The 72,089-nt window shown below is 45.0% G+C and overlaps 3 protein-coding genes across 3 annotated transcripts; 1 reads left to right on the plus strand and 2 right to left on the minus strand.

Annotated features, from left to right (window-relative positions):
* Positions 1-8,878: 8,878 nt before the first annotated feature.
* Positions 8,879-9,439, minus strand: LOC120646006 (uncharacterized protein K02A2.6-like). The gene has a single exon (XM_039922704.1). It carries the CDS (start codon positions 9,437-9,439, stop codon positions 8,879-8,881), a length of 561 nt encoding a protein of 186 aa, XP_039778638.1.
* Positions 9,440-12,517: 3,078 nt separating this feature from the next.
* On the minus strand, positions 12,518-13,252 carry LOC120646007. Its single transcript, XM_039922705.1, has one exon. It carries the CDS (start codon positions 13,250-13,252, stop codon positions 12,518-12,520), a length of 735 nt encoding a protein of 244 aa, XP_039778639.1.
* Positions 13,253-21,437: 8,185 nt separating this feature from the next.
* On the plus strand, positions 21,438-21,788 carry LOC120646008 (basic proline-rich protein-like). The gene has a single exon (XM_039922706.1). It carries the CDS (start codon positions 21,438-21,440, stop codon positions 21,786-21,788), a length of 351 nt encoding a protein of 116 aa, XP_039778640.1.
* The last annotated feature ends 50,301 nt before the right edge of the window (positions 21,789-72,089 follow it).

Here is a 72,089-nt window from a genome sequence, read left to right on the forward strand (position 1 = left end):
GTCGGCGAAATCGACTGTAGCTCGATGGTTTGCACGAAACGCAACAAGACACGAGGTTTGTATAGGTTCGGGCCGTCGGAAAGCGTAACACCCTACGTTCTGTTTGTGGCGAGATTGTATTTGCTGCGTGTTCGAGGTTACAATGAGCGCTAGGGCTTTGGTACATGATGGTGCAAGAGAGGAATTAGAGAGAGATGTAGGGGCCCCTCACCTGCCTTATATAGGATGACGAGTTCTTGGGTTACAAGTCAGGTTTCCTTCTAAATCTCCTAGTCAGTTTTGATTACAACAGATCGCATAGATCTGCGAGCATATCTTTCTTTCCTTCGAGTCCCGCATGATCCGGAGTTCGAATCCGAGTCAAGCACGCTTCAGTGCTTTCCTGAATCACTACTTTTCCTTGATTGCCAAGTTCTCCTTGCCGTCACCACCTTTGGGCCTAAATCGGTCGGCCGGCCCATGAAATCAACTGCCCAACCTCTTTAGGCCCTCTAATGGCTCACGTCTTGAATCCACGCCATGAGGAGCCAGGGGATATCCATCACCCACAAGCCCCCGAGGGTCGAGTTAATTTTGAGAATAATCAACTCTAGACTCCGAAGAAATCCAGAGCTCTGAATGTGAACAGCACTGAGTCAACAACGCTTCCTTGTCCCTAGTGTATCTTCCTATTGGTTGCACCGACTAGGTGCACCCAATGGGTGTAGCCCCCAGGCTTTGACTTGACTTGAGTAACAATCAGCTAGAAGATCTAGAAATCTAGAAAGCCTTTCCGAGTTACCTGCTTCTGATTGAAGTTGATCTTCACCACCTCTCCCGAGTTATTAACGCCCGACTGAAATCCCCAGGCTTGCCTCGGCAGAATTTTTTAGAAAATTCCCCACCCAATGGGTGTAATTGGAAACTACCAAGAATATGAAGCGTTGTGCCCCACAACACGCGTGACACTTTGGAAACAGAACCACCATCAGATCCGCTTTTCCCAACCATCACGTGCTTAGATATGCTGACGCGTGGCCATCTGGAATACAAAGCGTTTCTCCTTCATCCGTACCACATAGAAGATGAAGCGGCACGGCTGCCATTATATAAGCAGGGCTTGAGTCCCTGCGTTCATCACGCTTCCATTGCCAATCACATATATCTCCCTTAACAACCAGAGCCTTCCTTCCCCTCACGAGCACCATGGCTGGCAGCAAGGGAAAGAAGCGCGCGGACCCATCGAAACCGTCAAAGTACGAGTTCTCCGACGAGGAGGACGAGTACTTCGCCGGCGGTTTTGATGATGAGGACTCGCCTGCCCATCCAGACGGTGATGGCGAAGAAGCCCTCCCGGGGGCGAGGAAGAAGAAGAGGAGGCACCAGAGGAAGACTTGGGCAACTTCGACTCCGACTAGTACAACTAGAAGGAGAAGGCCATGGTCCGGGGCCTCAATCATCCTGGCCTCGGCGGTCCAGACGACGAGAGCAAGGAGGAGGAGGACGATGAGGACAAGGAAGAAGACGAGGACGACGAGGACGATAACGATGACAGCGGCCACGGTGGCGACAGCGGTAACGACGGTGACGCCGGCGATGGTGACGACGCCCTCACCCATGTTCCGAAATGCCGCCACATCATGGGGCCAACCCCCGGCCAATAGATCATCGCCGCCCCGCAGCGTCAGTAGCAGTAGATAGTCGTAGTAGTAGGGCATCAATGTATCCTCCAGTAATATCATCTTGTAATGAATTAGTGTGATGGACTTGTTTGATCTATCTATAGCTACCTGTTGCTTTCAACTGCAGATTCATTTGCTTGTCCTTGGTCGAGTTCCATCATTTATGTTGAAGTTGCAATCATACCCGCATTTTTTGGCATGGCATTATGAGGAAAATATCCACGCTCGAGTGAATCGAAATCCACCCCAATGTATTGACGCTATCCGAGTGAAAACTGAGAATAGATCTTGATTGCTTGAACTAATAATCATCCAAGTGAATTATCTCCAAGGGACTATAGCATTCAGTAAGAAGTCCGAGCTAACATATAACAAGAACTGCAGATATGGTTCCACATGTTGCCCTAGTAAAGTCCTGACGAAACAATTATAGATGAACAATCCCTGTGCTAAGTGAGAGAAGCCCGCCTCAAGACCATCATTGCCGAGACAAATAATCAATCAACCTGAACTGGCGCTTAGTAACCAGCATACATTAGATAGTGCCCCGACTGAAATCTTGCCGACTCAAGCCTCAAAGAGCAAACAACTGCCCGACTCAAAATGATAAGCATTAACGGCGTCAACACCAGAATACATGATGAAAAATGACTTCACTGAACGCCGTCAGGGCTATAAGAAGACCAATACCCTAATGGTTCCTTCCACTCGAATACTCATTCCCCAACTTCCACATTTACTCCGCCGCCTCCATTCGTGAGTTCGAAATCCGCCATTGGAGACTACCCTACTGTCTGCTGCCACTTTCCTTCCACCGATTATGGCTCCCAAGAAGAGGACTACAAGCGAACGTGGGAACACCAATGAAGGACTTCCACACGATGAGAATCGACAGATTCCCTGCCCATACACCACGTTCCATAAGTCCACCACATCTGAATACGATCTTCTGCGGTTGGTACAAATGGGTGTTCTCCCTTCCCAGGAGTTAGCTGGCTGGAAAAGCTAGGAAGGAGAGGGTGCCCCAACCGAAGATACACATAAATCTGTAGTTTTCGCCCCTTTCTTTGTCCGCAGTCTTGGGCTTCCTGTCAGTTGTTTCTTCCGAGGTCTCCTTGATTTCTATTCGATTGACCTCACTCATTTGAATCCCAATTCGATCTTGCAACTCGCCATCTTTGTACACCTTTGCAAGGTGTTCCTTGGAATTAACCCCCATTTTGGACTATGGAAATATCTATACCACTGCAAACCCGGCACCAGAGATAGGGTCTTGCTGGTAATTGGCAGCGCTAGTTTGGAGTTGTGCCACGGCAGAAAAGCAGTATATTTAGACATCGCCCTCAAGGACAGCAATAGAGGATGGCATTCCAAGTGGTTTACGATAGGGAATCATGAAAAATCACTGCTAGCTCGATCGGGCCGACAGCCCAACACCAAGCTGCCTAGTTGGGAAGAGGCACCAACTGACGAAGAAATGACTGAAATCAATTCTCTACTCAACGAAATCGAATATCTGAAGAAGTAGGGCCTAACTTCCCAAGCAATTGCAATTGACTTCACATTCTGCAGCCTTCAGCCACTGAAAAATCGTGCCTTTCCAGCATATATGTATGTCGGAGCCAATGATCCCAATAGAGAAATCAGCTGTAACGAACATGGCACCATTTATTCCATTTCGAGTGATTTTGGTGATCGAATGACAACGCAATCAATGGGACTAATATGATTGTTAAGATAACCATTCTCAGGCTTTTAGGTTCAAGTGATGACAAAGAGAAGATAGGCGTAGCTCTTCGGTCCAAAGGACAAGAATTGAAGAGACCGTGAAGAAATCCAAGTCAAAGATATCAAGACAGAAAAACTTAAGTAGCACCGGTTGAACCGATGCCTACAGCATCGGTGCATCCGATGGTTGTCGGATGATCCGACGCCCTGGTGTGTCTCTGAAGCTCAAGTGAAGATCATGTGAGGCACCGGTTGAACCGACGGTATCACAACAGGCATCAGTGCATTGGGCATACTATGTTCCAGAGACGATGTCAAGCGCCCAGGAGAAGATCCTTCAGCACCGGATGAACCGGTGATGCATCGGAGCAAAGCACTGGTGTAATGACGTCACCAGAAGAGAAGAAGGCCAACGACTAGTTGAGTGCTGTGAGTGACCGGCTTAACCGACGGGCAATCATCGGTTCAACCGATGATCACTGTGTCAGCTGTCAGGAGTTCAACGGCTACTTCGGGTCTTAGAGTGACCGGATGAACCGACGCTACCCCGCCAGAGGCATCAGTTCATCCGATGATATGCAGATTTCTGCTGATCGTTGGAGCAACGGCTACAAGACTTGGTATCCTATATATACGCCTCACCCTGGCGATTTGAAGTTTGCTGGAGTTGCTGGACTTCCCACACTACTCAAGAACATCTCCAAGCCATACAAGAGCATAGTGATCATATCCTTAGCCCTTAGCACACTTTGAGAGTGTTGTGTAAAGGATAACTCTTAGTGAGTGAGTTTGCAAGGCTTAGAGCCTTTGTGCTGTGGTTCTTAACTGAACCAAAAGAAGATTTCGGTGCGCCAGCACTTTGGAGCTTTGAAGGCTCGCCGGCAATGTCATCGAACCTCCGACTTAGCGTGGAGCGGCGACGACACTTTGTGCGGGGGATGTGGAGACCCCCATCCTTTGTAGAGAAGCTCCTTAGTGGAACCCGGGGCCAAGGTGATCGTGATTGTGTTCACGGAAGAGACTTGGTGGCCGAGTAGCAATACTCTTAGTGAGTGCTACAACAACGTGGATGTAGGTGTGCCTTTGTGGCTAACCGAACCACGGGATAAACACCCGCGTCAAGAGTTTGCTATCTCCTATCCCGCTTTTTAAGCTTCCGCATTTCATACTATCATTTTGTATGCATTTACTTTCATAGAGTAATTTCTTGATAGGAAAGGCTATATGATGCTAAACTCTTTTAGGATAGGGGTTTCACACTAGAACAACCATAGTTGCACATCTAGATAGCTTGATTTAGTTTAAGTTTGTGCAAACTAGTTGGAGCCATATGTCTAAGTTTTTAGTTGCCTAATTCACCCCCTTCCCCTCTTAGGCTAGAGCGAGCTACCGGTCCTTTCATCAGCCACTTGATTACTGAGCCAGAGATTTAGGCTACAGTTGGCTCACTACTAGAAAACAAGCCTTAGGTCCACCCCAAAAGTACCGGTATGGAGATGAACCGGTACTATGCTAGCATAGGTACCGGTTCATCTCCATACCGGTACTTTTGGGGTGGATGGAATTTATGAATGAGCCTTAGGTACCGGTTGATATTATCAACCTGTACCTAAGGCTCTCCATAGGTACCGGGTGGTAACTTTTATATTAGTACCGGGTGGTACCACCAACCGGTACCTATAGATAAGCCTTAGGTACCGGTTGGTGTTACCAACCGGTACCTTAGGCTCATCCATTGGTTACTTTAAAAGGAAAATATCTTCTACTCGATCAGAACAACTGTTTAGCTGAGATGGTAAAGGAGCAACGTGCGAGGCTAGAGGTCGCGAGTTCAAGTCCCAACCAAAGAGAATATTTTGCGTGAATTTTGAAGGCTTAGGCACCGGTTGTTTTACCCGGTACCAAAGGCCTTTGGTACCACTTTGGGGGTACCGGTTCAAAAAACCGGTACCAAAGGCATTCTCCGACCGGTGCCAAGGGCAGTTTTTCTAGTAGTGGCTCAATGCTGAAGGGTGACTTATACAATGAGGGTGCGCCATAGCCATACTCAGCTTGGCATTCTGCTCCCTCCACGTCAGTAAGTAACTTATTGTCTGGCCGAATCAATTACCCAGCCTATCGCTATGTACTGAAATAATTGTCCTCCTTGACTTGTGCTTGCAGAGTGATTTTGCCAGATTTCTGTCTGACCCACCACAGCAAAATGTGGAGCAGGTACTGAAGGAGAATTCCAATCTAACTGCTCAAGAGATAGAGGCGATTATTGCAGCCACTCAGGGAGAAAACAATAATGAAGCCTCAACATTCATTGTAATTCGAGGCCCTGCGAGAGATTCTGGAGATGAAATGGACACTAGAATTGACAAGGGCCAAGTCCCCGGGCCTGAAGACGCCAACCGAACTAGTAAAGCCCCTGAGCATTCAAAAACCGCTAGGGAGAATACATTGACTCAGCCGGTTCCAAAACGAACCCGTACCAAAATGTCTGCTGTGAGGTCCAAGCCAGCATTGATCAAGAGGACCGCTGAACGTCGGCTGGCCAGCAAGAGGTCCGCTGCTGCCTCGCCCGACTTATCAGCAGCTCCTAAGGGGCCAAGTAAGAAGGCCAAACATGATGTCTCATCAGAAAACACAGCTGATGTTTCGCCATCAGGCATCGATTGGAACAACCTGGTCGACGAGGAAGAGGAGGAAGAAACACCCCTCAAGCATCGCGAGAGAAGGGAAAAGAGGTGACAAGATCATGATACCTCCTTGTCCCCCGCTCAGAAACCTCTGGCCACGGAAGAGGATTTGGATACAACAGAATGTGACGCCATTTTGAACAAATGTATAGAAGCAGTCCCTCTCTTCCCATTTAACACAATGACTGAAGAAGGTCCTGAGCCCCCGAGGTACATATGCCTGTCCATTGCGTTGAGTCTTTTGTTGTATTTATCCTGAACTGACATCTGATTGGGAAATGTGTAAGCCATCCCCTATGCAGCCGTCATCAACAATCACTATACCACAGCCTCGCTACACCGACTGATCGTCTGTCGGTAAAAGCCGTTGTACCGACGGACCATCAGTTGGTATAAATATATGCCGACACCACACATATGTCGTTGTAAGTGGCGTCGGTATAAGTTTTGCCAACAGACATTGTTTTACCGACCGATCATTCGACGCTCTGCTTTGTGTGAATTAAAAAAAATAAAAGTTGATATGTACAAATGTCACATTGAGCTTCAATGATTCATTAGTCATGAAAGTTTGATTCGTCAAAGACACAACTATATGCCTACAGATTTGTGGTCAAATCTAAGCAAATACAACAAAAGAAATCTTAGCCAATAGTCACTGGCACACAATTACAAGAGCACTTTGCGTGTACCCAGTATTGCACAGACTGAATTAGACTATCACTAAATCTACAGGAAAGTAAATCTTGCTGTGGTAATTCAAAAATCACAAGAACACACAAAATAATACATGCACAAAGCTGAACCACCGCGGTCCTGAAGATGAGCGAACAGATCGGCTAGGTCCCTGACCGCTGGTGCAGCGCAGCTGGCCTCCGGCCATGGCGCGGCTGCCTGGGCCAACAGAGCCAACCCCGGCCGCCGGCGTGGCCCTAGCCCGTGGCTCAGCACAACCCTCCGGCTGCCGGCCGCCGACGTGGGTGTAGGCCCCCGTCCGCTCGCTCCCGGCGCGGTGTGGGCTGCTGGCCGCGGTCGCGAGGCTGGCCGTCGGCGCGGGCGCGGGCCCTTGGCCGCCATCTCCCAGCATGACCCCCCGTCCATCGGGTCCCGATGCCAGCGTGGACCCCCGGCCGCTGGCTCCCGGCGCGGGCGCGCGCCCCCGGCCACCGGCTCCCGGTACGGGCCGCCGGCGAGCTCCAGGGAAGGGCACGGAGTCCTCCCTCTCTCTGTGTGGGTGTGGGCGTGTGAGAGGATAGGGATGAGAAAACTAGGGTTAGGATTTTGAAGTCGGAAACCGGGAAACTTTATTCTGCGGGCTTTCTGGGCCGAGCTGGGCCCAATCTTCTATCTTGACGAGTTTCGACCCACTCGCCAAGTCTTGATAGCTTGGGTGACGGTTTTGAGCCGAAGCCACCAAAGCCTCCCTCGCACGCATTCGCACCATGCACTCGGGTTGGAGCACCATGGTGGCACCCGGCTTCTCCAGTCCATCGGAGTCGCCTCACAGTCCACCGGAGGACTTACACCGTCGTTGCCGAACCACCCCTCCATGTACCAAACTCCCATGGCCGACCGATGCCGAGCATTGCCTCCAGTCCATCGGAGGGCTTTTGCCTCAGTCCATCGAGGTCTTCATCATCCTCTACCTCCAGTCCAACGGAGGGCCTCCAGTCCATCGGAGGGCTTGAGCTCGTTGACAATCACTCATCACTCCAGGAGAGCAATGAAGCCGGTCCATTGGCTCTCAAGTACCTGGGCTGCAACATGAGAATGTTTATGAAAAAGCATGACAAGACAAAATCGAGTTCTTCCTGTAGAGTTATCGATGAAGACATATGGTGCCAGCTTTGACTGCCTGGCGTATCGAGTTCAATCATGCTCCAGAGGATACTGCGTAGGCATGTAACACCAATCATAAGTCTGGCTACAACCTATACTGATTGCCTGGTAGCGACGGGTTTAGAGTACACCCTTTTAAGGAGACCGCGTGAGCATGTAACACTAGCCATAGGTCAGGTCAGGACCTAGGGCTAATTGCTCCATGTGAAGGGATAGAGTACACCCTTTTATGAAACTGCGTGAGCATGTAACACCAGGCGTAGGTTTGGTTAGGACCTGAGGCTGATTGCCCCGTGTGGAGGGATAGAGTACACCATTTTATGAAACTGTGTGAGCATGTAACACCAGCTGTAGGTCGGATCAGGACCTAAGGCTGATTGCCCGGTAAGGAGGGATAGAGTACACCCTTTTATGACACTACGTGAGCATGTAACACCAGCCGTAGGTTGGGTCAGGACCTAAGGCTAATTGCCCTGTGTGTAGATGCTGAGCACAAAGGAGAAAAAAATCTATGCAGGATGCAATGCAAGAGTACGACAAAAGAGACATTTTGCACAGAGGTCATGCATTCTTTATTCATTGAGTACATCCGACTACGGTACACTGAGGACGCGTCGCTTTAAGGTCACGACAGTTACAAATGCGATCACGAGGACAGACGAAAACACGCCGCTCTGAGGTCGCGATAACTTATACATAGAACTTGCGAAGATGCTCTATGTTCCATGAGTTCCCGACTGGAGTTCCATCCATTTGAGACAACCGATAGGACCCGGGACGAGAGACTTCCGTGACGATGTATGGACCCTCCCAAGGAGGGGACAGTTTGTGGCACCCTGCCCCCTTTAGGACTCTGCGTAGAACTAGCTTGCCGATTTGAAAAGCACGAGGGCGCATGTTGCGCTTGTGATAGCATCGCAAGGTCTGTTGATATCTTGCCGACTGAATTACTGTGTTGAGTCGCTCTTATGCGAGTAAATCGATCTGTTGCAGCCAAGTTGCTTCTGCTCTGGCTATATCGTTGAACATGAGTCTGGGAGCTCCAAAAGCTAAGTCGGATGGTAGCATAGCCTCTAAGCCATAGACCATGAAGAATGGAGTGTTCCCGTTGAATGCCCTGCTGGGCTGAGTTCTGAGGCTCCAGACTATGTATGGAAGTTCCCTGATCCACTTGCCGGCGAGCTTCTCATTCTTGGCGAAGATCTTCTTCTTTAGGGCATCAAGAATCATGCCATTAGCCTGCTTGACCTGACCGTTAGCTCTTGGGTGTGCCACTGAGACATACTTGACAAGGATGGACCATTTCTCGCAGAAGGTAAAGAACTCATCGCCAGTGAAATTGGAACCCAGGTCTGTGATGATACTATTAGGAATCTCGATGCGGAATATGATCTCCTGGATGAACTCCACAGCTTTGGCGGAGGTCAAGAAAGCAATTGGCTTGTACTCGATCCACTTCGTGAATTTGTCAATGGCAACCAGCATGTGAGTGTATCCTCCTTGAGCTTTCTTGAATGGGTCAATCATGTCGAGCCCCCAGCATGCAAAAGGCCAATAAATGGGGATGGTTTGCAACTTTTGAGCCCGGAGGTGATGCTGCTTGGCGAAAAATTGACACGCCTCACAGTGCTTCACCAGGTCAGCTGCGTCCTGCTTTCCTGTTGGCCAGTAGAATCCGGCCCTGAATGCTTTCCTGACTAATGTTCTTGACACGGCGTGGCTGCCGCACTACCCAGCATGAATCTCAAGCAGCAGGCTCTTGCCGCGAGATGTGTCGATGCACTTCAGAAGAATGCCGGCTGCGCTGTGCTTATACAGGTCATCACCGATCAATGTATAGCTGGCCACGTGCCGGATGAGTCGCTCAGCTGCCGCTTGTTGTCAGGTTTGTCTCCGTCCCTGATGTATTTGATGATGGGGACCCTCCAGTCAGTCGGAGCATCTTCCGTGCTCAGTGTCAGCCGGAGCATCTTTCGTGCTCAAAACGTTCTGCTCTGGGGGTACGTCGTCTCTGTGGATGGATGGACGGGACAACTCTTGAACGAAGACATCGGGAGGTATTTTGGCTTGGGATGAACCAAGCTTTGACAATAGATCAGCATCTGCACTATTTTCGCGGTCCACATGATGAAATTCGAGTCCCTCGAATTTGTCCTCCAGCTTTCGGACCTACGCACAGTACTTGTCCATTGCTTCGATGGAACAATCCCAGTCTTTGTTAACTTGGTTGATTGCGACCAAGGAATCTCTGTAGGCCATCAGACGCTTGATCCCGAGTGAAATGGCTATTCGTAAGCCATGGAGCATAGCTTCATACTCGGCCGCGTTGTTGGATACCAGAAATAGAATCTGCAGCACGTACTTGAGTTTTTCACCCTTGGGGGTGGTTAGAACGACTCCTGCTCCAGCTCCTTCCAATTTCAGGGATTCGATGAAGTACATTGTCCAGAATTCGATGGGTTCCGGATTATCTGGCACTTGATTTACTGTCCATTCCGAGACAAAGTCTACCAAAGCTTGCGTCTTGACAGCGGTGCGTGGGTGGAAATTGATATCATGTGCTCCCAGCTCGCACGCCTACTTGGCTGTTCTTCCTGTGGCCTCTCTATTGCATAGTATCTTGCCGATCGGGAACTGAGTGATCACCACAACTTTGTGCTTCTCGAAATAATGATGCAATTTTTGAGCAGTAATAAGGACCGCATACAGTAACTTCTGAACCTGAGGGTACCATATTTTGGATGGGCTGAGTACTTCACTGATGAAGTAGACCGGATGTTGAGTCGGCTGTGTGTGCGTCTCCTCCATCCCTTCGACTACCAACGCGGTGCTGACCACGTGAGTCGTACAGGAAAGGTAGAGAAGCAGGTCTTCAGCTGGATGGTTGGCGGTGGCCCGGTTCGGAGATTTGAGCACCGGGAGCATCGTCAGGAATTTCTTGAGATCATCGAATGCTTCCTGCGCCTCGGGTATCCACTGGAATGCATCCACCTTCTTGAGTAGCTTGAAGAATGGCATGACCCTCTCACCCAGCCACGAGATGAATCGGCTTAATGCTGCCATGCATCCAGTCAGCTTCTGGACCTTCTTTTGTGATTTGGGAGGCTGCATCCGGAGAATAGCCTCGATCTTCTAGGGGTTAGCCTCAATCCCCCTCTTACTGACAACAAAACTGAGTAATTGCCTGGCTGGGACCCTCAATACGTACTTGGTGGGGTTGAGCTTCCAGCGCAACCTCCTGAGACTGTTGAAGACTTGTTGTATGTCATTGATGAAGTTGTCTGGATCCTTTGTCTTGATTACCACGTCGTCGACGTATGCTTCCATGTGTTTGCCTAGTGCTCGGCCAGGGACGTCTGGATGGCACGCTGGTAAGTAGCCCCAATGTTTTTCAACCCGAAGGACGTGGTGTTGTAGCAGAATGCGCCGAAAGGCGTGATGAATGTCGTCTTCTCCTAATCTTCTTCCGCCAAGGTGATCTGGTGATAGCCCGAGTAACAATCCAAGAAACAAAGCAGAGAGCACCCTGCTGTGGAGTCTATGACCTAGTCTATTCTAGGCAGCCCAAAGGGATCCTTCGGGCAGGGCTTATTAAGATCAGTATAATTAGGGCTGAAAATGGTAACGGTAATCTCCGATTTTTGGGAACCGTTTTCGGGATTTTTTCCGTTTTGATGCCTAAACGGTAACGGTAACCGAAAAAACGGAAACGGAAACAGTAGGAAAAAATAGAAATGAAAACAAAAACGGCGGAGCACTCTTCCGATCGTTTCCGAAGAATACCGGATTTATCCGGTAAAATACCGTCGGTAATTACCGGATTTCAGCCCACCCCAAGGGCCCAGCCACCCCCAGCGGCCCATCCACCCCCAGTGGCCCATCCATCCACTGATCCTGATCCAGCCCTATAATTTTACATGTAATATGTCGTCTACCGGTTAAGACATTATGTTAAGTGACATTTGAGCTTAGTTGTGGACTTGGGTCATGTTATATTGCTGTCACGTACTTAAGTTCTTCGTTGTTATAATGCTATTATTACCGTTTGAGACATTTCAAGTTATATGGCTATTTTTACGCTCTACTGTTTGACATGTTTTTCGTTTTTGAAATATCGTTTTCATAATTTTCGACCGTAACCGCATGTTTTTTGATCGAATAGTCTCGTTTCCGATATTACCGAAATACCGACGCCGTTCTCGTTTCCGACAATTCCGTATTGTTATCGTTTTCGGTAAAAAAAATATGAAAGTGAAAGTGGTGGAGCCTTCTTCCTATCGTTTCCTACTGTTTTCAGCCCTAAGTATAATCAACACACATGTGCCAGTCTACTTTATTCTTTTTCAACACGAGTACAGGATTTGGAAGCCACTCAGGATGTAAGACTTCTCTAATAAACCCGGCAGCTTGGAGTCGGGTAAGCTCCGCACGTATCGCTTCTCTTTTGTCAGGAGTGAATCGGCGCAGCCTCTGCTTGATCGGCTTCGTGTTGGGGTAAACTTTGAGTTTGTGCTCGGCCAGTTCTCTCAGGACCCCGGGCATGTGAGCTGGCTTCCACGCGAACATGTCCCAGTTGTCTCGCAAGAGCCGGACGAGCGCGTCTTCCTATTTAGGAGAAAGAATGGCGCTGATGGTGGCCTTCTTGGATGCATCGGGGAGGTCGAGACTGACTTCTTTAGTCGGGGCAGCCGCGTGGATCACCGTGTTGGGGACCGACTCGTGAGTCGGGATGGTCAAGTCATCTTTCAAGAGCTGAGCTGCGTCTGCCACGAGCCGTCGTTGAGGTGCCGAGGCACTTGCTTTGAGGGCCGTCTGGAGCGCCTTCCGAGTGCAGTCCGCCATGCCCTTGAAGTCCGCCCTCATGGAGATAACACCGCGTGGGGCTGGCATCTTCACGACCAGGTATGAGTAGTGTGGGACGGCCATGAATTTGGCCAACCCGGGACGCCCGATGATGGCGTTGTAGCTGTTGAAGGTTGCCACCTCGAAGCGCAGAGTCTCAGTGCGGAAATTCTCTGGTGTGCCAAAGGTGACCAGCAGAGAGATGTGTCCCAGCAAGTACTCCCCGTCGCCTGGCATGATCCCGAAGAAAGGGCTGTCCGACTCCTTGAGATCATCGAAGGAGATATCTAGCTCCAACAGGGTCTTGGGAAACAGCACGTTGATGCTGCTTCCGCAGTCGATAAGCACCTTTTTGAGCCGACTCTCTTGGACCACGGGGCTCACGAGCAGCGGAAACTTGCCCGGGTGGTCGAAGTCGAGCCACTGGTCCGCCAGACTAAAGGAGATGGCCATGTCAGACCACAGATACGGCGTCGGGGGCTCCCTAGTGGCCGCCATGCCTCAGCGATCAGACAGCTTCTGCTGCCTCTTGCTCTCCTAGGAGCCGTGCCCCCCGAAGATGATGTTGACTTCCGTGTTGATGTTGGGGAAGGCAGGGCCGTTGCCTCTGTTCTGTTGCGCCGGTGGGTTCTGGTCCCGTCGCAAGGGTGGTTGATCGAGGTCTTGAAGTCCCTGCAGTTGCGCAGGGTGTGATGCATGTCCTTGTGGTAAGGGCATGGTCCGTCGAGTATCTCCTCGAGTGAGCGCACGTTGTTGCCATGCGGGGGACCACTCGGGCGCGCGGGTGGTGGTGCCATGACATGGACCTCCTCGTCCCACGGCGTCTCGTCCTAGCGGCGCTCCTGCCACGCGGTGTCTTCATGCTTCTTGTCCTTGCCCCGATCGTCTCGGCGTCGATCGACTAGGTCCCGAGCGCGCTCGTCAGCTGTGATGTACTGATCAGCTTTGCGTAAGAGCTGCTCCGAGGTCACTGGAGCTTTTTGCAGAATATCCCTCGCGAAGGTTTCGTCGTTGGAACCAAGGAGGAAGTCATCTATCACCGCTACCTCGGTGATGTCAGGAATACGGTTCCGCATCGTCTGGAACCATTTCAAGTACGATCGGAGGGACTCGCCATCGTTCCGCTTGATGGTCTTGAGGTCCCACGGCTGTGCCGGCTTGTCGGAGAGGGACTGGAAGTTGGCGGTGAATCGGCGGCAGAAATCATCCCACTTCCCAGCTGTCGATGCAGTTGCTACGGAGATGATGAAGCTAGCGGAGCGCGTCTTGCCCCAGCATGATTAGGAGGTAAGCCGTCATCACATCCTCGCTTGCTCCGGCGGCCCTGGCTGCAGTGGAGTACACAGCCAACCAGCCGCTCGGATCTTGCTTGGGCTTGTATTTGTCGACATTGGAGACTTTAAAATTTTGCGGCCACGCCACCTCGCGAAGCCGCCAAGTGAAGGCGGGGATACCGACCACGCCACGATGGGCCAGTGCACCCCGATCTTCGCCCTGAGCACCCCATGGTTGTGGGGGGTTGCCTCCCAGTCGGTTGTGGACCGAGCGTCAAACCAGAGGGCTATTGACTGAGTTCGCACCGGAACGGGCCCAATCGCCAGCGTCTCGTCGAGGAATGCTGTGGTCTCGAACATACTCTTCGTGACGCCTTAGCTCTTTGTCATGTCAGCGCGCGCGCACGATTGCTCGATGTTGAGGCGCGCATCGCGCCCGTTGTTGATGACATGGCGGACGTCACTGGCGGAAGCAGCAGCAGCGTCAGGCACCGGCAGGAGATGATTCGCCGCTTGAGTGAGGATCCGGTGATAGGCCTCCCCGCCTGGAGAGTTGGGGAGCATGTCCGCGAGCCGCGCCAGCACACCGCCAGCTTGACTCAGAGTTTGCATGGCTGCGGCGAATTCTGGCAGCAGGTTGCGGCCCGGGATCAGTGGTGCTCGAGGTCGAACATGATTGTTTCCGTCAGGCTCCCGCTCGCGGTCGCGGGCGTATTGCTGAGCTTGCATCTGCCGGCGCTCCCGACGTTGGCTGTTCCTTTGGCGATGTTCCTCAATCTACTCCGGAGTCTCGCTGGCTGTGGTCATTTCATCTTGCGAGACAGGCAGAGTCGGGTCCTAGTTACCCGAATTGTGATGGCGACGGACGTTACGGCACCAGTTCCTGCGTCGGCGCGCGTCGCGCTGCTGTGGGTCTTCTCTGTTCACGGACGGCTCATTGTCAGAAACAGGTTCGTCCTCCACGCCCCCGTTGATGACAAGGACTCTGGGAAAGCAGAGGGTGGAGCTGTCTTGGTCGTCGAGTAATGTAGATGCTTCCTCCGAGTGAAATTCGGGAGCTGAGGCCGCAGACTCGGTGGTGGTGGCAACGATTGATCCTGCCTCGCCCATGTCGAGAGACTCGAGGTTGCAGACCACGGGCGGGCACGATCCCTCGTTGCCCTCTTGGGGAAGAGGTGGCTGAAGTCGTTGCAGGTGTCTCTCCGACGGCACGGACGTCGATGAAGGCACCACCGGTGGGCCCGCCAGGCGAGAACTTTGCCAGTAGGTAGCCCTGCCGGTGGGGGTGGAGTTGATGACGAGCCCCAAACGGGCCCCCGTGAGTGGTTCCTGAAAGTGATCGGGTGCTCTAGCCTAAGAGGGGGAGGGGGTGAATTAGGCACTCTAAAAGACTTAGACTTATGCTCCAACTAGTTTGCACAAAACTTAAACTAAAACAAGCTATCTAGATGTGCAACTATGGTTGTTCTAGTGTGAAACCCCTATCCCAAAAGAGTTTAGCAACCTATAGCCTTTTCTATCAAGAAACTACTCTATGAAAATAAAGACATACAATTTGCTAGTATGAAATGCGGAAGCTTAAGGAGCGGGATAAGAGATAGCAAACTCTTGATGCGAGTGTTTATCCCGTGGTTCGGTTAGCCACAAAGGCACACCTACATCCACGTTGTTGTAGCACTCACTAAGAGTATTGTTACTCGGCCACCAAGTCTCTTCCGTGAACACAATCACGGTCACCTTGGCCCCATGTTCCACTAAGGAGCTTCTCCACAAAGGATGGGGGTCCCCACGTCCCCCGCACAAAGATGTCGTCGCCGCTCCACACCAACTCGGAGGGTCGATGACGTTGCCGGCGAGCTCCACGCTCCAAGGTGCCGGCGCACCAAGCTCTTGTTTTGGTTCGCTAATGAACCACAGCACAAAGGCTCGAAGCCTTGCAATCTCACTCACTAAGAGCTAATCCTTTACACAACACTCTCAAAGTGTGCTAAGAGCTAAGGATATAATCTTGATGCTCTTGTATGGCTTGGAGATGTTCTTGGGTGTGTGTGGGATGTCCAACAACTCCAGCAAACTTCAAATGGCCGGGGGATGCCATATATATAGGCCACCAAGTCTTGTAGCCGTTGCTCCAACGGTCAGCAGAAATCTGCGTACCATCGAATGAACCGATGCCTCTGCATGGGGTAGCGTCGGTTCATCCGGTCACTCTCAGACCCGAAGTAGCCGTTGAGCTTCTAACGCACTGTTTGCTGACGTCATTACACCGGTGTTTTGCTCCGATGCATCACCGGTTCATCCGGTGCTGAAGAATCTTCTTCTGGACACTTTACATCGTCTCTGGAACATAGTATGCCCAATGCACCGATGCCTTTCGTGGATCCGTCGGTTCAACCGGTGCCTCACAGGCTTGCATCAAAAGTTAGGCCATCGGATCATCCGACAACCATCGGATGCACCGATGCCTATAGCATCGGTTCTTCCGGTGCTACTGAAGTATCTTTGTCTTGATTTCTTTGACTTGGATTTCGTCACGGTCTCTTCACGGTCTCTTCAATTCCTTTGGACTTGGTTAGCGGAACCACCGTAGGGGCGGTCCTTCGGGCCTTGCTATGCCTATTTACTTCATCCCTGGGATCTAGAAATGTTCACTTAATAAAAGTATTAATCCCATTGATTGCGTTGTTAATCGATCACCAAAAACACTCGAAATGGCATAAATGGTGCCATGTTCGTTTCAGTTCCTCAGCCCCGTTGAAGACGTCGTCGTCCACGAGTGGTGCGGACCGTGGTTCTAGTGTGGGCATTTCCCGTGCACCCTCGTCATCTTTGAGGGGAGTCGAGGCACGGGAGAAAAGCCCCTAGTACGTTGCAGCAGCGTTACGAAGCCCGTGAGGGATCCGGGACGCAGCCCGACCCTCTCTACAGTCTGAATCAGGGCGCCTCCTGCCCTTCATTGAAGGTGAGGGAGTGGCTTGAAGGTGAGGGAGTGGCTGCCCAAGCCAGAAGGGTCACTGGAGCTGGTGCCTGCAGTGCCCTGGGACGGGTGTCTTGGCGAGGCCTCTACTCCGGAGGGGGGGGTGCCCGACTGATGTGCTCCTCGCCGCCCTCTTGAGGAAGAGGTGGCTGAGGGAGTGGATGATGAAGAGTGTCGTGCCAAGGACGGCAAGCTACCCGATGAGGGAGGCAAGGTTGAGGTAGATCCGCCCCGAGTTGGAGTCAAGGTGGGCCAATGCGAACCTGATCCATTGTGGACGCGGCCAGCCCACTGTGCCTCTCTCTCCTGACAGATCAGAGTCCAGAACGAGGTCGGGGAGGTGGGAAGCGGCGTGCGTCGAGTCGGCGAGGTCGCGGCAGATGTTGAAGCAGGTCGTCGTGGGCCCGAGCCAGGTTGGCCCGAAGCTATCCTCGGTGGGCCCATGTGCGGTGAGGCAGGTGAGGCAGGAGCAGTCCTGACGATGGATCCAGGCGCCAGGACTCGAGGACGAGTCGGCGTAGCAGGTGCCGACGCAGTTGTCGACTGGAGCAGGGCCGCAGTCGAGATAGATCTCGCCACAGGGGTCGCCGAAGGCTGTTGTTGAGTCGGGTTCGAGATGAACGAGATAGATCCAAAACAGATCATCTCGCCGGGAGCGAAGTTGAGGGCGTTGTTGAAGAGGTTGGCCATGGAGTTAACTTGGTGTCGATGTCGTCGCCCCCTACCTGGCGCACCAACTGTCGGGGTTTTGTACCGGCAGTGCACCACGGGATGCCTCATGTAGTGCTTTTGGTGGTCGGCGAAATTGACCGTAGCTTGATGGTTTGCACGGAACGCAACAAGACACGAGGTTTATATAGGTTCTGGCCGCCGGAAAGCGTAACACCCTACCTCCTGTTTGTGGCGATATTGTATTTGCTAGGAGTTTGAGGTTACAATGAGTGCTAGGGCTTTGGTACGTGATGGTGCGAGAGAGGAATTAGAGAGAGATGTAGGGGCCCCTCACCCGCCTTATATAGGATGACGGGTTCTTGGGTTACAAGTCAGGTTTCCTTCTAAATCTCCTAGTCGGTTTTGATTACAACAGATCGCATAGAATCTGCAAGCATATCTTTCCTTCCTTCGAGCCCTGCATGATCCGGAGTTCGAATCCGAGTCAAGCACGCTTCAGTGCTTTCCTAAATCAGGACTACTTTGCCTTGATTGCCAAGTTCTCCTTGCCGTCACCACCTTTGTGCCTAAATCGGTCGTCCGGCCCATGAAATCAACCGCCCGACCTCTTTGGTCCCTCTAATGGCCCACATCTTGAATCCTCGCCATGAGGAGCCAGGGGAGACCACCCCCCACACCTCCCCCAAGCCACGCCGATCGCCAGCAAGCCCTCGTCCTCATCCCGGACCGCCTCCACGCCGGCGGCTGCACATCGCCCCAACCCCGGCCCGTGGCGCCCCCGACCCAACTGGATCGGAAACCGGCGAGCCATCCTCCTCACCGCTGTGGATCGCCTCCGCCGGCCACAGTCCTCCACGTGGATCACCTCCACGCGCCGGCCATCCTTGTCCACGTCCAACATCATTATCTCCATTCTCCACAACCAGGTAAGAAGATGCATTATCTAAATTTACATGAGGTTATTATTCATCTGTATTTGAGGACTTAGCATGAAAAACTAGCGTTCCGGCCGGGCTGCATGATCTGAATTTAGGTAGCCTTGTCTATAGGGCCAAGTAATTTATACCAAGTAGATTAGACTTTTTGTAACGACAAAAAAAATCTAGGTACATGAATAGGACTTTTCAACCTGAGAGGACAGTCGCATGAAATCTTTTTCAATTTCACTCTAGGACGTATCTGCCGCACGAACTCTTGGTGCCAATTCTTGGTTCAACTGAGTGGACGTGCTGGCAGGTTGTTGGTGTGATGATTTGATTCTACTGTATTTTATTTTACATTGGGTAATTTTTTAAAGTTGTAGGAAAAGAGTGCCTCAATGTTCATCTTTTCGTTAATTAAGTAATGTATTAATTTCTTGATGTCCATCATATTGCAGAACAGAGCTAACAAACACTCAAGTGATGCATGGTTTCCTTTATAAGGTCAGATCATAATACTTGTTTATGCAAGGAACTCCAATTCATTTTATTCGGAACGTGTCACTGTTTTATCAGTGTAGCGCCTTTTCGGTGTTAACATACTTAGAACTTACCTGTCTAGAACTTCTATTTTCATGGTTCAAAAAATTCAGAACTGCTTACCGCTCTTTTCTCCTTGTTTGACCGGATTGGCTTTCAAAGCGCAAGAAAAAAATTCGTTAAAAATATGTCTCTTGAAAGTGTGCACACTGCTATGGTAGAAGCTTATGTAGAGTACTATTACCATTTTGATGTGATCTACAAGTTCCCATCAGATAGCATTACTGCTCTTATGTGTCAAAGTTGATTTGATTAATTCTTGATTTTGTGGTTTTGGATTACCCTGCTTAGTCTTGATGATGCAAATTATGTCGATTTTACAGTTTGGACCAGTGAAGTAACAATAAATTGGAGTTCGGTTTCCAGTCTACATGCTGAGATCGTCAGTACAGTAAGCCTTTTCTCTCGCCCATGCATGTCAATTTCAGAAACTCGAATATTCATTTTATCCAGATCGTCAAAACTTGTACATAGGACCCAGGGCACCCGTAACCGTGCTCAACCTATGCAACGGGCATGTGTTTGGTTGCTAGATTATCTACAACCCAGCCCAACCCATATGTTGTTTGGTTGACCACACCATCGCTCTTTGCCTGCTGCCGCACTCACATCACATGTGAGATCAGCACTTAAACCGCAAGAGCAAGGCTCCAGAGAAATGGAAAAATTTTCTGGCACAAAAAAAGTGGTTTGGATAAAACTTGGCATGTTGGGACAAACTTTCTTGTCAACGAGTCCCTTTCCAATTAGTAGAGGAAAAATGCAATCCTCTTAGTTATTTGCTAAATAGTAGCAGGAGGTGGACACACTCAAATGAAAATTATACCATGAAAGTAATTTTAGCTTGATTATGTATAATGTAACTTTGAGACTATATTAAACGAAAAGCCATTTAGGCCCACAAAGCAACATAAACCTGAGTGTGCACTGAGTGTGCACTGATCATAATGCGATTAGCAGCAGCTGATGGTTACTTTAATTTGAGTTGTGTTTCCATATATTGATTTAGATATATAGAAACGCCCAATACAGATAGAGGTTCAATGAAATTGGTGCAACAATATGGTAAAACATCATTTAAAATATTGTGTCAGAAAGCAACGGTGAGTTGCACCCCTATCCTTTCGGGTTTAATGACTAACTAGTATATGCATTGCTATGATAGCTTAAAATTTGTCACAAAATAGTGTTGCAAAATAACAGTGGATGATCTAATTGATGGCTTTTTTGCACTTGACAAACAATAGTCACATCCAATGGAAGATGTTGATCCCATAATATACATAACATTATCACATGACTAAACAAAATGACATATTCTAGGAACTTCATCCACAAACTTAGATATACAAATAATCCAAGCCTGAATAAATATCCTCGCAAATATGTACCTATCTAATTTTTTTCTTTGCTGAGGGTAAGATATGTCTAACATTTTTAGGCATAATAAATCGGCATGAAATTATGCCGTAGGGTCTTGCCATACCGTGCAACAGTAGGCATTAGGGGATGAATATTTTGTCAATGCTATTTGTTATAAATGCAAGAAGATTTGTCCATGCAACAAAAATAGTATACTCACCATACATGGTTGCATTTTTAGACCACTGTCCCACCACAACATCATTTGCATAACAACGTGGCTAGTGTTAAGACTGCACGCAAAATATGTGCCAACTATGTTATGGTATGGAAACATAGACATACATCTTTCGAATAGAAGCATTATAAGAAGTACCCTTTGAGTCGATTGGCATATCAATCCGAATTATATGTCACCACTCAAAAACATTATGTAACCATCCACTACAGGAAAAGCATAAATTTTCGTGGGCCTAAATTTTTTCGTGGGCCGGCCCACGTAAAAACTACAAGAATTTTCGTGGGCCGCCAAACCGACGAAAAACATGAGCTTTTTTCGTGGGCCAGGAAGGTAGCCCACGAAAAAAACGTTTTTTCGTGGGTCTGTCACAGGCCGACGAAAAAATTTGGCCCGGGAGCTGCTCTTTTTTGTGGACCGCCAGGGGGGCCGACGAAAATCACATTTTTGGTGGGTCACCTGGCGGCCGACAAAAAATGGGGTGCCTTTAGGGCCGCCTAGGCACCCCGTTCGAACCTTAATTCCCACGCACTCGTTAACCCCCGGCCGCCACCCCACACACGCTGCCGCACCATCCTGGCCGCCACTCCCGACGCCGCCGTGCCGTCACCCCCGAAGCCGACAGACGCACCAACAACCGATGCCCTCGCCTCAGCCGCCGGCTGCCCCCGACGCCCTCGCCAGCACCGGCCCCGCCACCCGCGGCCGTATCTCCGCCGGCCCGCCACCCCCGATGCCCTCGCCTCCACCGCCGGCCGCCCCCAACGCCCTCGCCAGCGCTAGCCCCGCCACCCGCAGCCGTATCTCTGCCGGCCCGCCGCTCCCGCCGGCACGGCCGCGTCCCGCGCGCCGCCCGGGCGCCAGCCGCGGCTCTGCGACCCCTGGCCGCCGGCCCCTGGGCACCACCGCCCACTCCGCTGTCGGCCGCCTGTGCCTCCACTGCCCAGGATCCCGCGGCCCCGACGCCCCTGCCGCCCACGGGCCGCCCTGATGCCACCGGCCGCCTGCCCCTGCCCTGGGCGCCTTCGGCCCTGTTGACACTCCTTAGAGCCCCAATTTATGTACCGCAAGCACACGGATCGTGGGAGCTTTTCCCTTAGAGTACTCCCCCAAGGTTTATCATCCGTGGATCGGAAGCGAACCGACTATGGTTTACCATCTAATCTATCGAACCTATCCTAAACATGAAGCGAAGATTGCATATAAACTGAACACTTGATAGATATGAATGAAGCATAAGTATTCATCACACCCACAACCGTAGATGAGATAACTCAACCAAGGAGTTAGGGCCTATCGTCTCTAGGTACAGTTCTAGTCAAAAAGGTGATCAAAACATAGATTGCATCTCAACTAAAGGTACACGAAATCATCTCTCAGAAAAGGCGGCTCGCAAGCAGCCTACTTTCCAAAGGTCGCCGGTGCGAGGTGCATGTTAAAGCCTAAGATTTCCCAAAGTTTTACCCCAAACGCACACCAAGTGCTCTTAATCGAAGCTCCTCCTCTTGGTGGCCGCGCAACGACGCCCATGGTACTCGCCATCGATCCTATTCCACATCATGTCGTTGCTAGAATTTTTCCCTCCGCCATGCTGTCACCACACCAGGGTAATCAACCAACTAGCTAAAACACGCTACCTCAAAGTATCCGCAAGATATAGACTAATCACCACAAATAGATCTGATCTTACTATGAACACAAGGATGCATCACATATGAGAAAGAAAGCATGCATTGAAGTAGACCAAAGTCGAGACAACTAGAATAAAGAGTAGATTGATATCGCCATCGTGTGTGTACATACCCCGACGAATGTTGGGGATAACTCCTGAACTCCACCATGGCACAACCTCGCAGGGAGGCCATGGCGGCTAGTGGTGGCCTAAGCCATCTCCTAGGTACTCTCGAAGACTCGCGGCGGCCGTCAGCCTCCTCTGGTCTTGGCCCTAGGTTTTCGTCGAGTTCTGGGTGGATGGATGCCGCGAGTTGAATAAGGTGCGAGCTATTTATAAGCCGAGGAAGCCACCGGTCGAAGGGGAGGCCGAACCGCCTCGGAAACAGGCTAGACCGACCGGCCTCATGGGCCTAGGCCGGCCGGCCTACCCTCTTTCGGGCCCGCCTTGGTCTCATTTTTCGCGTGTAGACTCCTCGCATCTTCTAGAGTTTATGTCCTTCACGATTGCACCCCTTTGGATGTCGTTATCTTGGAGATATCTTCGAGGAAAGGATAGGATAGGGAATCCTTCCTTAAATCTTTATTTGCTTTGCTTAATCCCAAAGTATCTTGATCTCATCTTTGTGGGCTTGGTCCATTGGGCTCTCTTGGAGGATGGATGTGCATGAATGGGCTTCGAATCAACATGGGCTCTGGTCCTTCCTTTGGGCTTCGGCCTTCGTCTTTCTCCGTGTTAGCGCTCGATCACGGGCCTCGTCATTTCATGCTCCAAAATAGGCCAAAAACCTGCAAAAACGAAGTTCCTCCAAAATATATGTGAAAATGACCAATAATTAGGCCGGGGTTAGGACAGTTAGTGATTTTGATATTAAATTCATGCCATTATCAAGGATAAACAAGGGATAAAATGGGTACTTAAGGAGCGCCAACATTCCCCCCATGCTTAAACCTTGCTCGTCCTCGAGTAAGTCCAGGAGCTTTGCTTATAAAGAAATCAGCGTTGCCCCTCAATGTCCTCTCTGCACTTAGTCGTACATAACAAGACATATTGCTCTCTCAAGTATTTAGCATTTAAGTTCATGTTGTGACCGGCTAATTTTTCATTATGGAAGATAGACTAGCAATTAAAGAACAAGCCACAATAATAAATAAATGCAATGCTCTCAAACTTAAGTGAACTTCTAACCTTTACTTTGTTTCATCGTGAAGAGTTTTCAAAAGAATGCATATCAAACATAAGTGAGGTTCTCTTGCAAAAGATCATGGAAATACTCATCTCATCAAGTCACTCAAGCCTACATTAGATTGTCTTCAACCTATTCTACTCATGTATAAAAGTGGAAGGCTTATATGGACCTTGGTAGGTAAAAACAATCCTAGCAAAACATTATACTTCAAATATTATCAAACTAAGAGAGAGATCTAATGGAATTATCGAGACTAGTCAAAAAGGCCATTGGAAAATAATGTTGGAGAGGGAGAAAGATGAAACACACACATTTAGATAGGTGGACATGTGCAAGTGGCAAATGGATGACCCCGAGACACAAATGAAGTTCTTGTTATCGGATTGCACATGGTTGGAAGATTTGAGTATGGAATAGTTCTTAAAAGTAACTTGGAAAATTAATGAAGCCAAAAAGAGCTAAGGAGCATTTTATTCTTCTCTTTTTTCTTTCATTTTTCTTTTCTTTTCTCTTTCTTTCTTTTTTTCTTTCTTTTTGCTCCTTAGAACTTTTGATAACATTGAATACTTACCCAGCCATCCCCCCATGCTTGAACGAATGCTCGTCCTCGAGTATGAATAGTGGGAGAACCAACTAGCTAGGGTAAGTATCTCAAATTCACCTTCTTCTTCGTAGAACCTCTTTAATCTCTGGGGAGCCTTGTCTCCCAAAACTTTTCTTTATATGGTGCCCTTGATTCTTTTGATTCCGTTGAAATAATAATCCATACTCAAATTGGGTTGTGGTTAAGGAGGTAATCACAAAAAGATTTTTTTTGTTTAGGGTGGATATCCAGAGAGGTTTGCAAAATTCCCGAAGTAGAAACTCACAATGCATGGATAAATAGGCTAGCAAAAAGAAGGTTACACAAAAAAAACAGAATGACCAGCTTCTTAGTCTCATACCAAAGAAATCAATCTTAATCCAACTCATCAAAATATAAGTTTGCAATCTAAAGGTTTCATCATGAAAGAATATGTATGTATAGGCTTTGGTAGGTAGAACTTTGCAAGAGATTCACAAATGTAGATAGCATAGGAATTAAGTTTTCAAATAAAACAACACAAGGTGTAAGGTCATCGGTAGACTTAAACAAAGAGCAACATAGAATATGTGGGTCTAGAATTTAGTCATTTAACCTCCACAAATAAAAGAGCCGGTATTTAATCATTTTAATTCCATTTAATTTAGAGCAAATGGTCAAGTCATATACAACATAGCGTAGGTAAAACAAAGCAGCAACTTTCATCACTTTTCCATAAGCAAGAGAATATAAGAATATCATCGTGGTGAGCTCAAGGTGATGGTGGTTATCATTCATTGAAAACAAAAACAAATCTAGGTTGTACTCCTAGTAGCCATGTTATTATAGGGAGAGATATACAAAGGTTGCATCTATGGTTGAAGGCATATATGTACAAGCATTAGAAAAAGAGAGAGTTGAGGAAGAATTACCGTCCTTCTCGATGCTCGCAGTTAAGTGTAGCGCAGCCTCCCCCATACTTAAGCTTTGTGCTAAGCATGGAAGAAGAATCATGAGCATCTTGTGGCAACCGTGATTATCTTACTCCATGAGATCTTTCTTCCTTGTCCACGAAATCCTCCCCCATGCTTAGTATGATGCTAGGCGTGGAAGGAGAAGATGGACCATCTTGCAATTCTTGAAGTCCTTCCCTCATGTGTATGAATATCATCTTCAATGTATTTTCACCTATGTTGCCTCAATTTCCTTCAACTTCTTCTTGTACTAAGTCATGGTCCCAATCATTGCTTCACATCGTCGTCGCCTCCTACAATTCCTCGTTGTCCCATTGCTACCTCATCTTCACGAATTTTTCTTTCAATTTCTAGAACAGAACATATACTGAAACATTGCTCCATTGCGAAGTGCACAAATTTTCCTTTCCAACGAGTCCTCATTTGCCCAAAATTGATTCCGAACAAGAGAGTTATGTCCATTTCATCGCAGCGATGCAATCTGTCCCGACGAATTTCAGAACGCGCAACGTCCAATGTTCTTGCCATATCTCCTTATACGGGTCTTCAAATTCATTGATCTTGGATGTGTTGGAACGGGAATTTCATGGAGCTTCTGAATATCAACTTTTTCTTCCTTGTACATCTCTATCCATGTGCAAAATTTGATGAAAATAGCGGGGCTTGCTCTCGAACTTTGGAGATGTTGACAAATTTGATTTCTTCTTTGATCACGAATTCATGGGAACGCTTTGTCATGCCTGCAAAACAATTCAAGTGCACAATCTACCCCCAAGGTGACAGATGGGAGTAGAAACAATTGCCAACAAACCAAAAACATCCCCTAAGATACTTAACTTGTGGCATAGTTAATCTTGTGAAAATTAAACCTAATGGGTGTATGTGAATGCAAGTGGGAGGTGTGTGTATGCAAATGAGAGGAAAATGGATTGCTATCTTGGTCAAAAAAGCTTAAAGATGGAGGTCCGCAAACAAGTTTAAACACCACGTTTACACAAGATTGCAAAAGGTAAATGCTATCATGATAAGCATTACATGGATAGGAAAGCATATATCAATAAGATTAAGACCAAGCTAGCAAAATGAGGGCATGAACAATGGAATGGATGCAAAGTGCAAATGCAAAGTTAGCAAAAATAAGTGTTAGCAAGGTTGAAAGGACATTTCGATGTTGTTCCGCAGCTAGCTTATTCAAAAACAATTGCTAAGAGTGACAAAAAGCCTTTGCGACACTTCATAAGGAGTGAGGATTTTGTCAATGAAAAGGTTATTTATCGAAAAGGACCAAGCAACCGAGCTAACAAGGTTTTAGAAGTAGGTTTATGAGTTTCCTTTTTTTTGCTTAAAACAAAAATTTTGAAGAGAGAGTGTTGGGTATAGAAATTCTATCTAAGGTGGTTTTAAAAAAACTAGAGAGAAACAAAAGTTAGATTTTTTTTTTGAAAGAAAAACATAACCTATGGTTTTAGGATTGCTCTATGAGTGGTTTTCCTAAGGGTTTTAGGATCTCAAAAGCGAGGCTAGTCAATGTGTTTAGAAAAAGTTTTTTTTTTAAATGCAACATGCAATTCAATGCAAGGGTGAGACGAACAATATGGTATGCAATGCAACATGGGGTGGGTGATCAAAATGATATGACATGATGAGGTGGTCTAAAACAAAACAAAAGTTAGCCTAAGTTAACTAGCCACAAGTTTAGAATCAAAGGATGGTGCAATGCTTCATAAATCTCTCTAAAAAGACACAAAGAAAAAGACTCAAAACACTAATAGGCACACAAAAAGGTCTACAAGTTTCCCAAGATAAAATAACAAAGTACTCCCTCAATAACATTTAGAAAGAACAACATGAAGTTGTGGTTTTTGTTAGAGCAATGGTACAATGTTACTTGATATTTCGATTAAAGAGTGCAATGTAGACGGTCATATTAATATATATAAATAGATAAATAAAATGAATGGGCTGCCTCCCGCAAAGCGCTTCATTTAAAGTCATAGAGCTTGACTTTCTCACATACCTTATCATTGATGTGAAGCCATGGTCCTTCGTGCGAGAATTCGAATTGTCCATGCAGCTTGTATTGATGTCGCCTTTCGTAATCCATCGTGGTTCGCTCTTAGCATCTTCATGCGTTGAATGTTTTCACTCGTGCCTTCCTTTGCCAACATCCTTGAGGCCCTTATTTTGTCCTGAGCTTCTGAATTCGATCATGTATGCTTGATGAAACCACAGCCCAAGCTCCTCTTCATTGTTGTCATCCTTATCTCCTTCACCTTGTTCTCGTCACGTTGCTCTTCGCCTCTCCTTCGTGGATTTTCCCCTGCATCCAGAATAGAACATATACCAAAATATAGCTCTATTAAAAATTTTATGTAATTACCTTTCCAACAAGTGGTCATTCACTTTAAACAGAGTCCAAACGAGAGAGTTATGACCATTTTACTTTAGCGCTGCGTGCTGTCCAGAAAATTTCAGAGTGCACGACCTTCGATGTTTTGTTTATAACTTCTTGTGGGAAACTTCGATTGACTTCATTTTTGATTCGTTGGAACCGGAACTTCATGGGGCTTTTGAATATCCAAAAATATACTGCAATTTTCTTTGAGGTCGAGCAGAATATTGATGATAACAATGACTTCTTATGAATCGATCCGAAGATGTCGATGATCTTGATCTTGTGGTCTTCAGAGCGTTTTGTTGTGCATCCTTGGCTTCAATGTCATCACCATTGATTCACCAGCGAGTAGCATGGCTCCAATGGTCTGTCTCCATGGTTCTTGCTTTGCCTAAGGTGTCGGGATCGAAGGAGGCTCCCGTGCTTTGTGTTGATGATCAGAGTGGTCTCTTTCTTTGATTGTACTCGACTAGAAGCTTCTTGAGCATCCCATGGAGAAGATGGGTGGCATCATGGTTCCTCTAATCTTGTTGCCTCCAGCGTTGGTCAACTTCAAATCATCAACTTTTGTAAACAAGGTCCTCCAAACATCTTGCGACATCGTCATCACTTTCTCCTTTGTTTGTTGCTGCCTCTTCTTCGTTGAATTCCTTGATCATACTGCATAGAACATGTACCAACATTCTACTCCATGGAAAGCCTTATGAAATTACCTTTTCAACAAGTGGTCATTGATCCCAAACGGACTCCGGATGAAGAAGTTATGGTCGTTTTACTCCGGCACTGCGCTCTATCCCAAGACATTTCAGAACGCGCAGCGTGGAAAGATTTTACCATAACTCTTCACACCGATCTCCAAAATTCACGATTCTTGATGCGTTGGAAAGAAGGCTTGATGGAGCTTTACAATATACAATTTTCTCTCATGGTACTTCTCTGATCATGTACGAAAATCTCATCACAACAGCAGCACTTTGGGGATGATGATGATCCGATCGCACGATTTTCTTTTTGGGCATAGTTCATCACCTATGGCTTGGACAAAGAAATCTCCAAGAGACATTAGCCAAAATTGACATGGTGACATATCTTTTTCATCTTTACTTGTTTTGAGTGTGGGCTCGATAGCGGATGCTGGGCCACTAACAAAAGTTAGCACCTACCACTAAAGAGCGGGTCTTCACGTAGCCATCAACTGGCTTGAGTGAGATTGGACTTGTCAAAGTATGGACGTTGAGAACTTCTCAATCGCTTTGTGTCTAGGGTTTTACCTGCATTCATGGACACAAACAAGAAACATAGGATATATGCAATAATAAAATTAGGGTTAGTCCAAAAAGATAGATAGATCTCCCTAGGGTTCGAGTTGCCGATCCCCGGTAACGGCGCCAGAAAAGCTTGTTGCCACTCCTTAGAGCCCCAATTTATGTACCGCAAGCACACGGATCATGGTAGCTTTTCCCTTAGAGTACTCCCCAAGGTTTATCATCCGTGGATTGGAAGCGAACCGACTAGGGTTTACCATCTAATCTATCGAACCTATCCTAAACATGAAGCAAAGATTGCATATAAACTAAACACTTGATAGATATGAATGAAGCATAAGTGTTCATCACACCCACAACAGTAGATGAGATAACTCAACCAAGGAGCTAGGGCCTATCGTCTCTAGGTACAATTCTAGTCAAAAAGGTGATCAAAACATAGATTGCATCTCAACTAAAGGTACACGAAATCATCTCTCAGAAAGGCAGCTCGCAAGCGGCCTATTTTCCCAAGGTCGCCGGTGAGAGGTGCATGTTAATGCCTAAGGTTTCCAAAATTTTACCCCAAACACCCACCAAGTGCTCTTACTCGAAGCTCCTCCTCTTGGTGGCCGCGCAACGACTCCCATGGTACTCGCCATCGATCCTATTCCACATCATGTCGTCGCTAGAATTTTTCCCTCCACCATGCTATCACCACACCGGGGAAATCAACCAACTAGCTAAAACACGCTACCTCAACGTATCCGCAAGATATAGAATAATCACCACGAATAGATCTGATCTTACTATGAACATAAGGATGCATCACATATGAGAAAGAAAGCATGCATTGAAGTAGACCAAAGTCGAGACAACTAGAATAAAGAGTAGATTGATATCACCATCGTGTCTGTATATACCCTGATGAATGTTGGGGATGACTCCTGAACTCCACCATGGCACAACCTCGCAGGGAGGCCATGGTGGCTAGGGATGGCCTAAGCCATCTCCTAGGTACCCTCGAAGACTCGCGGCGGCCGTCAGCCTCCTCCGGTCCTGGCCCTAGGTTTTCGTCGAGTTCTGAGTGGATGGATGCCGCGAGTTGAATAAGGTGCGAGCTATTTATAAGTAGAGGAAGCCACCAGTCGAAGGGGAGGCCGAACCGCCTCGGAAACGGGCTAGGCCGGCCGGCCTCATGGGCCTAGGCCGACCGGCCTACCCTCTTTTGGGCCCGCCTCGGTCTCATCTTTCGCGTATAGACTCCTCGCATCTTCTAGAGTTTATGTCCTTCACGATTGCACCCCTTTGGACGTCGTTATCTTGGAGATATCTTCGAGGAAAGGATAGGATAGGGAATCCTTCCTTAAATCTTTATTTGTTTTGCTTAATCCCAAAGTATCTTGATCTCATCTTTGTGGGCTTGGTCCTTTGGGCTCTCTTGGAGGATGGATGTGCATGAATGGGCTTCGAATCAACATGGGCTTTGGTCCTTCCTTTGGGCTTTGGCCTTCGTCTTTCTCCGTGTTAGCGCTCGATCACGGGCCTCGTCATTTCATGCTCCAAAATAAGCCAAAAACCTGCAAAAACGGAGTTCCTCCAAAATATATGTGAAAATGACCAATAATTAGGCCGGGGTTAGGACGGTTAGTGATTTTGATATTAAATTCCTGCCATTATCAAGGATAAACAAGGGATAAAATGGGTAGTTAAGGAGCGCCAACAGGCCCCGCTGCAATGAAGGTATAAATTTGATGTCAATTTGACTTTGATAGTGGACTATAGATGCGATTGTTTGGTATATGCATTGTGTTGTATAGGGTTTATGCGCAAACCAGTAGTTAACCCTAGGCATCACCTATTCCAGAAGCAAGCACATCGCATTTGTGGTGGTGTTTGGACCTAATGAAGTTTCAGAATCTATGGATGCATGGATTGTATAGTTTCATTCAATCCAAACATAGGATTACTAGTGATGTGCGTGGTTCCGGGATTGTCCACGTATTTGGACAGCCGGAGAATGGGGGTGGCCGCATGTGATTCGTGTACGTGTCCGATGATCCGAACGAGATTTCGACAGCATAACCCAGTTGTTCTCCGTCGCACCAGGAACAGGCATGCGTTCGGAGAACAGCGGGGTTATGCTGCCGAAATTTCGTTCGGATCATCGGGCACGTCACGAATCGCATGAGGCCACCTCCATTCTCGGGTGGGTTTAGGGCCTTTCCTAGTAGGGTTCTTTATTGTCACCTAAGCCACGTGTCGCTACTATATGATGAATTTTGGTTGGTGCTTTAGCCTCGAGAATGGGCGACAATCGAAAGGCTATGTATGAAGGATGGAGAAAGAATGGGGCACACTCCAGGGAATGGCAGGCAATCACAGAGGATTTTCTGAAGCAAGCATTAAAGGTGGCAAAAGGTCCTGTCACAGCATGTCCGTGCCTTGACTGTAAGAACGGGTCGTACAAGACCAGACATGTGATGGAGGAACACCTATGTAGATTTGGGTTTATGTCTGACTATCTTGTATGGCATAAGCATGGAGAGCAAGCCCACCATCGCATTTCAGAGCCGGCTCAGCAAAACCGTGATGGCATGATGGATATGCTGAATGACCTTGCTATGGAGTTTGAGTTTGATCCAGAAGAGGACAATCAACCACCGCCAGAGGTGCAAGAATTCTATCGACTGCTTGAAGCCGGTGATGAGAAGCTGCATTCCGGTACCGAGAAGACCATGCTTGATACGGTATCGAGGCTTCTGGCGATAAAATAAGATCACAACATTTCGAACAGTTGCTTCAATGACATGGTCAAACTGGTGTCTGAGGTTATCCCATATGATCATAAGCTGCCGAAAAACTTATATTTCGCGAAGAAGATGATGGCAGGCCTTGGGATGAAATATGAAAAGATAGATGTCTGTCCTAGCAACTGCATGCTATTTTGGAGGGAGGATGATAAACTGAGTACATGTAGGCACCGTGGGAAGTCTAGGTACATTCAGGTGAAAAATGAGGCGGGGGGAGAACGTGGACACAACGGTGCCGGCTAAGCAATTGCGGTATATGCCCATCATCCCTCGTCTGAAGTGGCTGTTCCTTTCTATGAAAATAGCTAAGAGTATGGGGTGGCACAAAGAATGCAGACGTGGCAGCCAGAGTGAGGATGTAATGGTGCATCCGGCAGACGGCGATGCATGGAAGGCACTGGACGAGTTCGATCCTGAGTTTGCGAGAGACCAAAGAGTGTCCGTGTTGGGTTGGTGACGGATGGGTTCACACCTTTCAGTACTTCTGCGAGCCCATACTCTTGCTAGCCAGTTTTCATCATGCCATACAATCTTCCACCTGAGATGGTGCTTAAAGATGAATTCATATTTCTTGCGCTCGTCATTCCAGGACCTGAACATCCAGGGAAGAATCTCAATGTCTTCTTACGCCCGTTAATAGAAGAACTCAAACAATTGTGGACAGGGGTGAAGGCGTATGATAGTTACACTAAGAAAGAATTTAACCTGTGTGCCGCATACCTCTGGTCAGTACATGATCTATTGGCCTATGGCAATTGGGCTGGATGGTCTGTGAATGGCCGTCTTTCTTGTCCCATATGTATGGATGACTCAGATGCATACAGGCTAAAGCATGGTGGAAAATTCACTTTCTTTGACTGCACTCGATGGGAGCTTCCTCCAAGGCACAAGTTAAGGCAGTCGACTACTGCATTTCGAAAGGGTGTTAAAGTCACAAAGCTACCATCAAAACGTAAGACTGCAAAGGAGATAATGACATGGCATAGACATCTGAAGGCTGATCTGAGCACCAAAAAGTTTCATGGTTACGGCGTGCTCCACAACTGGACTCACATTTCCTTACTTTGGGAGCTGCCTTATGCTGAGGCTTTGATGCTGCCGCACAATATCGATCTCATGCACCAGGAGCGTAATGTCGCGGAAAGCATCGTAAGCATGTGTTTTGGGTGAGTTGCCGTACATTGTGATTTTCATTGTTACGTGTACATAATAATTCATCTGAGTTTGTTTTGTTTCATATGCAGACCCGGTTCTACACGGATACAGACCAAGACGATCGTGAAGCTATGAAGGCGCTGAAGAGGCATTTTTGCAAAGCTGCCAAGAAGGTCATTAATGATTCACTGTACAATGCAAGGATCACGGCTGTCTGCCACTACTATAAGTCGATGAAAGGAGAGAAAATGACCAAGAAGAAAGGAGCCAATACGATATACCTTAAGGAAGAAGAGTACCTCCAGACCCAGGTTGACTGGCTTGTGAAGGACATAGAAGCTTGGAGGTGGTTGGCCAAGCGGTGGTCTACACCTGAGTGGATTGAAAAGTCAGAGGAAAAACGAATCAATAGAGGGCAGGATCCGGGGCATAGGTACGGAGCAGATGGACACTTTGCACTTCAGCGACGCATGGTAAGCATGTAGCTCAATCGTTGCCATAACCATATATTCTTTGAGGGTAGAAGACATGGCAGGTTTGCTCCCTTGGATTCTGATGTGGTCCATTGCTTGTTTGATGCGCCTTTCAGATCCTAGTAACAAGTCAAGTGGAATCGTTGTTTGTAGGTACGCCTTTGGCACAGGGGTTGTTGACTACAACCGTTCTGTCTCGTGTGGGATCGTCGAGTACTTCTACAGCGACTTCTCGACGGTCCAGGGATGACGATGCACAAGAGGAGGCTCACGAAGCTCGAGAGGAGGCTCACCAAACCCGCGAGCAGAGCCAACAAGCCTTGGCATACATGTCTACAATTATGTAGGAATTAAGTTTTCAAATAAAACAACACAAGGTGTAAGGTCATCGGTAGACTTAAACAAAGAGCAACATAGAATATGTGGGTCTAGAATTTAGTCATTTAACCTCCACAAATAAAAGAGCCGGTATTTAATCATTTTAATTCCATTTAATTTAGAGCAAATGGTCAAGTCATATACAACATAGCGTAGGTAAAACAAAGCAGCAACTTTCATCACTTTTCCATAAGCAAGAGAATATAAGAATATCATCGTGGTGAGCTCAAGGTGATGGTGGTTATCATTCATTGAAAACAAAAACAAATCTAGGTTGTACTCCTAGTAGCCATGTTATTATAGGGAGAGATATACAAAGGTTGCATCTATGGTTGAAGGCATATATGTACAAGCATTAGAAAAAGAGAGAGTTGAGGAAGAATTACCGTCCTTCTCGATGCTCGCAGTTAAGTGTAGCGCAGCCTCCCCCATACTTAAGCTTTGTGCTAAGCATGGAAGAAGAATCATGAGCATCTTGTGGCAACCGTGATTATCTTACTCCATGAGATCTTTCTTCCTTGTCCACGAAATCCTCCCCCGTGCTTAGCATGATGCTAGGCGTGGAAGGAGAAGATGGACCATCTTGCAATTCTTGAAGTCCTTCCCTCATGTGTATGAATATCATCTTCAATGTATTTTCACCTATGTTGCCTCAATTTCCTTCAACTTCTTCTTGTACTAAGTCATGGTCCCAATCATTGCTTCACATCGTCGTCGCCTCCTACAATTCCTCGTTGTCCCATTGCTACCTCATCTTCACGAATTTTTCTTTCAATTTCTAGAACAGAACATATACTGAAACATTGCTCCATTGCGAAGTGCACAAATTTTCCTTTCCAACGAGTCCTCATTTGCCCAAAATTGATTCCGAACAAGAGAGTTATGTCCATTTCATCGCAGCGATGCAATCTGTCCCGACGAATTTCAGAACGCGCAACGTCCAATGTTCTTGCCATATCTCCTTATACGGGTCTTCAAATTCATTGATCTTGGATGCGTTGGAACGGGAATTTCATGGAGCTTCTGAATATCAACTTTTTCTTCCTTGTACATCTCTATCCATGTGCAAAATTTGATGAAAATAGCGGGGCTTGCTCTCGAACTTTGGAGATGTTGACGAATTTGATTTCTTCTTTGATCACGAATTCATGGGAACGCTTTGTCATGCCTGCAAAACAATTCAAGTGCACAATCTACCCCCAAGGTGACAGATGGGAGTAGAAACAATTGCCAACAAACCAAAAACATCCCCTAAGATACTTAACTTGTGGCATAGTTAATCTTGTGAAAATTAAACCTAATGGGTGTATGTGAATGCAAGTGGGAGGTGTGTATGCAAATGAGAGGAAAATGGATTGCTATCTTGGTCAAAAGAGCTTAAAGATGGAGGTCCGCAAACAAGTTTAAACACCACGTTTACACAAGATTGCAAAAGGTAAATGCTATCATGATAAGCATTACATGGATAGGAAAGCATATATCAATAAGATTAAGACCAAGCTAGCAAAATGAGGGCATGAACAATGGAATGGATGCAAAGTGCAAATGCAAAGTTAGCAAAAACAAGTGTTAGCAAGGTTGAAAGGACATTTTGATGTTGTTCCGTAGCTAGCTTATTCAAAAACAATTGCTAAGAGTGACAAAAAGCCTTCGCGACACTTCATAAGGAGTGAGGATTTTGTCAATGAAAAAGTTATTTATCGAAAAGGACCAAGCAACCAAGCTAACAAGGTTTTAGAAGCAGGTTTATGAGTTTCCTTTTTTTTGCTTAAAACAAAAATTTTGAAGAGAGAGTGTTGGGTATAGAAATTCTATCTAAGGTGGTTTTAAAAAAACTAGAGAGAAACAAAAGATTTTACCATAACTCTTCACACCGATCTCCAAAATTCATGATTCTTGATGCGTTGGAAAGAAGGCTTGCAATCTCACTCACTAAGAGCTAATCCTTTACACAACACTCTCAAAGTGTGCTAAGAGCTAAGGATATGATCTTGATGCTCTTGTATGGCTTGGAGATGTTCTTGGGTGTGTGTGGGATGTCCAGCAACTCCAGCAAACTTCAAATGGCCGGGGGATGCCATATATATAGGCCACCAAGTCTTGTAGCTGTTGCTCCAACGGTCAGCAGAAATCTGCGTACCATCGAATGAACCGATGCCTCTGCATGGGGTAGCGTCGGTTCATCCGGTCACTCTCAGACCCGAAGTAGCTGTTGAGCTTCTGACGCACTGTTTGCTAACGTCATTACACCGATGTTTTGCTCCGATGCATCACCGGTTCATCCGGTGCTGAAGAATCTTCTTCTGGGCACTTTACATCGTCTCTATAACATAGTATGCCTAATGCACCGATGCCTTTCGTGGATCCGTCGGTTCAACCGGTGCCTCACAGGCTTGCATCAAAAGTTAGGCCATCGGATCATCCGACAACCATCGGATGCACCGATGCCTATAGCATCGGTTCTTCCGGTGCTACTGAAGTATCTTTGTCTTGATTTCTTTGACTTGGATTTCGTCACGGTCTCTTCACGGTCTCTTCAATTCCTTTGGACTTGGTTAGCGGAACCACCGTAGGGGCGGTCCTTCGGGCCTTGCTACGCCTATTTACTTCATCCCTGGGATCTAGAAATGTTCACTTAACAAAAGTATTAATCCCATTGATTGTGTTGTTAATCGATCACCAAAAACACTCGAAATGGCATAAATGGTGCCATGTTCGTTTCAGTTCCTCAGCCGCGTTGAAGACGTCGTCGTCCACGAGTGGTGCGGACCGTGGTTCTAGTGCGGGCATTTCCCGTGCACACTCGTCATCTTTGAGGGGAGTCGAGGCACGGGAGAAAAGCCCCTAGTACGTTGCAGCAGCGTTACGAAGCCCGTGAGGGATCCGGGACGCAGCCCGACCCTCTCTACAGTCTGAATCGGGGTGCCTCCTGCCCTTCATTGAAGGTGAGGGAGTGGCTGCCCAAGCCAGAAGGGTCACTGGAGCTGGTGCCTGCAGTGCCCTGGGACGGGTGTCTTGGCGAGGACTCTACTCCGGGGGGGTGCCCGACTGATGTGCTCCTCGCCGCCCTCTTGAGAAAGAGGTGGCTGAGGGAGTGGATGATGAAGAGTGTCGTGCCAAGGACGGCAAGCTACCCGATGAGGGAGGCAAGGTTGAGGTAGATCCGCCGAGAGTTGGAGTCAAGGTGGGCCAATGCGAACCTGATCCATTGTGGACGCGGCCAGCCCACTGTGCCTCTCCCTCCTGACAGATCAGAGTCCAGAACGAGGTCGGGGAGGTGGGAAGCGGCGTGCGTCGAGTCGGCGAGGTCGCGGTAGATGTTGAAGCAGGTCGTCGTGGGCCCGAGCCAGGTTGGCCCGAAGCTGTCCTCGGTGGGCCCCTGTGCGGTGAGGCAGGTGAGGCAGGAGCAGTCCTGACGATGGATCCAGGCGCCAGGACTCGAGGACGAGTCGGCGTAGCAGGTGCCGACGCAGTTGTCAACTGGAGCAGGGCCGCAGTCGAGATAGATCTCGCCACAGGGGTCGCCGAAGGCTGTTGTTGAGTCGGGTTCGAGATGAACGAGATAGATCCAAAACAGATCATCTCGCTGGGAGCAAAGTTGAGGGCGTTGTTGAAGAGGTTGGCCATGGAGTTAACTTGGTGTCGATGTCGTCGCCCCCTACCTGGCGCACCAACTGTCGGGGTTTTGTACCGGCAGTGCACCACGGGATGCCTCATGTAGTGCTTTTGGTGGTCGGCGAAATTGACCGTAGCTTGATGGTTTGCACGGAACGCAACAAGACACGAGGTTTATATAGGTTCTGGCCGCCGGAAAGCGTAACACCCTACCTCCTGTTTGTGGCGATATTGTATTTGCTGCGAGTTTGAGGTTACAATGAGCGCTAGGGCTTTGGTACGTGATGGTGCGAGAGAGGAATTAGAGAGAGATGTAGGGGCCCCTCACCCGCCTTATATAGGATGACGGGTTCTTGGGTTACAAGTCAGGTTTCCTTCTAAATCTCCTAGTCGGTTTTGATTACAACAGATCGCATAGAATCTGCAAGCATATCTTTCCTTCCTTCGAGTCCTGCATGATCCGGAGTTCGAATCCGAGTCAAGCACGCTTCAGTGCTTTCCTAAATCACGACTACTTTGCCTTGATTGCCAAGTTCTCCTTGCCGTCACCACCTTTGTGCCTAAATCGGTCGTCCGGCCCATGAAATCAACCGCCCGACCTCTTTAGTCCCTCTAATGGCCCACATCTTGAATCCTCGCCATGAGGAGCCAGGGGAGACCACCCCCCACACCTCCCCCCAGCCACGCCGATCGCCAGCAAGCCCTCGTCCTCATTCCGGACCGCCTCCACGCCGGCGGCTGCACATCGCCCCAACCCCGGCCCGTGGCGCCCCCGACCCAACTGGATCGGAAACCGGCGAGCCGTCCTCCTCACCGCTGTGGATCGCCTCCGCCGGCCACAGTCCTCCACGTGGATCACCTCCACGCGCCGGCCATCCTTGTCCACGTCCAACATCATTATCTCCATTCTCCACAACCAGGTAAGAAGATGCATTATCTAAATTTACATGAGGTTATTATTCATCTGTATTTGAGGACTTGGCATGAAAAACTAGCGTTCCGGCCGGGCTGCATGATCTGAATTTAGGTAGCCTTGTCTATAGGGCCAAGTAATTTATACCAAGTAGATTAGACTTTTTGTAACGGCAAAAAAAATCTAGGTACATGAATAGGACTTTTCAACCTGAGAGGACAGTCGCATGAAATCTTTTTCAATTTCACTCTAGGACGTATCTGCCGCACGAACTCTTGGTGCCAATTCTTGGTTCAACTGAGTGGACGTGCTGGCAGGTTGTTGGTGTGATGATTTGATTCTACTGTATTTTATTTTACGTTGGGTAATTTTTTAAAGTTGTAGGAAAAGAGTGCCTCAATGTTCATCTTTTCGTTAATTAAGTAATGTATTAATTTCTTGATGTCCATCATATTGCAGAACAGAGCAAACAAACACTCAAGTGATGCATGGTTTCCTTTATAAGGTCAGATCATAATACTTGTTTATGCAAGGAACTCCAATTCATTTTATTCGGAACGTGTCACTGTTTTATCAGTGTAGCGCCTTTTCGGTGTTAACATACTTAGAACTTACCTGTCTAGAACTTCTATTTTCATGGTTCAAAAAATTCAGAACTGCTTACCGCTCTTTTCTCCTTGTTTGACCGGATTGGCTTTCAAAGCGCAAGAAAAAAATTCGTTAAAAATATGTCTCTTGAAAGTGTGCACACTGCTATGGTAGAAGCTTATGTAGAGTACTATTACCATTTTGATGTGATCTACAAGTTCCCATCAGATAGCATTACTGCTCTTATGTGTCAAAGTTGATTTGATTAATTCTTGATTTTGTGGTTTTGGATTACCCTGCTTAGTCTTGATGATGCAAATTATGTCGATTTTACAGTTTGGACCAGTGAAGTAACAATAAATTGGAGTTCGGTTTCCAGTCTACATGCTGAGATCGTCAGTACAGTAAGCCTTTTCTCTCGCCCATGCATGTCAATTTCAGAAACTCGAATATTCATTTTATCCAGATCGTCAAAACTTGTACATAGGACCCAGGGCACCCGTAACCGTGCTCAACCTATGCAACGGGCATGTGTTTGGTTGCTAGATTATCTACAACCCAGCCCAACCCATATGTTGTTTGGTTGACCACACCATCGCTCTTTGCCTGCTGCCGCACTCACATCACATGTGAGATCAGCACTTAAACCGCAAGAGCAAGGCTCCAGAGAAATGGAAAAAATTTCTGGCACAAAAAAAGTGGTTTGGATAAAACTTGGCATGTTGGGACAAACTTTCTTGTCAACGAGTCCCTTTCCAATTAGTAGAGGAAAAATGCAATCCTCTTAGTTATTTGCTAAATAGTAGCAGGAGGTGGACACACTCAAATGAAAATTATACCATGAAAGTAATTTTAGCTTGATTATGTATAATGTAACTTTGAGACTATATTAAACGAAAAGCCATTTAGGCCCACAAAGCAACATAAACCTGAGTGTGCACTGAGTGTGCACTGATCATAATGCGATTAGCAGCAGCTGATGGTTACTTTAATTTGAGTTGTGTTTCCATATATTGATTTAGATATATAGAAACGCCCAATACAGATAGAGGTTCAATGAAATTGGTGCAACAATATGGTAAAACATCATTTAAAATATTGTGTCAGAAAGCAACGGTGAGTTGCACCCCTATCCTTTCGGGTTTAATGACTAACTAGTATATGCATTGCTATGATAGCTTAAAATTTGTCACAAAATAGTGTTGCAAAATAACAGTGGATGATCTAATTGATGGCTTTTTTGCACTTGACAAACAATAGTCACATCCAATGGAAGATGTTGATCCCATAATATACATAACATTATCACATGACTAAACAAAATGACATATTCTAGGAACTTCATCCACAAACTTAGATATACAAATAATCCAAGCCTGAATAAATATCCTCGCAAATATGTACCTATCTAATTTTTTTCTTTGCTGAGGGTAAGATATGTCTAACATTTTTAGGCATAATAAATCGGCATGAAATTATGCCGTAGGGTCTTGCCATACCGTGCAACAGTAGGCATTAGGGGATGAATATTTTGTCAATGCTATTTGTTATAAATGCAAGAAGATTTGTCCATGCAACAAAAATAGTATATTCACCATACATGGTTGCATTTTTAGACCACTGTCCCACCACAACATCATTTGCATAACAACGTGGCTAGTGTTAAGACTGCACGCAAAATATGTGCCAACTATGTTATGGTATGGAAACATAGACATACATCTTTCGAATAGAAGCATTATAAGAAGTACCCTTTGAGTCGATTGGCATATCAATCCGAATTATATGTCACCACTCAAAAACATTATGTAACCATCCACTACAGGAAAAGCATAAATTTTCGTGGGCCTAAATTTTTTCGTGGGCCGGCCCACGTAAAAACTACAAGAATTTTCGTGGGCCGCCAAACCGACGAAAAACATGAGCTTTTTTCGTGGGCCAGGAAGGTAGCCCACGAAAAAAACGTTTTTTCGTGGGTCTGTCATAGGCCGACGAAAAAATTTGGCCCGGGAGCTGCTCTTTTTTGTGGACCGCCAGGGGGGCTGACGAAAATCACATTTTTGGTGGGTCACCTGGCGGCCGACAAAAAATGGGGTGCCTTTAGGGCCGCGTAGGCACCCCGTTCGAACCTTAATTCCCACGCACTCGTTAACCCCCGGCCGCCACCCCACGCATGCTGCCGCACCATCCTGGCCGCCACTCCCGACGCCGCCATGCCGTCACCCCCGAAGCCGACAGACGCACCAACCCCCGATGCCCTCGCCTCAGCCGCCGGCCGCCCCCGACGCCCTTGCCAGCGCCGGCCCCGCCACCCGCGGCCGTATCTCCGCCGGCCCGCCGCCCCTGATGCCCTCGCCTCCACCGCTGGCCGCCCCCAACGCCCTCGCCAGCGCTAGCCCCGCCACCCACGGCCGTATCTTTGCCGGCCCGCTGCGCCCGCCGGCACGGCCGCGTCCCGCGCGCCGCCCGCGGCCGCCCGGGCGCCAGCCGCGGCTCCGCGACCCCTGGCCGCCGGCCCCTGGGCACCACCGCCCACTCCGCTGTCGGCCGCCTGCGCCTCCACTGCCCAGGATCCCGCGGCCCCGACGCCCCTGCCGCCCAAGGGCCGCCCTGACGCCACCGGCCGCCTGCCCCTGCTCTGGGCGCCTTCGGCCCTGTTGACACTCCTTAGAGCCCCAATTTACGTACCGCAAGCGCACGGATCGTGGGAGCTTTTCCCTTAGAGTACTCCCCCAGGGTTTATCATCCGTGGATCGGAAGCGAACCGACTATGGTTTACCATCTAATCTATCGAACCTATCCTAAACATGAAGCGAAGATTGCATATAAACTGAACACTTGATAGATATGAATGAAGCATAAGTATTCATCACACCCACAACCGTAGATGAGATAACTCAACCAAGGAGTTAGGGCCTATCGTCTCTAGGTACAGTTCTAGTCAAAAAGGTGATCAAAACATAGATTGCATCTCAACTAAAGGTACACGAAATCATCTCTCAGAAAAGGCGGCTCGCAAGCAGCCTACTTTCCCAAGGTCGCCGGTGCGAGGTGCATGTTAAATCCTAAGATTTCCCAAAGTTTTACCCCAAACGCCCACCAAGTGCTCTTACTCGAAGCTCCTCCTCTTGGTGGCTGAGCAACGACTCCCATGGTACTCGCCATCGATCCTATTCCACATCATGTCGTCGCTAGAATTTTTCCCTCCGCCATGCTGTCACCACACCAGGGTAATCAACCAACTAGCTAAAACACGCTACCTCAATGTATCCGCAAGATATAGACTAATCACCACGAATAGATCTGATCTTACTATGAACACAAGGATGCATCACATATGAGAAAGAAAGCATGCATTGAAGTAGACCAAAGTCGAGACAACTAGAATAAAGAGTAGATTGATATCGCCATCATGTGTGTACATACCCCGACGAATGTTGGGGATAACTCCTGAACTCCACCATGGCACAACCTCGCAGGGAGGCCATGGCGGCTAGTGGTGGCCTAAGCCATCTCCTAGGTACTCTCAAAGACTCGTGGCGGCCGTCAGCCTCCTCCGGTCTTGGCCCTAGGTTTTCGTCGAGTTCTGGGTGGATGGATGCCGCGAGTTGAATAAGGTGCGAGCTATTTATAAGCCGAGGAAGCCACCGGTCGAAGGGGAGGCCGAACCGCCTCGGAAACAGGCTAGACCGGCCGGCCCCATGGGCCAAGGCCGGCCGGCCTACCCTCTTTCGGGCCCGCCTTGGTCTCATTTTTCGCGTGTAGACTCCTCGCATCTTCTAGAGTTTATGTCCTTCACGATTGCACCCCTTTGGACGTCGTTATCTTGGAGATATCTTCGAGGAAAGGATAGGATAGGGAATCCTTCCTTAAATCTTTATTTGCTTTGCTTAATCCCAAAGTATCTTGATCTCATCTTTGTGGGCTTGGTCCATTGGGCTCTCTTGGAGGATGGATGTGCATGAATGGGCTTCGAATCAACATGGGCTCTGGTCCTTCCTTTGGGCTTCGGCCTTCGTCTTTCTCTGTGTTAGCGCTCGATCACGGGCCTCGTCATTTCATGCTCCAAAATAGGCCAAAAACCTGCAAAAACGAAGTTCCTCCAAAATATATGTGAAAATGACCAATAATTAGGCCGGGGTTAGGACAGTTAGTGATTTTGATATTAAATTCATGCCATTATCAAGGATAAACAAGGGATAAAATGGGTACTTAAGGAGCACCAACATTCCCCCCATGCTTAAACCTTGCTCATCCTCGAGTAAGTCCAGGAGCTTTGCTTATAAAGAAATCAGCATTGCCCCTCAATGTCCTCTCTGCACTTAGTCATACATAACAAGACATATTGCTCTCTCAAGTATTTAGCATTTAAGTTCATGTTGTGACCGGCTAATTTTTTATTATGGAAGATAGACTAGCAATTAAAGAACAAGCCATAATAATAAATAAATGCAATGCTCTCAAACTTAAGTGAACTTCGAACCTTTACCTTGTTTCATCGTGAAGAGTTTTCAAAAGAATGCATATCAAACATAAGTGAGGTTCTCTTGCAAAAGATCATGAAAATACTCATCTCATCAAGTCACTCAAGCCTACATTAGATTGTCTTCAACCTATTCTACTCATATATAAAAGTGGAAGGCTTATGTGGAGCTTGGTAGGTAAAAACAATCCTAGCAAAACATTATACTTCAAATATTATCAAACTAAGAGAGAGATCTAATGGAATTATCGAGACTAGTCAGAAAGGCCATTGGAAAATAATGTTGGAGAGGGAGAAAGATGAAACACACACATTTAGATAGGTGGACATGTGCAAGTGGCAAATGGATGACCCCGAGACACAAATGAAGTTCTTGTTATCGGATTGCACATGGTTGGAAGATTTGAGTATGGAATAGTTCTTCAAAGTAACTTGGAAAATTAATGAAGCCAAAAAGAGCTAAGGAGCATTTTATTCTTCTCTTTTTTCTTTCATTTTTCTTTTCTTTTCTCTTTCTTTCTTTTTTTCTTTCTTTTTGCTCCTTAGAACTTTTGATAACATTGAATACTTACCCAGCCATCCCCCCATGCTTGAACGAATGCTCGTCCTCGAGTATGAATAGTGGGAGAACCAACTAGCTAGGGTAAGTATCTCAAATTCACCTTCTTCTTCGTAGAACCTCTTTAATCTCCGGGGAGCCTTGTCTCCCAAAACTTTTCTTTATATGGTGCCCTTGATTCTTTTGATTCCGTTGAAATAATAATCCATACTCAAATTGGGTTGTGGTTAAGGAGGTAATCACAAAAAGATTTTTTTTTTGTTTAGGGTGGATATCCAGAGAGGTTTGCAAAATTCCCGAAGTAGAAACTCACAATGCATGGATAAATAGGCTAGCAAAAAGAAGGTTACACAAAAAAAACAGAATGACCAGCTTCTTAGTCTCATACCAAAGAAATCAATCTTAATCCAACTCATCAAAATATAAGTTTGCAATCTAAAGGTTTCATCATGAAAGAATATGTATGTATAGGCTTTGGTAGGTAGAACTTTGCAAGAGATTCACAAATGTAGATAGCATAGGAATTAAGTTTTCAAATAAAACAACACAAGGTGTAAGGTCATCGGTAGACTTAAACAAAGAGCAACATAGAATATGTGGGTCTAGAATTTAGTCATTTAACCTCCACAAATAAAAGAGCCGGTATTTAATCATTTTAATTCCATTTAATTTAGAGCAAATGGTCAAGTCATATACAACATAGCGTAGGTAAAACAAAGCAGCAACTTTCATCACTTTTCCATAAGCAAGAGAATATAAGAATATCATCGTGGTGAGCTCAAGGTGATGGTGGTTATCATTCATTGAAAACAAAAACAAATCTAGGTTGTACTCCTAGTAGCCATGTTATTATAGGGAGAGATATACAAAGGTTGCATCTATGGTTGAAGGCATATATGTACAAGCATGAGAAAAAGAGAGAGTTGAGGAAGAATTACCGTCCTTCTCGATGCTCGTAGTTAAGTGTAGCACGGCCTCCCCCATACTTAAGCTTTGTGCTAAGCATGGAAGAAGAATCATGAGCATCTTGTGGCAACCGTGATTATCTTACTCCATGAGATCTTTCTTCCTTGTCCACGAAATCCTCCCCCATGCTTAGCATGATGCTAGGCGTGGAAGGAGAAGATGGACCATCTTGCAATTCTTGAAGTCCTTCCCTCATGTGTATAAATATCATCTTCAATGTATTTTCACCTTTGTTGCCTCAATTTCCTTCAACTTCTTCTTGTACTAAGTCATGGTCCCAATCATTGCTTCACATCGTCGTCGCCTCCTTCAATTCCTCGTTGTCCCATTGCTACCTCATCTTCACGAATATTTCTTTCAATTTCTAGAACAGAACATATACTGAAACATTGCTCCATTGCGAAGTGCACAAATTTTCCTTTCCAACGAGTCCTCATTTTCCCAAAATTGATTCCGAACAAGAGAGTTATGTCCATTTCATCCCAGCGATGCAATCTGTCCCGACGAATTTCAGAACGCGCAACGTCCAATGTTCTTGCCATATCTCCTTATACGGGTCTTCAAATTCATTGATCTTGGATGCGTTGGAATGGGAATTTCATGGAGCTTCTGAATATCAACTTTTTATTCCTTGTACATCTCTATCCATGTGCAAAATTTGATGAAAATAGCGGGGCTTGCTCTCGAACTTTGGAGATGTTGACAAATTTGATTTCTTCTTTGATCACGAATTCATGGGAACGCTTTGTCATGCCTGCAAAACAATTCAAGTGCACAATCTACCCCCAAGGTGACAGATGGGAGTAGAAACAATTGCCAACAAACCAAAAACATCCCCTAAGATACTTAACTTGTGGCATAGTTAATCTTGTGAAAATTAAACCTAATGGGTGTATGTGAATGCAAGTGGGAGGTGTGTGTATGCAAATGAGAGGAAAATGGATTGCTATCTTGGTCAAAAAAGCTTAAAGATGGAGGTCCGCAAACAAGTTTAAACACCACGTTTACACAAGATTGCAAAAGGTAAATGCTATCATGATAAGCATTACATGGATAGGAAAGCATATATCAATAAGATTAAGACCAAGTTAGCAAAATGAGGGCATGAACAATGGAATGGATGCAAAGTGCAAATGCAAAGTTAGCAAAAACAAGTGTTAGCAAGATTGAAAGGACATTTCGATGTTGTTCCGCAGCTAGCTTATTCAAAAACAATTGCTAAGAGTGACAAAAAGCCTTCGCGACACTTCATAAGGAGTGAGGATTTTGTCAATGAAAATGTTATTTATCGAAAAAGACCAAGCAACCGAGCTAACAAGGTTTTAGAAGTAGGTTTATGAGTTTCCTTTTTTTTGCTTAAAACAAAAATTTTGAAGAGAGAGTGTTGGGTATAGAAATTCTATCTAAGGTGGTTTTAAAAAAACTAGAGAGAAACAAAAGTTAGATTTTTTTTTTGAAAGAAAAACATAACCTATGGTTTTAGGATTGCTCTATGAGTGGTTTTCCTAAGGGTTTTAGGATCTCAAAAGCGAGGCTAGTCAATGTTTTTAGAAAAAGTTTTTTTTTAAATGCAACATGCAATTCGATGCAAGGGTGAGACGAACAATATGGTATGCAATGCAACACGGGGTGGGTGATCAAAATGATATGACATGATGAGGTGGTCTAAAACAAAACAAAAGTTAGCCTAAGTTAACTAGCCACAAGTTTAGAATCAAAGGATGGTGCAATGCTTCATAAATCTCTCTAAAAAGACACAAAGAAAAAGACTCAAAACACTAATAGGCACACAAAAAGGTCTACAAGTTTCCCAAGATAAAATAACAAAGTGCTCCCTCAATAACATTTAGAAAGAACAACATGAAGTTGTGGTTTTTGTTAGAGCAATGGTACAATGTTACTTGATATTTCGATTAAAGAGTGCAATGTAGACGGTCATATTAATATATATAAATAGATAAATAAAATGAATGGGTTGCCTCCCGCAAAGTGCTTCATTTAAAGTCATAGAGCTTGACTTTCTCACATACCTTATCATTGATGTGAAGCCATGGTCCTTCGTGCGAGAATTCGAATTGTCCATGCAGCTTGTATTGATGTCGCCTTTCGTAATCCATCGTGGTTCGCTCTTAGCATCTTCATGCGTTGAATGTTTTCACTCATGCCTTCCTTTGCCAACATCCTTGATGCCCTTATTTTGTCCTGAGCTTCTGAATTTGATCATATATGCTTGATGAAACCACAGCCCAAGCTCATCTTCATTGTTGTCATCTTTATCTCTTTCACCTTGTTCTCGTCACGTTGCTCTTCGCCTCTCCTTCGTGGATTTTCCCCTGCATCCAGAATAGAACATATACCAAAATATAGCTCTATTGAAAATTTTATGTAATTATCTTTCCAACAAGTGGTCATTCACTTTAAACAGAGTCCAAACGAGAGAGTTATGACCGTTTTACTTTAGCGCTGCGTGCTGTCCAGAAAATTTCAGAGTGCACGACCTTTGATGTTTTGTTTATAACTTCTTGTGGGAAACTTCGATTGACTTCATTTTTGATTTGTTGGAACTGGAACTTCATGGGGCTTTTGAATATCCAAAAATATACTACAATTTTCTTTGAGGTCGAGCAGAATATTGATGATAACAATGACTTCTTATGAATCGATCCGAAGATGTCGATGATCTTGATCTTGTGGTCTTCAGAGCGTTTTGTTGTGTATCCTTGGCTTCAATGTCATCACCATTTATTCACCAGCGAGTAGCATGGCTCCAATGGTCTGTCTCCATGGTTCTTGCTTTGCCTAAGGTGTCGGGATCGAAGGAGGCTCCCGTGCTTTGTGTTGATGATCAGAGTGGTCTCTTTCTTTGATTGTACTCGACTAGAAGCTTCTTGAGCATCCCATGGAGAAGATGGGTGGCATTATGGTTCCTCTAATCTTGTTGCCTCCAGCGTTGGTCAACTTCAAATCATCAACTTTTGTGAACAAGGTCCTCCAAACATCTTGCGACATCGTCATCACTTTCTTCTTTGTTTGTTGCTGCCTCTTCTTCGTTGAATTCCTTGATCATCCTGCATAGAACATGTACCAAAATTCTACTCCATGGAAAGCCTTATGAAATTACCTTTTCAACAAGTGGTCATTGATCCCAAACGGACTCCGGATGAAGAAGTTATGGTCGTTTTACTCCGGCACTGCGCTCTGTGCCGAGACATTTCAGAATGCGCAGCGTTGAAAGATTTTACCATAACTCTTCACACCGATCTCCAAAATTCACGATTCTTGATGCGTTGGAAAGAAGGCTTGATGGAGCTTTACAATATACAATTTTCTCTCATGGTACTTCTCTGATCATGTACGAAAATCTCATCACAACAGCAGCACTTTGGGGATGATGATGATCCGATCGCACGATTTTCTTTTTGGGCATACTTCATCACCTATGGCTTGGACAAAGAAATCTCCAAGAGATATTAGCCAAAATTGACATGGTGACATATCTTTTTCATCTTTACTTGTTTTGAGTGTGGGCTCGATAGCGGATGCTGGGCCACTAACAAAAGTTAGCACCTACCACTAAAGAGCGGGTCTTCACGTAGCCATCAACTTGCTTGAGTGAGATTGGACTTGTCAAAGTATGGACGTTGAGAACTTCTCAATCGCTTTGTGTCTAGGGTTTTACCTGCATTCATGGACACAAACAAGAAACATAGGATATATGCAATAATAAAATTAGGGTTTGTCCAAAAAGATAGATAGATCTCCCTAGGGTTCGAGTTGCCGATCCCCGGTAACGGCGCCAGAAAAGCTTGTTGCCACTCCTTAGAGCCCCAATTTATGTACCGCAAGCACACGGATCGTGGTAGCTTTTCCCTTAGAGTACTCCCCAAGGTTTATCATCCATGGATTGGAAGCGAACCGACTAGGGTTTACCATCTAATCTATCGAACCTATCCTAAACATGAAGCAAAGATTGCATATAAACTGAACACTTGATAGATATGAATGAAGCATAAGTGTTCATCACACCCACAACCGTAGATGAGATAACTCAACCAAGGAGCTAGGGCCTATCGTCTCTAGGTACAGTTCTAGTCAAAAAGGTGATCAAAACATAGATTGCATCTCAACTAAAGGTACACGAAATCATCTCTCAGAAAGGCAGCTCGCAAGCGGCCTATTTTCCCAAGGTCGCCGGTGAGAGGTGCATGTTAATGCCTAAGGTTTCCCAAAGTTTTACCCCAAACGCCCACCAAGTGCTCTTACTCGAAGCTCCTCCTCTTGGTGGCCGCGCAACGACTCCCATGGTACTCGCCATCGATCCTATTCCACATCATGTCGTCGCTAGAATTTTTCCCTCCGCCATGCTGTCACCACACCGGGGAAATCAACCAACTAGCTAAAACACGCTACCTCAACGTATCCGCAAGATATAGAATAATCACCACAAATAGATCTGATCTTACTATGAACATAAGGATGCATCACATATGAGAAAGAAAGCATGCATTGAAGTAGACCAAAGTCGAGACAACTAGAATAAAGAGTAGATTGATATCACCATCGTGTCTGTACATACCCCGACGAATGTTGGGGATGACTCCTGAACACCACCATGGCACAACCTCGCAGGGAGGCCATGGTGGCTAGGGGTGGCCTAAGCCATCTCCTAGGTACCCTCGAAGACTCGCGGCGGCCGTCAGCCTCCTCCGGTCTTGGCCCTAGGTTTTTGTCGAGTTCTGGGTGGATGGATGCCGCGAGTTGAATAAGGTGCGAGCTATTTATAAGTAGAGGAAGCCACCAGTCGAAGGGGAGGCCGAACCGCCTCGGAAACGGGCTAGGCCGGCCGGCCTCATGGGCCTAGGCCGACTGGCCTACCCTCTTTTGGGCCCGCCTCGGTCTCATCTTTCGCGTATAGACTCCTCGCATCTTCTAGAGTTTATGTCCTTCACGATTGCACCCCTTTGGACGTCGTTATCTTGGAGATATCTTCAAGGAAAGGATAGGATAGGGAATCCTTCCTTAAATCTTTATTTGTTTTGCTTAATCCCAAAGTATCTTGATCTCATCTTTGTGGGCTTGGTCCTTTGGGCTCTCTTGGAGGATGGATGTGCATGAATGGGCTTCGAATCAACATGGGCTTTGGTCCTTCCTTTGGGCTTTGGCCTTCGTCTTTCTCCGTGTTAGCGCTCGATCACGGGCCTCGTCATTTCATGCTCCAAAATAGGCAAAAAACCTGCAAAAACGGAGTTCCTCCAAAATATATGTGAAAATGACCAAAAATTAGGCCGGGGTTAGGACGGTTAGTGATTTTGATATTAAATTCCTGCCATTATCAAGGATAAACAAGGGATAAAATGGGTAGTTAAGGAGCGCCAATAGGTCCCGCTGCAATGAAGGTATAAATTTGATGTCAATTTGACTTTGATAGTGGACTATAGATGCGATTGTTTGGTATATGCATTGTGTAGTATAGGGTTTATGCGCAAACCAGTAGTTAACCCTAGGCATCACCTATTCCAGAAGCAAGCACATCGCATTTGTGGTGGTGTTTGGACCTAATGAAGTTTCAGAATCTATGGATGCATGCATTGTATAGTTTCATTCGATCCAAACATAGGATTACTAGTGATGTGCGTGGTTCCGGGATTGTCCACGTATTTGGACAGCCGGAGAATGGGGGTGGCCGCATGTGATTCGTGTACGTGTCCGATGATCCGAACGAGATTTCGACAGCATAACCCAGTTGTTCTCCGTCGCACCAGGAACAGGCGTGCGTTCGGAGAACAGTGGGGTTATGCTGCCGAAATTTTGTTCGGATCATCGGGCACGTCACGAATCGCATGAGGCCACCTCCATTCTCGGGTGGGTTTAGGGCCTTTCCTAGTAGGGTTCTTTATTGTCACCTAAGCCATGTGTCGCTACTATATGATGAATTTTGGTTGGTGCTTTAGCCTCGAGAATGGGCGACAATCGAAAGGCTATGTATGAAGGATGGAGAAAGAATGGGGCACACTCCAGGGAATGGCAGGCAATCACAGAGGATTTTCTGAAGCAAGCATTAAAGGTGGCAAAAGGTCCTGTCACAGCATGTCCGTGCCTTGACTGTAAGAACGGGTCGTACAAGACCAGACATGTGATGGAGGAACACCTATGTAGATTTGGGTTTATGTCTGACTATCTTGTATGGCATAAGCATGGAGAGCAAGCCCACCATCACATTTCAGAGCCGGCTCAGCAAAACCATGATGGCATGATGGATATGCTGAATGACCTTGCTATGGGGTTTGAGTTTGATCCAGAAGAGGACAATCAACCACCGCCAGAGGTGCAAGAATTCTATCGACTGCTTGAAGCCGGTGATGAGAAGCTGCATTCCGGTACCGAGAAGACCGTGCTTGATACGGTATCGAGGCTTCTGGCGATAAAATAAGATCACAACATTTCGAACAGTTGCTTCAATGACATGGTCAAACTGGTGTCTGAGGTTATCCCATATGATCAAAAGCTGCCAAAAAACTTATATTTCGCGAAGAAGATGATGGCAGGCCTTGGGATGAAATATGAAAAGATAGATGTCTGTCCTAGCAACTGCATGCTATTTTGGAGGGAGGATGATAAACTGAGTACATGTAGGCACTGTGGGAAGTCTAGGTACATTCAGGTGAAAAATGAGGCGGGGGAGAACGTGGACACAACGGTGCCGGCTAAGCAATTGCGGTATATGCCCATCATCCCTCGTCTGAAGTGGCTGTTCCTTTCTATGAAAATAGCTAAGAGTATGGGGTGGCACAAAGAACGCAGATGTGGCAGCCAGAGTGAGGATGTAATGGTGCATCCGGCAGACGGCGATGCATGGAAGGCACTGGACGAGTTCGATCCTGAGTTTGCGAGAGACCAAAGAGTGTCCGTGTTGGGTTGGTGACGGATGGGTTCACACCTTTCAGTACTTCTGCGAGCCCATACTCTTGCTAGCCAGTTTTCATCATGCCATACAATCTTTCACCTGAGATGGTGCTTAAAGATGAATTCATATTTCTTGCGCTCGTCATTCCAGGACCTGAACATCCAGGGAAGAATCTCAATGTCTTCTTACGCCCGTTAATAGAAGAACTCAAACAATTGTGGACAGGGGTGAAGGCGTATGATAGTTACACTAAGAAAGAATTTAACCTGTGTGCCGCATACCTCTGGTCAGTACATGATCTATTGGCCTATGGCAATTGGGCTGGATGGTCTGTGAATGGCCGTCTTTCTTGTCCCATATGTATGGATGACTCAGATGCATACAGGCTAAAGCATGGTGGAAAATCCACTTTCTTTGACTGCACTCGATGGGAGCTTCCTCCAAGGCACAAGTTAAGGCAGTCGACTACTGCATTTCGAAAGGGTGTTAAAGTCACAAAGCTACCATCAAAACGTAAGACTGCAAAGGAGATAATGGCATGGCATAGACGTCTGAAGGCTGATCTGAGCACCAAAAAGTTTCATGGTTACGGCGTGCTCCACAACTGGACTCACATTTCCTTACTTTGGGAGCTGCCTTATGCTGAGGCTTTGATGCTGCCGCACAATATCGATCTCATGCACCAGGAGCGTAATGTCGCGGAAAGCATCGTAAGCATGTGTTTTGGGTGAGTTGCCGTACATTGTGATTTTCATTGTTACGTGTACATAATAATTCATCTGAGTTTGTTTTGTTTCATATGCAGACCCGGTTCTACACGGATACAGACCAAGACGATCGTGAAGCTATGAAGGCGCTGAAGAGGCATTTTTGCAAAGCTGCCAAGAAGGTCATTAATGATTCACTGTACAATGCAAGGATCACGGCTGTCTGCCACTACTATAAGTCGATGAAAGGAGAGAAAATGACCAAGAAGAAAGGAGCCAATACGATATACCTTAAGGAAGAAGAGTACCTCCAGACCCAGGTTGACTGGCTTGTGAAGGACATAGAAGCTTGGAGGTGGTTGGCCAAGCGGTGGTCTTCACCTGAGTGGATTGAAAAGTCAGAGGAAAAACGAATCAATAGAGGGCAGGATCCGGGGCATAGGTACGGAGCAGATGGACACTTTGCACTTCAGCGACGCATGGTAAGCATGTAGCTCAATCATTACCATAACCATATATTCTTTGAGGTCATCAATCTAAAATGCTTGTCATATGTGTCTGTAGGAGGCTGAGAGTGGAATTAAACAAAGCTTCATAGATGTATTCATTCGAGGGCACTGGGGTCCTGATCCGAACAACACCGATGTTTTGTGCTCCCAGATGGCCAAGGACAAACTGGTAAGCAATATTATTTGTTATACAAAGTTTGGATTTGTCAATATTACTTGGTGTGCTCATTGTTGGTTTGTAGGATCGGTATGGGCAAGAAATAGTGAAGCGTCACGGCGAGGGTGTCAAGTGGATGGAGCAGCCTATAGATGTAGATGCTTTGTATCACAGCGGTGAGGGTAGAAGACATGGCAAGTTTGCTCCCTTGGATTCTGATGTGGTCCATTGCTTGTTTGATGCGCCTTTGAGATCCTAGTAACAAGTCAAGTGGAATCGTTGTCTGTAGGTACGCCTTTGGCACAGGGGTTGTTGACTACAACCGTTCTGTGTCTCGTGTGGGATCGTCGAGTACTTCTACAGCGACTTCTCGACGGTCCAGGGTTGACGATGCACAAGAGGAGGCTCACGAAGCTCGAGAGGAGGCTCACCAAACCCGCGAGCAGAGCCAACAAGCCTTGGCATACATGTCTACAATTATGCAGGTAAATACATTGGACTATTTCTGTTGTTTCTATTTAACCTCACTTAATACATTACAGCAACTGACGTCTTCTCTCGGTCCTGAGGTGAACTTGCCACCGTTCCGCCCTCCTGTTTTCACTTCACAGCAAGGCCAATAGGTAAATATCCTTGGTCTATTTGTTACTTTTCTCGCAAGCCCAATTCGAATCATATGTTAACTTGATCTCAACATTAGCCACCTCAGGCATGGATGCTACCTCAGGGCCCGTAGGCATGGGCTCTACCTCAGGGCCTGCAGGGATCTGGAGGGTGGCCGGCAACACAATCCTCGCAGATAGCACCACAGGGCTCGCAGATGCCACCACAGGGCTTTCAGCCACCTATGGGGTGGATGCAACAGGGTCCTTATTGGGTACCAGGTCCGGGTCCCAACTATGGCCAAGCTTGGATTCAGCCACTTCCGGCTCCGCAGGTACGAGCACTACATCGAGCTAAGTAAGTTAAGTAACGCTATTGGACTCTATATTTGGACATCTGGGTAACACTAAGTAACTTAAGTACCTTTTAACTCATGACTTGACCTTTTAACTTGAATTGAGTCTTGTTCAATATGAAATATGTTATTTCAAATATATTTGGCCAATGTCATCTGTTTCGTTCGGTCTTTCACCATATTGATGTAGATAACATGTTCCATATATTTGCGATATACACTTGTGGTTTAGCTCAACTTGAAGTACCTTTTAACTTAGGACTTGCTTTTAACATTGCACTATTGACTCTATTGACTCTGTTTTGTTCATTTGCACTTGTGATATGACCTTTTAACATTGCACTTTAAAATTATGACTTGTGATAAACACTTTTAACTCATAACATTGCACTATTGATAAACGTGTGGCCACATCTGATTCGTTCATTTTGCAGGTATCAGGCCCACGTCCCGGCAATGTGACTCCTGATGCAGAGATCGACCCCAACGAGTACCTGCGCAATTCAGTCGGAGGATCTGGAAGCGGCCACAACTCCAACAATCCACAATCGTAAGGGTGTCAAAACTGTTGAGAAGTGGACACATTTGGTTATGTGCATTGGTCATGTATGTTTGAACTTTGTTGGATTGGACTGTATGTTTGTGATGGATTTGAGGACTATGATGGACTGGATTGTATGTTTGTGATGAACTATGTTGAATTATGTGTGTTTGGTTATGTGATGGATGGATTTCTGTGGTCTGTGTGCTGTATATTGTGTATATTGTGATTCTTGATGGATGTGCTGTATATTGTTTGAATTATTTCTGTATGTTGGATGAAAAAAAGGAAATAAGGGATCTGTTTGGGGGGGGGGGCAGCTTTTTCGTGGGCCGGACGAGAGGCTCATGAAAAAACTGGCTCCTGGAAAACATTTTCGTTGGCCGCCTCTGGGCCCACGAAAAAACTTGAAGCCTGGCAAGCTTTTTCGTCGGCCGCCTTCGGGCCCACAAAAAAAGCGTTTTTCATCGGCCCCACCCACGGCCGACGAAAAACCCTTTTTTCGTCGGCCCAGCAGCAAGCCCACGCCGACGAAAAAAGTTGCACTTTTTCGTGGTATTTTTTTCGTCGGACTTTTTCGTCGGCTGGCCGACGACAAATAGCCTTTTTCGTGGGTATTTAGTGTTTTTCGTGGGCTTTTAGCCTACGAAAAAAAACCTCTCTCCTGTAGTGATCCAGGTCGTTTCACATTGCAGGCAACCACTCAAAAAAATCGCCTCCCAAAACCATTTAAGAGGCAAACCTTTACACCAGTTTGGAGTAGGAATGAAATCAATAATTATGACAGTCTTATTTTCATGGTCAATCACAAAAAGTACATAGACTGAACCGTACTTTGTTTCCAAGTACGTATAAAATATTAGGAATTAGTATTGCAAATACATGTATACTTACTACTAAGAACATAGCATGAGCATCACACTAACAAAATATGTTAGTGTGATGCTCCAGCATCTCAAGTGCATGGTTATCATTCATACATGCATCATTCATCATGAGCATCATACCATAGCATATGTTTAATTCTACATGATCAAACTTGAGTGAAGTGCAACTTGTTAAACCCTGTTTCCTGCATGTGTGCTTCTGTGGTTATGGTCATATCTTTGATTCCGTCATGATCTGGGTGAAACTTATTATACCAAAACTGTAGACAAATATGTGGTGAATAACTTTGATAATTGGGGCTTGGTCATATAATGAGGTTTACATGGAGTTTTGGGTCCTTTTCTGCCAACATTTGAAACCTGTCAAAACCTGACCTGTTAAGAAATTTCACTTTTTCTCTAACCTACAGCAACTTTCATGAAAAGCTTTATTTGAATGAAATATAGATCTTGAAATTCTAAACAACATTGTGAAGAAGGATTTTAAGTGAAACTGGCTAGAAATAGGACTTTAAAATTTTCCAAGCAATAAAGGTCCACTGTCCAAACTGGGAGCTGCAGGGTAAATTCAAAATTAAATCATATTTACAAACAGATTTTGATGTCAAGCCTTTTGACAAAGTTGTAGATCTTAAAGAGTAGAACATTTCATCTAATAGGGGTTTTGTCAAATTCGGTCTCGAAAATGGTCAAACAGGTGATTTACAGAGCGGGAGAAAACACACTTTCCATTGTTCTTTCGCTGAGTCGCCGGCGTACGGTCATGCCGCGACGCCCACGGATCGAGCCCCGGCCGCGGCGTTATGTGGAGGGGGCTCTCCTCAGCCGAACCCCCTTCTCCATTTGCTCTCTCACGCGCTCGAGGCCCTCCGTCTCCTCCGTTTTGCTCAAGCCGCCATTACCAGCCGAGCTCGGAGCTCAAGCTTGTGCCGCGCTCACCACCGTCTCCCCGCGCCCGAGACCACCACCATTGCAACCGCCACTTCGCCGCGCACCTCCTCCACCAAGCCTTGTCGCCGTCCCCCCACCCGACGCCAAGATCCCTAACCAAGGTAGTGCGCCGAGGAACGGAGCACCTTCCCCGACCCGCATCACGGCGCCGGCGAGCTCTGGCTCGCCGGCGCGCGCACGTCTTCCTGCGCGGAGATCCGGCCCATCGGTTTTCATGTATTTACAATTTAGTCCATGCGCTATTCACTGAGTCTTGTAGATCTTGCATGCTAGCCCCTGTAGATTCAAAATAATCACGATCTAGCCCCTGGATCTAATGATTTTCGGTTTATTTCATTTATATTCGGCTCAAACTTTTAAAAATCATAATAAATCAAATAAAAATCCAAAATGGACAAACTCAGTGGCTATGGATTCTTTGTGAATAGGTCTACCACATGGGTATGATGTGGAGATGTGCATGTACAGTTTTGCCCCTGATTTTGTATGAGAATGTTAAATCAATTTAATTGAAAAAGATGGACTAAATGAAACCAAAAAATTATGAAACTTGGACAGTAGCTTGGTTAGGATATTTTGGCACTGTGTGAAAATTGGTAGCCCTAGCATTGCCTGTTTACTCACTGTTTTGCTATTATGTCTATATTTTGTGCTTTTATTTAACTTGTAAAATGGATGCTATATGAAATATGCTCAAAATGACTTCCTGGAATTTTCATGTACTATAGTTAGTATAAGTAGCTCACTGGTGAAGTATGAGACTGTGCATGTTTGGTTTTGATGCTGTTTTGAAAATGATAAAATGGTACTTGTTGGAAATGATAATTGGAAAAAGTGATTTTAGAATGCTAGGAAAATTCCCTGGAAAATCTGGTGGCTTAATGATGGTGTATGAATTCCAGAAAGTAATTTTGTGAACTTTTCCAGAAAGTAATTTTGTGAACTTTATCAGCACTGCTATATTTTACATCTAAAATAAGCTAGAGAAAAGATATGGAAAATAGATGTCTTAACAAACTGTGGATTTGATGCTCACTGATTTTTGTATAAGTCGTTTGTGCTATGTACTGCTCACGGAATAAATTTCATGGCCAGAAACTAAGGATAGATTCGGATGTCTATTCGAATGTCAGATTTTTAGTCATTTTTCTTCGATTATGAACAAATAAGATGTAGAATTTACTATGTAAATTCATAGCCTTGTACTTAACATTGATCTTGTAAAGATTCAAAAAAACTAAACCTCAAATTTATCATATATATTCTCAAATAATAGATATAAAAATTCGAATACGGATCAGATACAGATACGAATCTTTTTTCATCTTTTTAATTGTAGGGAGCAAATAATACATAAAAAAATTTATACAAAATTTTATTCTTATGTGTAATAATATGTTTGATATTATAAAAAAAGATTAGCATAAAATTTTAAACATATCTATTTTAAAATATCAAATTTGTTCTAAGAATTCGGATGTTTAGATCCATCCCTACCAGAAACCATACCTACAAATTATGAAAAATCTGGAAAGATTATAGGCTGATAAATTCCTGGAATTTTAATAAATTCATTGTAACTCCATTTGGGCTGAAATTTTGGCAGTAGCTTTGTACATCAAGTTTCTGCATGTCATAAAAGTTGGAGCGTGTTTTGCATTTCCTAACTGCTCGAACTCAGAATGCATGTTTTAATTCACAATATGAGCATGTTTATATTAAGTAGGTGCATTTGTGTTCACGTAGACCCTAAATCACAAGTGATTGTTCATAAAGCATATGTTCACACTGTTATCTACATTTTCCCCCGCATTGTATGCAAGCATATGCATTCATTGCTCTCATTTTTGCATTATAACATTCATATAGACTCCGTGAGCGAAGGACTGACGCAGGAGCAGACGCTGATCCAGGAGCCGGATGACCAGGAGCAAGAGGGGCAGCAGCGGGAGGAGAACCCGCAGCAAACCTCTGAGTGTGCCACTGAGGAGACTAACCTTAGCGAAGAAGGTAGGCAGGACCATATTCTTCCCAGCTCATATAATCTAAATTATTGATTACGCATATCACTATAGGAAAAATGTATTTTTTTCGTGGGCCAAAATAAATTCGTGGGCTGGCCCATGAAAATAATAGGTATATATTCGTCGGCTTCATCAACCGATGAAAATAGCTGTAAATTCATCGGCTGCAGACCACGCCCACGAAATTATATGGAGGCACGGGAATATATATATATATATATATATATATATATATATATATATATATATATATATATATATATATATATATATATATATATATATATATATTCCATCGGCTGAAAGATGCCCACAAAAATACAATAATTTCGTCAGGACGGACCCGCGACGCCAGCCCCGTGTCCCCATTGGCGCCCCTCTGCCTCGGACACCGCCCATTTGTGTCTACGTGACCGCCAACGCCAACGCGGAGGTTAATTCTTCGTGTTCTGTCTTTTTATAGCGTACCTAATTTCATCGGCTTTGCATGTTCGGCGTAATTTATGTTTAATTTCGTCGGCCTCGTTGACAACCGACGAAACTTATTAATCATGTACTTTAATGTGCTCGTCCATTTGTGAATAAAGTAATGGTTAACTGCAATTACTGATTAAAGAATAGGGTAATGGTTCATGCTTAGGTACACAATGGTTCATGCTAATGTTCATGCTTAATGAAGTAATGGTTCATATTTACATTGAAGTTTTCATGAGGAATATATAATGACATGAGGATATATACGCATCATCTTGTTTATGCTTTACTTTTTTGCACTTTAATTCCAAGTAATTTTGTTCTCTGATTATTTTTTCCAAGTTTAGAGTGTAGGTTTTCTCGCCAAACAGTAGTGAACCATAGCCGTCACCCATTCGGGAATGACGAACCTCATATTGACTTGTGAGGTTTGCCGTTCCGAAATTGTCCACGTATTTTGGACAGACTGAGAATGGAGGCAGATGCATGTGATTTGTGACTTGTGGCCTACGATTTGAGTGAAATTTCGGCTGTGTAATCCCTTTGTTCTCCAACACACCATGATCAGGCGTGTGTTTGGAGAACAGCGGGGTTATGCTGCAGAAATTTCGCTTCAATCGTAGGCCAAGTCACAAATCACATGCCTCCGAAACGGACGGAACGGGGATGCCGCTCGCTTGAAGCAGGTCAAGCAGCCGTTCCTTCCGCTAGCTACTGTTGTGTCGATCGCAGCTGCCAGTTATCTGTTGACAGTTGATTTTCGGAGGCTCGCCATGCCTATTCCGTTCTAGAGGCTTGCTGGTCACAGGCTCACAGCCTATTCCTTTCCACGTTCCGCACGGTGATTTTCTATTCTGCGTGCTCACAACGGATATCGTGATTCGTTTAGAAAAGCTCAAATAAAGTCACCATATAAAAATATTAAAACATGGACATAGTCCTGCAAGTACTTGTTGAGTCTGGCGATCACAAAGCATTGCACAGAGTATTTGTAATGAACAAATTAATAAAGACAGAAAAATAATATTATAAATTTATACACGTCTTCTTAGAATTTTCTATACAAAAATATTCTAGCTTCCCTAATTAAATGTTAAGTTCATCTCAAAACAGTATTTTACTTCTAAGAAATAATATCTACCTTCATAAGAAATATATTCTACCCTCATAAGAAAAATATTCTATTTTCATGAATGAAATATTCTATCTTCACAAAAAAATATTCTACTTCGTGAATGAAATATTCTACCTCTACAAAAAATATTGTTCCATCGTAAATAAGCAGTACATTCAAAATAAAAATCTTCATATCATTAAATAGATAAGAAATGAAAAAGATCTGAACAAAAGAAAAAAGAAGAAAAGTATTTTTTCGGGCATAGCGCCGTCCGTTATTTGGGTCGAATTTGTTACGTGGCCCAACTATTTCACGGTCGTTTGTTCAATCCGTGATTTTTCCTCTTACGCTTTGTTTTCCGTGCTACGCGAGTTTCCGCGAGTTTGTTCCCGTGCTCGGCTGCGATTCCCCCCCCCCCCCCCCCCCCCTTTTCCTGCGCTCCCTTCATTCTTTTGAGTTTGTTCCTTCGGTTTGTTCCCGCAATTTCTATTTCCACATTGAAATATATGTTGATAATTTAATTTTTCATGCGTGTTTTACATGTCTGAATATCATGCAGATCATTACAAAAACAAAAATTCTATTACATGTTAGAATGTTGAACAGTACTACTGCTGAAACCTTTTTCGAATAACTCGACCAGACAAAACAATGACAATCTGAAATGAAAATAAAATAAAATAAAATGTCGAAACAGCTTTAACAAAAGTAGACATGAAATAGAATACTTCGAGCATTATGGCTTACATGGTTTCTTCATAATAGTTTAGAGAATGACAAATTTTGACAAGTGCTGTTTGATTAAACGAGTGTAAAAGGAATAATAGTTTAATGTAAGAATATTTCATTAGTTAACGTAGAATATTCGTGTGTAGAAAATGGAATATTTACAGTGAACTAATAGAATACTTAGTATAGGTGCATAGAAATATTTAAGATGTTAAGAGATTTGTCAATGACTATGGTGAAGTTGGCAGTTTATAAGTGATACTAGATAATACCCCGAGCGCTGCAGCTGGGATCTTGCAGTATTCAATGAACATGATTTATAAAATGAGATACAATATATATAATACTAAAATATTAGCAAAAATATGTGTGTATAATTTTGAGCACATGCATGAGTGATGTTAGCCACAGAAAATCGATGAGACCATCAATGAATAATGTGTAGTAGCTGGTGGACTCTACGATGACGTGGATAGACTGCATGTCAAGAGAAATACTTAGTGGGCTTCACTTATATAGTATGTATAGGTAGATAGATATAATGAGCACATGCATGTGTATTGGTTACCTTTTTAACCACACAAAATACATGCCACTCGTAGCAATCAAAAGTACTAGAGTAGCACTGGTAGACCCCGACCATGATTAAATAAATTCACCTGAATTCCCAAATATTTTACAAAATTGTAACATTTCAACTTGTAACCATATCAAAATTGGTCTCCCCTTTCTTATACATTTATTATTGTTCGAAGGTTTGAAAGCCCAGCCATAAGATATTCAGAAAAAACGATATTCAACGTGTACCAGAGAAATATTCTAACTTCATTGGTATAATATTCTACTTTCAAAAAAGGAATATTTTTTAAAAAGATATTATATTTGATAGCGTTCAAATTGGTTGAAAGAGATATACTCTTAAATGAGTAATCAATTATGTTATTAACCATAGAAAATCGATCGAAATCATAATAAAGAGGTTCAGTGGATGGTGACATGGCATCTAACTTAGAGGAATCATATGTTATAGTATCTTAGAGAAATATAGTTAATGGTTCTTAGTGTGTTTCACTTATATAGGTTATATAAATTCTGGAGTTTAGAATAGAATATACTTCACAATTTAAATTCTAGAGTTTATAATAGAGTATTCTATCTTCATAAAAAGTTGCAAGTAAAATTATCTATCTCCATTAATAAAACTTGTAGCTTCTAAATATTATGTATTAAAATAGTATCTATTGTAATAGAAAAATGTAAATAAAAACATGTATAAGAAATATAAAAATAATATAAAATAGGAAAATAAAGGCAACAACCATGCTTAAAAAACAAATCAAAAGGAAGAAACGCATGCACACACAAACATACAATAACATGGGAAACAAGAATACACTCAGAGCATGTTTGGAACATGAGAATTTTATAGATTGTGTAGGAATGAGAAACAAATCCCGAATTCCAAATAGGACCTTAGGAATGCAAATGTATACGGCCTCCTTTAGAGTGCGTGATTTTTACTGGAATTATATAGTAATTTAACAATAAAATGTTAAAAAACACACGAGAAACACATGTATTGAGAAACTTTCCCGTGTTCCAAAGAGGCTCTGAGAAAATAGACAATAAATGAAGCAATAGATATAAAAAGAAATGGACGAACGTACTCAGACAAAAAAAAATCATAGGTAAACAACTATGGGCAGAACATAAATGCCTCAGCAAGACCGTGCTCTAATATTTCACGGGGCATGCATGTGCAATAATCTAGAAATAAGTAACGGGATTATTTGCACGGAGAAGGAAAAAATACGATTGTTGAATTAGGTACGGTAGCCGATCGACTTATGCTAAAGAAAAAAGAACAGCAAGTCAAAAATTAATAGCAGATCAACTCATATAGTACTATAGTAGCGTATAGGACGGTAGAGAAATAGGTTGCATGGGATTTTTTTTTAATAACTGGAAGGAGCTTTTGAGTTAACAGATGTGAATACATGTGTATATGCACGAGAAAAATAAAAAAACACATGCATCCGGTTGGCATGCATGCAACGACATGAGTTTAATAATAATATTCATTTTTAAAACAATAGAAATAAAAAAAGGAAAACCATTACAATGTACAGCGAAGGAAAAAAGAATCGCGGCAACACATGGAAAAAAGTAGCGTAGGATAATACCTTGGGTAGGAAAAGAGCCCGCATGCAAGAAGCACGAAGGAAAAGGAATTTGGATTGATTTAGGCCCACATAGCAATTTACAGTATAGAAATTGGGGGTGGGTGGACAGGGGACTCGGTCCATTTAGGAATTTCGGAACATCTTTTCGTGGGTTTTTGACCCAGAAAAAATAGTCGTTTGTCGTTTCCTGTGGTGTGATCAGTCATGTTCACAGCCCATGGGAATTTGTGTGCCCACGCACAGCTACGTTTTTATGCATTTGTCATGTGCTTGGCATTTGTGTGTTTTGATTTGCTTTTACCTTCTTCGGATGCTGAGGTTGGACAGGTTTTTTATGTCGATTGTGAACAAAAATTAATCCAGCAAACACCAGATAAGCTTTTAAACCAAGAAATAAATCTTCAAGCTTCCAAAAATATTTAGAAAAATCCAAAAGATAGATTGGGATATGACAAAACTGGCTCAAAGACAATATTCTGAGCTGGTGAAAGTATCTCTAAAAGCTAAAAAAATGGATTTATCTATAGGAGAACTGAAAAAAAATCAAACAAATCCTGAAATCACCTAAAAAGTGGATTTAGGTAAACAAGGAGTTCCCTAGATATATTTTCACAAAATATTTTTGAAATTTTGTTGATTTTTGAATATTTTTTCGAACTAAATGAAAACTCTAGGATCTCTTCTAGGGATATTTCACATGCTCCAGATATTTTATTTAGATTTCTCATGTCCAAGTCTTTATCTAGGATTTCTCTCTGGATTTTGAGAAGACCAAAGATTTTTTATTGTTTAAAAAGCTTATCTGACGTTGGCCATTTTTGTTTTTTAACTAAAACGTAGGGTGACTAACAACTACTTTAAATTTGGAAACCAATTTTTTTATTGAGGCAGAGAGGTAATATAAAAAAATTAAGAGTAGACGGGGCATCATGTTTAGTTTTTGAGTTTGAGGAGCAAACTAATACTTAAGCAATAGTTAAAGGAAGTAATATAGAGTTTGCCTTCTCCAAATGAGCACAAGTTCCCTTCACGCATGAAACAGTATGGGCACCCCTGGTAGGGCTCCAACGCAGCTCCACTCAGCTCTGCTCCTTGCTGCTCCTACTCTGGGTTGCTTTGGGGAATGGGTTTTTTCCGTTTCACGGGCGTAGTGCAAAACGAGAGGAACAGTGGGAGTTGTTGCTGCTTTTTCCGCTTGGCTTCCAGAGAGCGATTCTCACGTGGAGCGGAGCAGAGGGAGCGCTACCAAACGCCTTACACAGGACCATCACCAAAGCCCAACTCAGAGCTGTAGGCAGTGGAGGATAGCACATCAGCGCATAGTCATGGAGAGCAACCTAACAGTGACAAGGAGGTGCGTAGGAGGTAGGCCAGACACATGGAAGTATGGAGCTCGTCGAGCTGTTCTACCCAGATGCATGGACCCCTATAAAAAAACTAGGCGCATGGACCACCAAGAGGTGCTCCTTCAATGAACTGTGAGCAGTGTGTTTGCGATTAAAACTGGCACTACCGAGCAATCTGGACAAAAACAGTTGCTCCGGTTTGGGAAAACTGGTTGTCCTGTTGTATTTGGCTCCACACTTATATTGATGGAGCTGGCATGCAAACATATCCCTTCAAAAAAAAAATGTTTAGTAGGGGTGGAAACGGATACAAATACAAATTTGATCATTCGAATCAGCATCCAGTTTTGGATACACTGCACCTTTGATTATAAATCCAACTTTCCATTCACAAATTAAAGAATATTGCATGTTTATGAATGAAAGCGTAACCAAAAAAAGTTGTTGAATATATTTTTTTGGTAAACATTGTTGTAATATTGTAATTAAAAAGGAACAACAACAATACGAAGGGGGTGTTATTGTCTTTGCTAGCAATGAAGTATCAAGAGCATATATTGTCTGAAAGAAGTAAAATGTGAAAAAGAGTAGTACCCATGACCCGGGGATAACAAGCACAAAAGGCAGCTGCAAAATAACTGCCCGGCCGGGCTAACACGTACGTGATCAGTGCGGCCACCGAACCACCACCTACCAGCACAATACGCACGTTATGCTGGCGCTAGATTAATTCACACCATTTAGACAATCAACAACGCAATGCACGCCTCCTATCTGGGACTAGATAGAGCAGGTGTATTATATTACCAGAGCTGTGAGAAGGAGACCTAACCTAAGAATATGGTGTGCCTCTTGGCCGCTGGGTTTTGCCTTTAATTTTCACCAAAGCATGATTCCTTGCTTTTCTTGATGGGCACGCGAGGGAGGGAGCGACAGAGAGAAGTATAATTTTGTTATGGCGGTTCTTTTCCCTCTTTATTAATTCCCAATTAAAGGATGAAATTTCATGTGCCTGCTAACTCTACCTTTTTAAAGATACTTATTAAAGTCTTTGAGTACTCATTTCTTCCCAACGGTATGTAGGGCCAGAGTCTCAGAGTACGTCTTAGGATAAAAAATATAACTAAATTTAACTTTCAACTAACAAATTGGTAATATATATAGTGCAGAGTCTTAGTCTTTTGTGAGAACCGGACGGTCCGATCCCCACTGGTCAGACCATTGGTTCGATCATATTTCTCGAAGGGGCTGAGAAGTGGACACCTAGCAGAGTATGAGTACAGGAAGGTCCGACCATCCAAAACTGAAAGGAACTGAGCGGAGCGGACCATTCCAGCAAACAGCTATATGGACCAGAAGGTACAGTCTCATAGACCACCCTATACTTCGGACCATTTCTACGGGAGCTTAGATTTCTCGGGAAACAAGTTTACCATGGATCGTATGGTATGGTTTGTGGGACCGTTCAAAACATTGGACTAAGATTACCGAAGGTTTGGAATTCAAGAAAAATCTAAAGATCAATGGACTGGATGGTATGTCTTGAAGACCGGACTATGTCTCGGACATTTGGATTGCAACGGCTAGTTGGCAAGTACAATAATGGACCGTATGGCCCGATGTATGCCAAAAAGTGTAGACTGGACCATACGGTCTATGCACTTTTTTAGCCTTTCACTATAGGAAACAGGAGGAAATTTGTGGGTTTTTTTTTTTAAGTTCATCAGGCACAGGGCAGCCGACGAAATTATGGCCAGTAAGTTCGTCGGTTTCTGGTCAACCGACGATATTAAATTAAATTCGTCGGTTTCGGTGGATACTCGACGAATTTAAATAAGTTCGTCAGCCACAACCCGAGTCCCACAAACTTATCTGGCCGCCTAATTTTTTTGAAAATTCATTAACTTCATCGGTTCCTTTATACCCACGAAATTACTTTAACTTTGTCGGCCAACCATCTCCATCCGACGAAATTATTGGAGGATATACAACCCGAGCCGCTCCCTCTCCTTTCTTTCTCCCTGCTTCCTCTCCTTTCCCGAGATCGGCTAATGGCTAGTTCGAGTTTGGGGGCTATATAAGCCACCTCATCCGGCCATTTGAAGAGTGTTGGAGCTACTGAGGACCACAGCAAGTGTAGAGGAGTATACCAAGCATATCATCCACTCCAACCACCATAAGTGTGCTTCCTGCTCAATCCAAGCTAGTTTAGAGCTTTGGGAGAGTGAGCTTGCGAGCTCTTCTATGGAGTGTAGCTCCTGCGTGAGCTATTGGGAAGTCTTGGCTGTAGTCAAGTCACATTGTACCCATTGCTAGACCCTCCTTCATTGGTGTGGAGCGGCGGCGACACCATGTGTGGGGACGAGGAGACTCTTCAAACTCCATAGTGATCATCTTGTGCCTTGTGATAGAGAGAGACGGTGGCGGTGGTTGAGCTTTGGTGGCTTGGTAGCACTTAGCTAGAGGTGTCAATGGGGGACCCGATACCCGTTATTCCATGGGCAATTCCTCTATTAGGGTTAGGGTATGGGGAGATTTTAATCCCCATGGGTACAAATTTGGGGAAAATTATTCTTCCTCCATTGTGTAAGGCGGGTCTGGGTATGGGGAAACATAATTCAAACCCGATAACCCATGGGTAATATTCATCTAGTAGAATTAGGAGTGCAGCACAATAATCAAGTTGAAGCCCAGCCCAACAACAGCTAACCCTACCTCTCCCGACCCTTTAAGCCCCCAAGCGGCACCAGTCCGCTGCCAGCATGCTACTATTTGTTTCTCTATCATGTCACTTTGTTTTTTCTGTTTGAATGACTCACTACTAGAAAACAGGCCAAAGGTCCTGGCCAAAGGTACTAGCTGCTGTTGCAACCGGTACTAATGCCACGCATCAGTACCGGCTGCAAAAGCAGCTGGTACCTTTGGCCAGTGGCGATCAAAGGTAAGGTGTTTGGTACCGGGTTAAAGCATCACCCGGTACCAAAACTTCAATATAGAAACCGGTTAGTGCCACCAACCGGTACCAAAAGCACAAGGAGGAATAGGTACCGGTTGGTGGAACGAACCGGTGCCTAAAGGGTGGACAATGGCACCGGATTTTGCCATGGCCCGGTGCCGCCACATGCCCACAACAAAGGCACCGGTTAGTAACATCAACCGGTGGCTATGCCTTTTGTTTGGCACCGGTTGTTGAGCACCAACCGGTGCCTTTGAGCCACGCCTATAAATACCCCAACCCCTCCCCCCTCGAAGCTACCGTGAACTCACTGTTCATGGCAGCTGAGTGAGGGGAGGGGAGGCGAATTTTTGTTTTTTTTTCAAAAAAGGTTAGTTATTTTTCTCCATAACTTAGCAATTGGTTTTTAGAAGCAGTTATCATTATATTTATTTGATAAGTGAATAGTATCTATTTATTATAGTTATATGCATTATCAATTATATATTTGAATTCAAATTTATTATAGTATGAATGAACTATTTGTACACTACAATGATGTATATAAATGTATTGTGGACCTAGATGAGTCTGCAATGGATGTACATGGCCGATCGGCGTTCAAAGGAGTTCATTGATGGCGTGCATGAATTCATAGAAGCGGCCGAGAAACACAAGTATGGCGGTTTCGTTCGTTGTCCATGCAAATTCTGTAAGAATGAGAAGGATTACTCATCATCAAGAACCATCCATAGTCACTTGTTCAATAGTGGTTTCATGCCGAACTACTATGTTTGGACCAAGCATGGCGAAAGAGGAATTGTGCTGGATAATAATGTAGAAGAAGAGGACAGGATTCCTGACTTTGCAGCCAATTATAATTCCTTTTTCAACGACACTGCAATGAGTGAGCCTGAAGAAGATACTGAAGGATACGTTGTAGAAGATGATCTTGGTCAGATGCTGCGTGAAGCTGAGGAAGGTTGCGAAACAGAAAAGGAATCGAGAGATCTGAGGCGTATGTTGGAGGACTACAGAACATTGTTGTACCCTGATTGCAAACAAGACCAAAAGAAGTTGGGTACCACATTGGAATTATTGCAATGGAAGGCATCAAATGGTTTGTCAGACAAGGGATTCGAGGAGTTGCTAAAACTTATAAAAAACTTACTCCGTGAGGGTAACACCTTGCCGGAGACAACATATGAGGCAAAAAAAAGTTGTTTGTCCTTTAGGATTAGAGGCACAGAAGATACATGCTTGTCCTAATGACTGCATCCTATATCGAGGTGAGTATGAAAATTTGGATTCATGCCCTGTATGCAACGCATGCCGGTATAAGATCCCTCGAGATGATTCAGGCGACGTTGAGGGGATGCGTGTCAAGAAGAGGGTGCCTGCCAAGGTGATGTGGTATTTTCCTCTAATACCACGTCTGAAACATTTGTTCATGAACAAAACGAATGCTAAATTGATGTGATGGCACAAAGAAGAACATAAGCAAGACAATATGTTGAGACACCCCGCTGATGGGTCGCAGTGGAGAAAAGAGGACAAAACATTCCCAACATTTGCAAATGAAGCGAGGAATATAAGGTTCAGCTTAAGTACGGATGGCATGAATCCTTTCGGTGAGCAGAGTAGTGGTCATAGTACCTAGCCTGTAACACTCTATATATACAACCTTCCTCCCTGGTTGTGTATGAAGCGGAAATTCATTATGATGCCGGTGCTTATCCCCGGCCCGAAGCAACCCGGTAATGATATAGATGTGTATCTGAAACCACTGATTGAGGATCTTCTATTGTTGTGGAAAGATAAGGGTGTTCGTATGTGGGATGCGCACGCAGAGGATCATTTTAATCTGCATGCATTGCTTTTCGTAACCACCAACGATTGGCCAGCACTAAGTAACCTCTTCGGACAATCCAATAAGGGTTATAGGGCATGCACCCATTGTTTAGAAGAAACCGACAGCATGTACCTCAATCACTGTAGGAAGATCGTGTATATGGGTCATCGTCGATTTCTTCCGATCAAGCACCCATTAAGGAGGAGGCATGCTCACTACGATGGAAAGGCAAATCATCGTACCAAGCCTAGGCACCGTTGTGGGAAAATGGTGTTTGAAATGGTCAAAGATATAAAAGTAGTATTCGGAAAAGGACCCAACAGCAAATTAGTGCAGAGTGATGACGGACGTGCACCTATGTGGAAGAAGAAGAGTATTTTTTGGGAGTTACCTTATTGGGAAGTCTTAGACGTCCGCCATGCAATTGATGTGATGCACCTAACAAAAAATCTTTGTGTGAACCTTCTAGGTTTCCTTGGTGTCTACGGTAAGGCAAAGGATACATTGGAAGCACGGCAAGATCTTCAACGTATGAAACAACGGGCCGCCCTACATCCAGAAAAAAAGGATAAAGGACATCATTATCTAGGTCCTGCGTGCTACACTCTTAGTAAGGAAGAGAAGAAAAGTATGTTCGACTGTTTGAACAGTATCAAGGTCCCATTAGGCTACTCTTCGAATATAAAGAGGCTACTGAACTTGAAAGAGAAGAAATTCGCACACGTAAAGTCCCATGACTGTCACGTGTTGATGACGCAATTGATTCCAATTGCACTTAGAGGTATTCTACCAGCTAATGTTCGAGCAACAATCATTGCACATTTCTCAACACAATTTCTCAGAAGGCAATCGATCCATCGAGTTTAAGCAGGCTACAAGAGGATGTTGTCCAAAGTTTAGTCAGTCTTGAAATGATATTTCCTCCATCATTCTTCAATATTATGACGCATCTTCTAGTTCACCTGGTCAAAGAGATTGGTATTCTCGGTCCTGTTTTCCTTCATAATATGTTCCCTTTTGAACGATACTTTGCAGTACTAAAGAAATACATTTGTAATCGAGCTCGTCCAGAAGGAAGCATTGTGAAGGGTTACGTCACAGAGGAGGTCATTGAATTTTGTGTTGACTATCTGGAAGAACTCTGCCCAATTGGGATTCTAGTATCACGTCATGAGGGGCGGCTGATTGGAAGGGAACACTTGGAAGAAAATCAGTAAATGCCATAGATCATGCCACATTGAGCAAAGCACATCTCACAGTTCTGCAACAATCAGCCTTGGTGGCTCCATACATAGAGGAGCACATGCAAATTGTGCGAAGTATATACCCTTTGAAGTCTGAGACATGGATTACAAAACATCATAACGATACATTCGCCACCTGGTTGCAGAAGGAAGTCATGGTCAACGATCAAATTCATGAGCAGCTAGCTTGGCTGGCCAGGGGTCCGGCAAATTCAATCCTGATGTACCAAGGATATGAAATTAATGGTTACACATTTTATACAAGAGCCCAAGATAACAAGAGCACCAATCAAAATAGTGGTGTCCGTATAGATGCCACCGACTCTAGTGGCCAAACGAACTCATATTTGGTTACATTGCAGAGATCTGGGAACTCGACTATGGGCCGTTGAAGATACATCTATTTCGTTGTCAATGGGTTAAACTCACAGGAAAAGGTGTCGATATCGACGAGTACGGAATGACAACGGTAGACCTCAAAGAGCTTGGCTATCGAGACGAACCATTCGTCCTAGCTAAAGATGTCACTCAAGTTTTCTATGTGCAGGACATGTCTAGCAAAATGAGAAAGGACAAGTCTAGGAATAAATCAAGTTTTGTAGGTGCCGGAGATGAGGCAAAGCACCATATTGTTCTGGCAGGAAAAAGAAAAATTGTGGGAGTCGACGATGTCACAGATGAAGAAGAATACAATAAGGTTGAAGATATGACTCCGTTCGCAGTGGAGGTTGACACAAGTATTCTTTTAGCCGAAGAGGAGGCTCCGTACGCACGTCATGATCATAATGAAGGGACGATTGTAAAGCGAACCATCGTTAATATTCCCTTTGTTGAATGATTATGTCTTGTAATATTTTCTGTGAACATTATTAGATTTCTTATGCAATGAATTGATTTATTGGACAATTAAATGATTTATTATGCAATTATTTGATTTCTTATGCAATTAAAATGATTAGTTATGCACCTAAATGATTTATCATGTAGTATTTAGAATTATTTTGCATTTAAATAATTTATTATGCAATTATTTGATTTATTATGCAATTAAAATAATTAGTTATGCACCTAAATGATTTATTATGTAGTAATTAAAATTATTGTACATTTAAATGATTTATTATTGTGCACCTAAAACCATAGTTAATATTTTCTTAGTTGAATGATTTACTAGGCAGCTAATAAATTTATTGGGCAAATAACAAATTTATTAGACAATTATTTTAACTATTAGACAATTATTTAAATTATTAGATAATTATCTGATTTTCTAGGCAATTATCAGATTTATTATGCAAATATCAGATTTATTACGAATTATGAGGCAATTAATAGATTTACAAGAGAAAAAGAAAGGGGAAAAGAAAAGATAACATTTGGTACCGGTTGTAAAATCCAACCGGTACCTTAGGGTCCTATTTGGGTAAAAACAAAAAAGTGGGGCGTCGCGCGGGAGTCGAACCGTGGCTGCGAAGCCCAAATTTCCGCGAGTTACCATTGAGATACTGACGAATTCCATTCAAAGGGGGTCAAAGAAGAGTGAAAAGTGATCTTCAAAAGGCCAAAGGTACCGGTTTTGTTAATCCACCCGGTACCATAGGGGCTTTTCATTTCCCGCCCGTTGGGCCCTTAGGAACCGGTTGTGCGGAGACCATGTACCTAAGGCCTCGCCTAAGGCACCGGTTGTAGATGCAACCGGTACCTGAGGCCTGCCTAAGGCACCGGTTAGATTTTTTACCCGGTACCCTTGGCCACGAGTATAAAGCCGTTGCCTTCTTCCTCTCCCAAATCTCTA

Source organism: Panicum virgatum, chromosome 8K (genome assembly GCF_016808335.1).
Source record: "Panicum virgatum strain AP13 chromosome 8K, P.virgatum_v5, whole genome shotgun sequence".
NCBI classification, from domain to species: Eukaryota; Viridiplantae; Streptophyta; class Magnoliopsida; order Poales; family Poaceae; genus Panicum; species Panicum virgatum.

Bases quoted from the DNA above. Each gene is read 5' to 3' on its own strand.
- LOC120646006 (XM_039922704.1), bottom strand. From the start codon at position 9,439: ATGATTGACCCATTCAAGAAAGCTCAAGGAGGATACACTCACATGCTG.
- LOC120646008 (XM_039922706.1), top strand. From the start codon at position 21,438: ATGCCCTCGCCTCAGCCGCCGGCTGCCCCCGACGCCCTCGCCAGCACC.
- LOC120646007 (XM_039922705.1), bottom strand. From the start codon at position 13,252: ATGGCGGCCACTAGGGAGCCCCCGACGCCGTATCTGTGGTCTGACATG.